The 59,462-nt window shown below is 45.3% G+C and overlaps 1 protein-coding gene across 5 annotated transcripts; it reads right to left on the bottom strand.

The window, feature by feature from the left end:
• Nucleotides 1-26,258: 26,258 nt before the first annotated feature.
• Nucleotides 26,259-51,143, bottom strand: GJC1 (gap junction protein gamma 1). Of its 5 annotated transcripts, XM_039504036.1 has the most exons (4): nt 51,006-51,134; nt 41,261-41,389; nt 28,520-28,595; nt 26,259-28,390 (listed from the first exon to the last, which is right to left on the bottom strand). In XM_039504036.1, the coding sequence occupies exon 4, from the start codon at nt 28,369-28,371 to the stop codon at nt 27,190-27,192; it is 1,182 nt and encodes a 393-aa protein (XP_039359970.1). In that variant the 5' UTR covers nt 28,372-28,390; nt 28,520-28,595; nt 41,261-41,389; nt 51,006-51,134; the 3' UTR covers nt 26,259-27,189. The 5 variants fall into 5 exon arrangements, with proteins under 5 accessions (XP_039359970.1, XP_039359969.1, XP_039359974.1 ...); XM_039504035.1 differs by lacking the exon at nt 41,261-41,389 and having other exon boundaries at nt 51,006-51,143; XM_039504040.1 differs by lacking the exon at nt 41,261-41,389 and having other exon boundaries at nt 51,002-51,074.
• Nucleotides 51,144-59,462: the final 8,319 nt, after the last annotated feature.

Consider the following 59,462-nt stretch of genomic DNA (forward strand, 5'->3'; position numbering starts at 1 on the left):
TGTTCATAACAAAACTTGATGTAGGAAATTATCCACAAAGAGATTCTCTGAGAAGAGACCGGTAAACCTTTCAACCTATCCACTACAGCGACAAAGAGCTGCGTCGACTTGCGGAAGGGTCTGGTCCTCTCGATGCAGAAGGCTGAGGCCCACCTAATATCCAGGGTGTGTAATCTGCGTTCCTCACCAGTTTTACAAGGTTTGGGAAAGAACACTGGAAGAAACGTGTGAAACTGTGACCCCACCTTGGGTAAGAAGGCAGGGTGAGGTCGCATCTGGAACTTATTCTTGTAGAACACTACATAGGGTGGTTCTTTGGAGATTCTTCAGGCCGAAGTACTTGCACCCAGGAAGGAGACCTTCCACAAGAGAAGTAACAGCAAACACAAAGCTAACAGCTTGAAGGGGGCCTGTGGGCCTTGCCACTACCAGGTTTGGGTTCCAAGGCAGGATAGGGTCACAAACTTGAAGATAAAATCATTCCAGGCCTTTCAGAAATCGTATTGTCATATCATGGGAAAAAACGGATCTGCCCTGAACCAGAGGATGGAAGGCTCAGATGGCTGGCAAGTGAACTCTGATAGATGAGAGCACTAGACCTCGGTGCTTGAGATGTTACAGGTAGTCTAGGATGGATTGTAGTGAGGTCTGGTCAGGAGACGAATTCTGGTCCAAGGCCCAACATGAAAAACGTTCCTTGGTGCAGGGCTCTCTGCCACCCGTCAGGACCTGCTGGCCTAAGCATGCTTCCTCCTCCACCTTCAGCCATGCAGCAGCCGTACTGTCAGGGGTGGGGATGCTAGGTTCTGGTGCAGCAGACGGTCGTGGTTCTCAGACAGTAAGTCCAGCTGGAGTGGGAGCTCTAGTGGTGCTGCTATCGAGAGCTGCAAGAGTGTGCTGAACCAGTGTTGGGATGGCCTCACTGGAGCTATCAGGACAACCTTTGCCCTGAGCCTCTTGATCTTCAAGAGTACTCTGTGCACCAATGGTATTGGCAGGAAGGTGTGGAATAGCGCCCCCAACCCTGGAAACAAGAACGTGTCAGACAGGCAACCTCTGTTGTGCCCGTGGATCGAGCAGAACTGGTGGCACTTCCTGTCCCATCTGGACATGAACAGGTCCACCTGGGGAGTCCCCCCGTCTGGAAGATCACACTCACCACCTCTGGGTGGAGTGACCACTCGTGGCGAGACAAGAAGGATCTTCTGAGACCCAGGAGGTGCAAAGCCATGCGATGAATGGCATGCTGAACACAGAAATCTCATAACCGGAGAGCCTCCTGGCAAAGGAGCGATGAGCAGGCTCCGCATTGCTTGTTGATGCAGAACATCATGGCGGTATTGTCCGTCAGGATTTGGACCACTCTGTCCTTTAAGTAGGACAGGAACGCTAGGCAGGCCAAATGTATCGCCCTGAGCTCCTTGACGTTTATATGGAGGGAACGATCTTCCTGCACCCAGAGCCTTTGCGTGCTGATGTTGTTGAGGTGGGTTCCCCACCCCAGGTTCGAAGCGTCGGAGACCAATGTTTCTGCTCGTTTATAAGTAGATCCAGATCCTGACAGATGTCCCACACCAGACTGAGGCTGCACTGAACCTGTCCTTGACACCAGCCTCTGACCAGCCAGTCGTCGAGGCACGGGTAGCTCTGAACACCCCGGCACCTTAGATAAGCTGCCACTACTGCCATACATTTTGTGAACACCCTTGGGGCAGAAGAAAGGCTGAAGGGCAGCACCATGAACTGGCATTGACATGACCTGCTATGAAGCGTAAGAACCTCCTGGGTCCATGGAGAATGGAGATATGGAAGTACGGGTTCTTTAAGTCGAGAGCAGTGAACCAGTCTCCCGGATCCAGAGAGGGGATGATGGAGGACAGGGACACCACGTGGAACCTCAACTTCTTGAGATACTTTTTATAGACTCATAGACTCAAGGTCAGAAGGCACCATTATGGTCATCTAGTCTGACCTCCTGCACAACGCAGGTCACAGAATCTCACCCACCCACTCCTGTAACAACCTCCTATGTCTGAGTTACTGAAGTCCTCAAATCGTGGTTTAAAGACCTCAAGGTGCAGAGAATCCTCCAGCAAGTGACCCGTGCCCCATGCTGCAGAGGAAGACAAAAAACCTCCAGGGCCTCTGCCAATCTGCCCTGGAGGAAAATTCCTTCCCGATCCCAAATATGGCGATCAGTTAAACCCTGAGCATGTGGGCAACTCACCAGCCAGCACCCAGGAAAGAATTCTCTGTAGTAACTCAGATCCCAACTCATCTAGCATCCCATCACAGGCCATTGGGCATATTTACCTGCTAATAATCAAAGATCAATTAATTGCCAAAATTAGGCTATCCCATCATACCATCCCCTCCATAAACTTATCAAGCTTAGTCTTGAAGCCAGATATGTCTTTTGCCCCCACTACTCCCCTTGGAAGGCTGTTCCAGAACTTCACTCCTCTAATGGTTAGAAACCTTCGTCTAATTTCAAGTCTAAACTTCCTAGTGTCCAGTTTATATCCATTTGTTCTTGTGTCCACATTGGTACTAAGCTTAAATAATTCCTCTCCCTCCCTGGTATTTATCTCTCTGATATATTTATAGAGAGCAAACATATCCCCCCTCAACCTTTGAGCCAAGCTCTTTGAGTCTCCTTTCATAAGACAGGTTTTCCATTCCTCGGATCATCCTAGTAGCCCTTCTCTGTACCTGTTCCAGTTTGAATTCATCCTTCTTAAACATGGGAGACCAGAACTGCACACAGTATTCCAGATGAAGTCTCACCAGTGCCTTGTCTTATCTCTACTGGAAATACCTCGCCTGATGCATCCTAAAACCGCATTAGCTTTTTTAACGGCCATATCACATTGGTGGCTCATAGTCATCCTGTGATCAACCAATACTCCGAGGTCCTTCTCCTCCTCTGTTACTTCCAACTGATGTGTCCCCAATTTATAACCAAAATTCTTGTTATTAATCCTAGGCGATGCAGGTCTAGGATGGGCCTGAGGCCCCCCTTGGCCTTCGGGATTAGGAACTATCAGGAATATAATCTCTTTCCCCTCTAGGCTGCGGCCTAACACAAGGCTAATAGGTCCTGGGGGTTGCAGAGGGCAGCCCAGGGGTAGCCAAAGGCAGCAGGTCCAAACCCCACCTTGCCAGTGATGAGTAGGCTGATACTGCAGTCTGCCCCATGGGGCGGGGGCTAGATGATGACAGGCAATAGCCATATACTGAGGTGAGGTGGGGATAGTGGGTGGGGGTTCCCTGGGGAGGGGAGACCCTAAGACTGGGGGGGTTACTGCCAGGGGCAGCACCCCAGACAACAGGGCACTGGGTCCAGGAGGGACACACGGGCCAGAAGACAGGCAGATCACCGGCCTACAGAGGGCGCTCTGGAGCTGGAACGAGCTAATTCCCAGAAGTCACCAGCAGGAGGCGCTGCAGGGGTGAGTCCGCTCCTCTACAGGGAGACCACATCAAAAGCTTTGCTAAAGTCAAGATATATCACATCCACTGTTTTCCCAATATCCACGGAGCCAGTTATCTCAAATCTTAAATCCTGGGGCCTCAGACTAACAAAATACACTCCAGCTAGCTAACTATGTACAATAAGAATAACTCGGAGAGTCCAGAACAAGAACCACTACGGGAGCTTGCAAGAGAAAGAAGCATTTCAACAACCATCATGGGCGGTAAGGAACTGAGGAACAGGAACAGGAACAGGGCCGGTGGCGCCTCACATACAGCTAAGGCATGAGCATGGGGCTCCAGGGGGCGCCAGAGCCAGCCCTATGGATACCACTAAGAGAAAACTATCCGACAGCCGTGTACATGGGCGCGCGCACACCTCGCATGGATTCGACGTGAAGAAGAACATCTCTAGCCCATATCGTAAGGTAATATGTAAGTGTGTAAATCACCAGACAGGAGGGAGACATTAACTAGTGTGAAATGCTGATTTCCCAGCAGGAAAAAGCCATCAACACCAGACCACCAGCCTAGTGTGGGAAGGACAAAGGACTTTGTTGTTCAGCTGTTCCTCCCATGGAGATGAGTCATGCAAGTGGATTCCTCCCATCAGCTGAGTTTGCACATAGTGGGGGGGAGGGGGAAGGGAAGAGAATAAAACCCCCTAACAAGAAAGAAATGAACTGGCTCTCTAGGTTGCCTGGATTCTGGAGGCAAAGTTTCTAGGCAGAGCAAGGGATCCCCGCTGGGTAGCTCTACAGGACGTTATTATAGAAGCTTCTCTAGTCTTTTGCAATTGAAGATTGTAACTCGTGTGTATTCATGTTAACCTGCTTTAACCTTGACAATAACTCATTTCCCTTTCCTATTAATAAATCTTTAGATAGCAACTATAGGACTGGGAGATCTAAGGTGCAAGTGACTGCTCCTTTGCGTCCAGAGGTAACTTGAACATTGCTGTGTAGGCTTCCTGGTGGCAAGCCATGGAGCACCCAAGGGACGGGCTGTGACTCCTTGCCAAGGCTGTTACAGTGCCTGCTGAGTTTACACTTAGGGTGACCAGATGTCCCGATTTTATAGGGACAATCCCGATTTTTGGGTCTTTTTCTTACATAGGCTCCCCCACCCCCGTCCCGATTTTTCACATTCGCTGTCTGGTCACCCTATTTACACTTGAGGGTGAAATCTAAGTGCCGGCCCCTGAGGTTGGCACTCACAGTCTTGAGCCACTGCAAGACAGGCTTGATAGCATGCACCTGGCTTGGATTTGCCAGGCCGCCCACGGGCCCTCCCGCCTGAACCGAGTTTGACTGGGCCAGGGTCAATGTGCAGCCAGCCGTCACACGTGGGACGACGAGAGGCTCCCACAGGCAGTGTCACACATCACTGACACCTGCCTCTGACCAGAGTCGAGGGGGGGCTGAGGGCCCTGCACTGGGCGGATGAGGCTGCTGCAAATTGGCCTGGCAAGCTCCGCATCTGCTAGGAAGAGTAGTTCAATCAACCCAGACATCCAGGGGACTTGCATCCGGTTGATCTGTGCAAAGCCCCTGTCTCTGGAAACAGGTTAACCCCTTCACATCCAGACAAGAGTGGGTCACTACCTGAGTCACAGACTTTTCATAAAAATAACACAAATGTCCCACATTCTCCATGGGCACATTCATCAAAGCAGTGACTGTTTTACCCTGTATAAGGTCAGACACCCACCCTTCCATCTTATCATTGAGAACAACAGGCTAAGGAGCTGCTAACAGTTACGGCAGCATCCAGAGCAGATTTAAAACATCCTAGAAGGAAAAAAAAAATCTTATTTATAGAAAAAAAAAAAGCATATTCTTAGCTAGCACCATGCAGATCCCTGCTATTACGTAATGAGAAATTTCTGAACTTAGCAACTCCTTTGTTCCTGATTCCAGAAGTTACTATAGACCAGGGGTCAGCGACCTTTCAGAAGTGCTGGGCCGAGTCTTCATTTATTCACTCTAATTTAAGGTTTCACGTGCCGGTAATACATTTTAACATTTTTAGAAGGTCTCTTTCTATAAGTCTATAATATATAACTAAACTATTGTTGTAGGTAAAGTAAACAAGGTTTTTAAAATGTTTAAGAAGCTTCATTTAAAATTAAATTAAAATGCAGAGCCCCCCGGACTGGTGGCCAGGACCCGGGAAGTGAGAGTGCCACTGAAAATCAGCTTGTGTGCCGCCTTCGGCACCCGTGCCATAGGTTGCCTACCCCTGCTATAGACCATCTGGATGCAATTTTTCAATCGTGACTGAACGGAGCAAGCAAAGCAAAATCCATTTCCCTCCCTGGCCTTGCACATGGAAAAAGAAAAATTATTTGGGACTCCCAAACAGTCTCATAAATCCCAGGGAGTCCGTTAGGACTGTGACATCAGAGATCTAGTGCAACATAGGTAGGTCAACCTACTCCCCACTGGAGCCAAAGCCAGTGGAAGAATTCTTCCGTCTCCCCAGCCCCATCTCTGAAGGAGACGGATTCACTACAGCAATGGAAAAACCCTTTCCACTGCCTAGCTGCGGCGCTGCTGCTGTGGTGCTTGTAGTGTAGACATGCTCCAACATCTTTCATCTCGCACACAAAAAAGTGTTGTAGCCATGTTGGTTCCAATCTATTAGAGTTACAAGGGGTGTGTGGGGGGGTGGGGGACAGGGATGGGACCATCTTCTGTTGGTGAAAGAGTCAAGCTTTCGAGTTCTTCAGGACTGGGAATGGTACTCAGAGTGTCACAGCTAAATACATAGGGGTGGCAGGGTCTGATGCCACTTTGAGGTGGTGTGTCCTGGTCTGGGGGAACTTGTTTCTGATGAAGAGCTTGGCAGACTGGGGGGTTGTTTGAAGGCCTGAAGAGGAGGTTCAGAAGGATTTTGCTCAGGAGGGGGTCCCCATCAAATATGGGTTATAATTGTTTGATGATACCCCATAATGGAGCTTAAATTCATCACCTTGCTAGACACTCAAAATCACAGTCTTAATAAAGACACTGGGTTTATGGCTTATTACAACAATTTATAACCCACTAACCCTCCCCCGCCCCCCCGGTATTGTGGTATGACTGCAAAGGTGTTAACACTTCACTCTGAATGGTCTCTTACAATGTGTGTTAACTACTTATGCTAAACAACCTGTTCTACCTTGTATTTAGCTGTGACACTCTGAGGGCTCGTCTACACTTAAAATGCTACAGTGGCACAGCTGGATCGCTGTAGCACTTCCATGCTGACCAGGGGTTCTCCCATCGGTGTAGGTAACCCACCTACCCAAAAGGTAGTAGCTGGATTGATGGAAGAATTCTTCTGTCGACCTAGCGCTGTCTACACAGGGACTTAAGTCGGCTTAACTACAGTGCTTGGGGTGTTAATTTTTCATACCCCCGAGCAATGTAGCTATGCTGACCTAATGTTCTAGCATAGACCAAGCCTGAGCACTGTTCCCAGACCTGAAGAGCTCTGTGGAGCTCGAAAGCTTGTCTCTTTCACCACTGAAGTTGTTCCACTAAAGATATTACCTCACCCCCCTTGTCTCACAAATAAAAAAGGTCAGTCAGCTGTTACAATGCATGTTCAGGCGGGGCCTGAAGGGGAGGTCAAATGGTCAGAAGACAATGCTGCAGTGAAAAGGTCCATCTAGCCCAGTATCTGTCTACCGACAGTGGCTCTCCTGCCATCCATCTCCATCCTCTGATGAACAGAGGCTAGGGACACCATTCCTTACTCATCTGGCTAATAGCCATTTATGGACTTAGCACCACCAATTTATCCAGTTCCTTTTAACATTGTGTGTCAAATTCAAGCCAATTAGCTACCTGGAGAGCAACTAATCAGGTTCAGCTGGCCCCAGTTGCTAGAGACCTTTTAAACCCTCTCTGACAAGGAGAAAGAGAGGGGGAAGGAGGAGAAGAGAAGCAGGGCAGCTGCAGCAGGGGGACTGAGCTAACAAACAGAGGGGCAGGTATTTTTGCCACAATTGCTATAGTCTAGCTTTCAACCTCCTCAGGTAAGGAGTTTCACAAGTTGTTGACTGTGCGCTGCATGAAAAACTTTTTTTTTTTTTTTTAAACCTGCTGCCCGTTTTTTTTTTGGTGACCCCTGTCTTGTATGTATTATAATAATAAATAAATTTTTTTTTTTTTTTCAACTTTCTTCACATCACTCATTTTTTTACATATCCCCATCATTCTTAGTCTTCTCTTTTCTAATCATTTTAGTGGGAAATGAAACGGCTAGACGTCATCCTCAAGATGAGGGCTGCCCAGGAATTGCAGGGGTTCGTATTACTTTAAGGCATCAGTCCCAGGCAAAGGCCTTAAAAGCATGAATGCTGGATTCTGAGGCCTTTTATTTTATTTAAAGTTAATTTTGTAATGCAGTGTTAGGGGCTGATGGGTCTCTCAGTAGAGGGATGATTCCTGCTGGAGTCCGAAAGGAGCTCAATTTTCCCATTCTGGCCATCCCCTCTCTATAATGTGATTCTGTCTGTACCTACATTCTGCGCATCTTCATAAAGTGTCAACTCTCTTTTCTCTTATTGGTTGTGTCCCCTGGAAACTTAGGGGGACCCCAATTTTCTATAAGCTGGGTAAGTTCCCGTTGTTCTCATTACCACTGGTGCACAACCTGTACCCTGCGGTTAAGACACGTCGGAGACAGATGTGCCTTTAGAGTATTTTTATGATTGAATATTAATCCTCTGGGTAATTTTGCGCAGTATTACCACTTGGTACCTCTTTCCCCATCATCTCAGGGCATTGGGTTATTTCTCAGTCATTGGCTTAAGTTGTCATTTCTTGTCTCCAAGACCTAAAATAGTTAAGCAGAAGCTTTGCAGGCCTCAACCTACAGGTCTTGCGTTTCAGCTTGTCTTACTCATGTCTAATACTTGGTTCCTCTAAATACTGATCAATTTTATACTTTTATAATCCTTCAAATTACAGTAATTAACGTACAATGAATATTTGTAATATAACACACGGATTAATCACAATACCACACAATACCTGGATAATAAGCTAAAATCATTGGCTACAATTCATGCATCCCAAACAGCCCTCGTGCACTCAGACTGGGCCCTTGTTGCCAGCTAGGAAGGGGCACACACAGGTCAGTAGCTTTGGGACTCAGTAGAAGCAGTTGCACAGATGCTCTTTGCCTGCCGGGAGCTACAGGGAGCAGCTGCCAATCCCCTCCCCAGGTCCAGCGCATTTGGGATGAGGGACGCACTAGCAGGAAGCATTTCCACCCAGTGCGTGGGGAGTGCAAGTAACAGGTCAGCTGATGAGCCTGGTCTGTTACCACCTGCAGTCTCGCACCTTCACAGCCGCGGTCATGCCTTGTGCTGCACGCAGGCAGCGGGGGTCCCGGACACAGGGCTGCAGCAGTCTGCACATGTGCACTGAAGTGCACAATCAGGACCTAATCCCAAACCCACCCTGTCAGGTGCAGTCAGTGTGAGCCACGCTGTAGGGAACGGCTCCTCCCTCAGTTTGCCCAGAAGCTAAGCGCCTGCAACGTCCATCACTACTCTGTGCATTCGAGTAGCACCTCATGCCCGCGCTGAGATTGGGACCGTGTTCCCCTAGGCACCTACCTCCCGCAGTGAGAGGTGGTTCCGACGGCCCAGCGCTCCCAATCTGAACAGGCAAGACAGGCAAAGGAAGCCTTGTTCTCCTCATGTTACACACGGGCACTTGGGGCCTAGCGGGACTGAGTGAACTGGGCCACGATCACATCGCTAGTCTGTGGCAGAACCACATCCAGAGCCCAGATTTCCTGGGTTGCAGTCCAGGGCTTTAACTGCAAGACTCTTCTTCCTCTCTACATAGCTGAGCATGGGCTGCTTGTCGGAGTAAAGACGGCCTGATCAGGACCTTCGTTTCTCCTGTCCAGCTGGGGAGGTGTGGGAAAATTCCTTGGGGCCAGGGAGAGTTTGCAGTCAAACAGCTGCAAAGGGAACAAAAGCAATAAAAGCAGATTCCATTTCTTTCCCCCCTGCGGTGGGACATTTGCTAATTAGGCTCCAGCTGCAAGCGTGAGAAATCAAGGCACAGGCAGGAGGCAGCATGGGGAAAAGCTGGTTCGTTTCTTTCATGCCGCACACACAGCACTGTCAGTCTGAGCCACACTTCAGTCCTGCTGCTGCCCGCAGCATGTGTGCACGATAGAAGTAGGGTGACCAGACGTCCCGATATTTAGGTGTTTGTCCCAATATTTCGCCCCACCGGCAGCACTGGGTTGGTTTTTTTTTTCCCTTTCCTCTGCCAGCGGACACCCCCCGCCCTGCCGCCATGTGTCCTGATATTTTCTTCCTCTCAGACTAAAGGTCCATCTAGCCCAGTATCTGTCTACTGACAGTGGCCAATGCCAGGTGCCCCCTGAGGGGAGAAACCCAGGCAGCAAATGATCTCTCTCCTCTCCTGCCATCCATCTCCATCATTCTTACCCATCCTGGCTAATAGCCATTTATGGACTTAACCCCATGAAATTTATCAGTTCCCTTTTAAACATTGTTAGTTCTCATCTGGTCACCCTAAACAGAAGCCTTGCCCTGAATGTCGGGTACAGCTCCAGCCTGAGATTGGGGTTAATTTACTAAGCATGAAACATCTGAAACAGGGGTTTATGTATCAAGTTTCTGGTGACTGCTAAGAGATGGCCTCTCGCTCCAGCTGTATGCTGGGTCGCAGCTGGGGAGCGTGAAGTGCTTCCAGAATCTCGATGAATTTTCACAGCAGCTTCTCAGTTACAATGGATCATAGTTAGAAAGTGACTGTAACCCATCCTCTGAATTCTCTCCTGACCGTCCCTTAGTCACACACATTTAGAATAACAAACAAGCATCCTTGGCCTTAGCTCCCACTGATGTCAATGGAGGCTCTGGAGACTCAGTGCCCTTGAAAAGTCAGGCTCCCAGGCTCCCTAATTAAGAGGCCACTTTTGAACATTTGGGTCTAAGTGACTTTCCCAAGATCACACAGTGATTCAGGGCAGAGCCATGAATAAAATCCAGGGTTTCCCTGCCTCCCTGTCTCATGCTGCCTCCAAGACACTGAAGTAGCGTGGCACACTTCAGCTGGTCTGAGTATGGGATCTAGGGCTTACAAATAGGTTTTACCCTCTCTCTCTATGGTTCCATGGGGAGGAGGGTCCTGACACATTTTACTGCTGTAACATGGGGTCACAGCCGGGCCGGCTCCAGGCACCAGCCCAGCAAGCAGGTGCTTGGGGTGGCCAACGGTGAGGGGTGGCACGTTGGGCTCTTCGGCGGCAATTCTGCGGCGGGTCTCTCACTCCCTCTCGGAGCGAAGGACCAGCCGCTGAAGACTGAAGCAGCGACGGTAGAGCTGATCACGGCTGTTTTTTGGGGTTTTTTTTGCTGCTTGGGGCAGCAAAACCCCTGGAGCCGGCCCTGGGTCACACTGTGAAAAAAGGTTGAGGAGCAAACCACATTTTCTGCAAAATTGGGAGCATGTTCTCCGGAGCTCAGCTGAGCCCACTGAAAGCAGCAGCCAAAGTCCAAATGGGAGCAGGATCCAACATTAGTGCTTGTATAACACAGTCAAGCAGCGGCAACCGGATGGACTGAAGTGAGGGTCAACGCCTGTCTGATCCCTCATGAGTACGACTCCAAAGTGGGACACACTTGTGCTACGGGCAAGATCAGCTTCTCTGTCAAAATGCTGCTGCATCAGTAAGGGGAGGTTACTTACTGCACAGTAACTTGAACCCTTCAAGATGTTTTGTCCCTGTGTGTGCTCCACCCTGCGATGCATGCGCACCTGTGCGCTCTCAACCGGAGAAGGCAAAGCAGAGTGTGTGGGGCCAGGCCTGCACAGAGCAGCGCCTCCTGCCTCCGAGCAAGGGCATACAAGGAGTCCTGGGCCTGCTGGCACCCATCTCCTCCAGTTACAAGTGTTTGTCTCTCTGTGTACTCCACGACCCGCACTCCTTCCCCTCTGCTCCGGATCCTGTTGGACTGCGGTGTTCAGAGTGGAGGAGGGTGCGAGGAAGTTGGTAGCAGGGATGCTTGTAGTACTGCTGTTCCTATCCCAGCTGCAGCTCCAGTGACAGCGGAGTGTGACGCGAACATGTGGACAGAGCACCAAGCTGCCGCTCTGCACATGTCCTCTAGCGGCACGTCCAATAAGGATGTTGTAGAGGCCACCTGTGCTTGCCTGGCGTGAGCTGTAGTACCACCGCGAGGGGGAAGCTTTGCTATTTTGTAGCATTCTGATGTGCATCCTGAAACCCACTTAGAAATCCTCGGTGAGGCTACGTCCTGTCCCGTGACCGTTCTGCTAGCGAATTTCTAATGGGTTTGGCTCTTGGCAGGCAGAACACCAGGGCACACGTGATGTCGAGGGAGTGAAGTCTCTTGGCTGTGGAAGAGGCAGGGGGTTTCGGGAAAATACAGGTAAGTGAATCGATCGATTGATATGGAACTCAAACTATCTTGGGGAGGAATTCGAGGTATAACCTATGGGAGACCTTCTCCTTGTGGAATATTCTATTCGGAGGGCTTACCGTCACGGCTCCTAGCTCACGGACCTTGTGGCCGAAGTTATGGCCACTAAGAACACACCTTCCGAGACAGGCAGGTCATGGCACGTTGCCATAGGCTCGAAGGGCAGACCTTTGAGTGCTGATATGACAAGGTTAAGGTCTCATTGAGCTGTAGATTTAATGACTGGTGGAAAGGTCCTGTTCAAGCCCGGGGCTGCAGTGAGGACGGGACAGATGCCTCTCCCCTGGTCCCAGCTCCGGGGCTGTCTAGAATGCCGAGAACTTTAAGGAGAGGACATAGTCTAGGATGCCTCTCTCCCGGCCCCAGCTCCGGGACTGCGGTGGGGACAGAAGAGACACCTCTCCCCTGGGCCCAGGGCTGCAGCGTGGAGAGGCACCTCTCCCACAGCTCCGGGGCTGCGGCGGGGAGAGATGCTTCCCCCACAGCTCCAGGGCTGCGGCGGGGAAGGGAGAGATGCCTCTCCCCCTCTTTGCTTCAAAAAGTTAAGCTTTCTAAATAACATTCTCTAGCTAGCTTCTATCTTTTGCATGGCTTTTGTTTTACGTGTATACAATTTTGCCTAAAAGTTTAAAAGTCAAGTGATGTAAAACTTCTAAAGTATTCATAAAAATCTTGCTGTTTAGAGTCTAGTGAATGGTATTAGCCTGTGGGAGGGTGGAAACAGAGGAGGCAGGTGGCTAAAAGATTTTAGTGATAAGAAATGGCTGGCATTAGCTGCTGGTCTGAATGTTGAAAATATGTAGAACTTGCAGTAAAACAACTCAAAACTCAGTAATCGAAATGTAAAAATGTCTTTATTTTTATATTGCTGTTATCAGTAAAATTAGAAGCTGTAAATCCCTTGCGTTACAATGAACGATTTCTTCACCTGTTGGCATAAAGTGCCGTTTCCCTTCACTTTTAGCCCTAGAATTTGAGGATGCACCATCATTAGAGTGTATTTTAAGAATCCAGACACCTCAGAGCAGCATTACCTAGAGAGGGACATTTTTGCATTTATGGGGGCAGGTATTAAGGTTCATACTAAATAAACATCTCAAGCAGTGCACCTTGTTATTTATCCCTTGTTTTAATGTTCTGTCTTCTTCCAAACCTGTAGAAACTTTTACAAATATATCTATTATATCTAGGTGTTTTGTTTCTACTGATGGCGCACATCCGCACATCACTTCGGTATTGGTGCTGCACATAACGAGATTCATTCCGCACACGGATGGAAAAAATTAGAGGGAACATTGATCATGTCCCCCCCGTTAATCTCCTTCTCAGTGGTTTGAGCATTGGCCTGTTGAACTGAGGGTTGTGAGTTCAGTCCTTGAGGGGGCCATTTAGGGATCTGGGGCAAAAATCTGTCTGGGGATTGGTCCTGGTTAGAGCAGGGGGTTGGACTAGATACCTTCTGAGGTCCCTTCCAACACTGATATTCTGAGTCCAGACAGCCCTCAAACTAAACTTATCCATTTCCTTCAGCCTTTGCTCGTACGGCTGCAGTCCATCCCTTTGATCATCTTTGTTGCTCGCCTCTGGAGCCTTTCCAGTTTCTCCACATCCGTTCTATACATTTGTGACCAAAATTGGACACAGTACTCCAGCTGAGGCCTAACCAGAGCTGAGTACAGTGGTAAGAGATTGAAGTCCAGGACCTCCATGGTAGCGTTCTCTGAAATGCTTCCAGTTCCACCCGCAGGGCCAGTTAGACAGGCAGAACCGCAGGGTCTCAATGCGTGGATGAGACGATGGTGTAGGAGGAGGGGTTTAGATATTAGGAACTGGGTAAACTTTTGAGACAGTGGGAGCCTATACAGGAAGGATGGGCTCCACCCAAACCAAAATGGAACCAGATTGCTGGCACTTAACATTAAAAAGGTTGTAGAGAAGTTTTTAAATTAAGAGCTGAGGGGGAAACCGATAGGTGCAGATGAGCACGTGGTTCGGACAGAGACATCCCTTAGGAGATTCTCTATGTCCTATAAAGGAGGAGAGGATGGAAGATGATAAAATACGGGTAGGATCTGATGGGACTCTCTTCCATTTGACTGTTTCTCATTCAATTACATCATGTGATGGCAGACAGCTAAAAAGTGACAAGTTTTTTAAGTGCTTATATACAAAGGCTAGAAGCCTAAATAATAAGCTGGGTGAACTAGAGTGCCTTGTATTAAATGAGGACATCGATATAATAGGCATCACAGAAACTTGGTGGAATGAGGATAATCGATGGGACACAGTAATACCAGGGTACAAAATATATCGGAAGGACAGAACAGGTCGTGCTGGTGGGGGAGTGGAACTATATGTGAAAAAAACCATAGAATCAAATGAAGTAAAAATCTTAAATGAATGAACAGTACCATAGAATCTCTATGGATAGTAATTCCATGATCTAATAATAAGAATATAGCGGTAGGGATACATTACTGATCACCTGACCGGGATGGTGATAGTGACTGTGAAATACTCAGGGAGATTAGAGAGGTTATAAAAATAAAAAAATCAATAATAATGAGGAGATTTTGACTATCCCCATATTGACTAGGTACATGTCACCTCAGGAAGGGATGCAGCAATAAAGTTTCTTGACACCTTAAATGTCTGCTTCTTGGAGCAGCTAGTCCTGGAACCCACCAGAGGAGAGCCAGTTCTTGATTTAGTCCTAAGTGAAGCACAGGATCAGGTCCAAGAGGTGAATATAGCTGGACCGCTTGGTAATAGTCACCATAATATAATTAAATTTAACATCTCTGAGTGGGGAAAACACCACAGCAGCCCAACACTGTAGCATTTAATTTCAGAGAGGGGAACTACACACAAATGAAGAAGTTAGTGACACAGAAATTAAAAGGTACAATGTCAAAAGTGAAATCCCTGCAAGCTGCATGGAAACTTTTTATAGACACCATAATAGAGGCTTGATTTAAATGTATCCCCCAAATTAAAAAAAACATAGTAAGAGAACCAAAAAAATGCCACTGTGGCTAAACAACAAAGTAAAAGAAGCAGTGAGAGGCGAAAAGGCCTCCTTTAAAACGTGGAAGATAAATCGTAGTGAGGAAAATAGAAAGGAGCATAAACTCTGCCAAGTGAAGTGTAAAAAGATAATTAGGAAGGACCCCCAAAAACTGAAGAACAGCTAACCAAAGACTCAAAAACTAATAACAAATTCTTTTTTATGTATATCAGAAGCAGGAAGCCGGCTAAACAACCACTGGGGCCACTGGACGATCAAGATGCTAAAGGAGCACTCAAGGACGATAAGGCCATTGCGGAGAAACTAAATGAATTCTTTGCATTGGTCTTCAGGACTGAGGATGTGAGGGAGATTCCCAAACCTGAGCCATTCTTTTAGGTGTCAGATCTGAGGAACTGTCTCAGACTGAGGTGTTATTAGAGGAGGTTTGGGAACAACTTGATCAACTGAACAGCAATAAGTCACCAGGCCCAGATGGTGTCACCCAAGTGCTCTGAAGGAACTCAAATGTGAAACTGCAGAACTAGTAACTGCAGTCTGCAACCTATCCTTTAAATCAGCTTCTGCACCCAATGACTGGAGGATAGTTAATGTGACTCCCAGAGACCTAAGCATCACAGTCTAGAACACCAGCAGCTTCCTGGCACATCGACTGTCTCTTTGCAACCACTGTGGCTTCGCCTGAAGTTGGACTTCAAACAGCAGCCAGTATTTCACAGGACACAAGTTATCAAACTTTTTGAGCCGAGCTCTCCCCGAGTTACAATTTTTGGTTGCGCCCCACAACCCAGACAGGCTGGGTGCCCCACTGAGGTGAGTCAGGGGGTGCAGGTGGCGCTCTGAGCCCCGGTGGGGCCTGCCTGAGCCATCTGGGCACTGCTTCTCTCCCGACCCTTTGTTCCTCCACATCCCCATTTGAAAACCTCCGACTCTGAGTCACACAGCAGAAAGGAAACATACACCAATATGGCTGTAGTTTTAATTGAAAGGAGATTATTAAACACTGATTAGATTGCCAAGTCTTACTAAATAAAATGCATTATCCTCTATTACAGGATTTTTCTGGCGTACCCCCGTTTGAAAACCACTGGTCTAGGCAATAGCCTGAGGTTAGCAGCCTTGGGAGCTGTTCCCAGCTCTTCTTCTGACTGGATTTCACACCGACAGTGCACCACTTTGCCTCTCTGTGCCTCGGTTACCCTACCCACGTTTTGCCTGTCTTGTTTATTTCAGTTTGTAAGCTCTTTGGGGCAGGGACGGTATCTATGTGTTTATACATCATCCTATTAAAACAGGTCACCAATTTCAGCAGGAGCCGCTAGATGCTACCACAAATAGTAACAGGAGTTAAAATTAAACATCTGGAGCTACAATACTAGCACAGTATTTGAACCACACTGTCTGTACTGCATTCAGATTGGACACGTGTTGGAGCAGGAGTCGTGTTTTCCTGTTCATACACTGCCTGGTATGCTGCACTCAACAAAGTACCGGTAATTTGTTTGACATAAGTCAATCCACACTAATAACTACTCAAAACAAAATATTTTGTTTCCCTCAGTGCACAGATAAAAAAATTACCTTGGCAAGAATCCAAGAGTTATTCTGAGTCATCAGTTCTCAAGTCCATTGACCACCGGTAGCCAGGGACCACTGCTGGTCTATGGAGTGCTGGCTGCCTCCTCATTCCCAGGGGTTAAACTGCACCCAAAGATAAATGTCTATTAAACACACCTAGTGTGACTGTTACTTTTACAAGCAATTGCCACTGCCAGAGCAGCGTTATGTGATTGTGAACATGGCGCCAGGTTTGTATAATTTTTGGTGATGCCCAGAATGGGTGCAAGCCCCACCCCCCCACCCCTGCCTTGTAAACCAATGTATATTTTTTTAAATATTGTAAAAATGGACTGGAAACAGTAAGCGTTTAACAGTTTCCCTATAGTGCACAGTGAGTGGGGGAGGAGGGCTCTGGCTGGGGGGTATGGGGTGTGGGAGGGGCTCAGGACTAGAGCAGTGGGTTGGGGTGCAGGGGTGAGGGCTGTGGGGTGGGTCCGGGGATGAGGGCTTCACGGTGCAGGAGGGGGCTCAGGGCTGGGGCAGAGGGTTGGGGTGCAGGCTCTGGGGTGGGGCCGGGGATGAGTTTGGGGTGCAGGCAGGCTGCCCCGGGGCTGGGGCCAGAGGACTCCCCCGCCAGCCCTCTCCCTACCGGCAGCAGTGAGCTCAGGGGGGGCCCCCCCCGCACAGCAGCCTACTGCTGGGAGGGGGGGGGGGCAAATTGCAGGGATCGGGGGATTTTTGAGATCCCAGGGCCCCAGCCCCCAGCCCGGTAACAGCCAGCCCCTGCTCTGGGGAACAGTGTCTCTTGATTCAAAAAGCAACAGAGTCCTGGCAGTCCTATAGACTAACAGAAGCATGGAGCAGCAGCTTTCAGGGGAAAATACCCACTGCCGGATGCATGTAGTGGAAATGTCAGGTAGGTATATACAGGCAAGAATCAAAGAATCAGTCTAGAGATAGAGAGGTTCTAGGAGGGAGGGAGAATGAGGCCCCTCTTCTATGAGATGAGGGGAGGAGAGGCTGAAACTGGAAGGGAGAGGAAACTGGGTCTTCAGTTGGTTTTTTTGTTGAGCTGATGGTGTCAATGGTGTGTTTGAGATGGTCATGAACTCAGAGTCAGCAGTTTCTCTCTGGTCTTTGGTCTTTTTCTGCTGCAGGATTTTGCTTTTACTCTGCTAATGTGTGGCCTGTGGACTGAAGTGGTCAGTATGTTGTTTTGTTTTCTTATTTTTTGTCTGACTTTTTATGTCTGATTCTTGTCTGATTCTTGATTCCAGACATGCAGGTTCTGTTGGAGCAGGGGTTGGGAATAGCAATAGCAATGCTGCTGCATGCTGCTGCCTTGGTGCACCTTCATATCAAATCATCAAAATCTTCAGAGAATCAGGCTTGCTTGAGAGATGCTGTGGCTGGCTGGCTGGGAGCTGCCGTGGCAGTGGCTGCCTGAGGGCTCTGCTGGCAGGTGGCTCGTGGGTGTGGGGGGGGGGGGGGCTGGGGCTTGGGACAGGGGGAGGGGGGGAAGGGGGGGGGCAGGGGGGGGGCAGAGGGAGGGGGGGGGGGGGGGCTGCCAGAGGAGGAGGAGGGAGGCCTGGCCTGGGGGGAGCGGGCAATACCCAGCCACCCACCGCCACGGCCTGCCACCCATGGAATGGTGATTTGGGCCATGCTAGTGAAAACCTAAAAACATGAGTCCTTGAACTTTGTTGTTTTGTTCTCTCCTGCCATTTGTTCTCTCCCTTAATGTGAGGGGGGCCATAGGGTAGAAATTAGGGGCCTGATCTAGAAAATCCAAACTGTCACCGAAAAACTTGTCACCGAAAAAACCCTTACCGTTACTGTCTCATGTCTACAGCAGAAGCTCAATACAGCACTGCTTCATAGAAGAAGAACACAGGTGTTGACACAGGTGGATGGAGAACAAGTGTCCTCACCCCACTGTGCTGGCACCTGAAGCAGCTGAAGCACTGCTGGGCTGCTGCTGCAAGAGAAGTGGAAGCCAGAGAGAATGGCCCGAGAAGCCATGGTCCAGGGGTCCCATCCAGCTGTCAATCTACAGCAGTGGCCAATGCCAGCAGCAGGCGAAATTAACAGAACAGAGGATTAATTAATCCATCCCATTGTCCGGTCCCAGCTTCTGGCAGCCAGAGGTTTAGGGACACCAGAGCATGGGGCTGCATCCCTGCCCATCTTGGCTAACAGACATTAATGGACCTATCTGACATGAACTTCGCTAATTCTTTTTTGAACCCAGGTATACAGACACCTGCAGTAGGATCCAGCAGACATGGCTAAAATGGAGAAAGCCTGCATACACCTCTGCAATGAAAAGCAACTTTGTTGGAAGAGGCTCCGTACTGCACACAGGGAAAACATCTGCCCCGTTTCAATAGTCTTGCTAGGATAAATCACTAGCTAATTCACACTTGCCCCATATTATTATTCATACAACAGTAGCATCCAGAGCCAAGACTGTTGCTGTACTGTTCGATGGTGAGAGAAAGCCCCTGCCCTTAAGGGATTACAATCTACGGAGACACGACAACAGAAGGACCACTCTGCCCATTTAGCCAATGGGGAACTGAGGCCCAGAGATTAAGTGATTTGCCCAAGGTTACACATGGTGTCTATGGCAATGGTGGGACCTGACCCCAGATCTTGTGAGTCCAGTTCAGTCTCTTAGCCACAAGACCAGGGATTCTCAAACTGGGGGTCGGGACCCCTCAGGGGGTCACAAGGTTATTACATGAGGGGTTGCGAGCTGTCAACCTCCACCCCAAACCCCGCTTTGCCTCCAGCATTTATAATGGTGTTAAATATAGAAAAAATGTTTTGAATTTATAAGCGGGGGGGGGGTTGCATTCAGAGACTTGCTATGGGAAAGGGGTCACCAGTAAAGAAGTTTGAGAGCCACTGCACAAGACCATCCTCTTTCTCTGCAGGGGTCTCGCAGATTTATAGACTTTAAGGTCAGAAGGGACCATCGTGATCACCTAGTCTGCGCCTCCTGCACATTGCAAGCCACAGAACCTCACCCACCCACTTCACTCTTTTACAGCCTTAGTTATTTCAAGTTTCTGCATCAATTATGCTCTGCAGTTACTAGAGGAATCTAAAGGTTGGGGATACAGACATATACGTACGTTTCTTTGGAATGAATCTTGGAGGTTGTGGATTTGTCTCAACTGCAAACCCACGGAAGAATCTACATGCAGTTGATGTAATCCAAATGTCTCAATGTTTCAAAAGCTGTCTGAACTCTTAACAACTTTATTACCAAATATGGTTGACTAATCTGACTCTCTCTGATTCAGGCTTTTCTTGTTAGACAAAGGGGTCTGTCAGTTCTGCCTGGATGGTCTTTCTCGGCTCAGTGGAAAGATATTTCATTCTCAAAAGATTTAAAGGACATTGTACAGAGGCCAGATTATCTCACACAAAACTTCCCTGCCAACACTTAATTTGTCTTATGGGTCTTCAAATTAGCCAGGGAACTGGTTAACGAAAAGGAGTATTTTCCTGAACCAGCTCAAGTCAATACAATTTCCATAGGCCAAAACGTCCAGTTGCAGCTTCTCTCCTTGCGCTCCTCTCTTCTCCCTAAGGCAAGGGACTCTGGAATCAAGCTGATCTGAGCATGGGGTCATGGAGCTTTCACCTTAACTTCTCCTTCCTGCTTTTCCACAAGCACAGTAACCAGCTGCAGTGCAGCACTTGCTGGGTGAAAGGGCTGACATGCTTTTCCAGCCCGTAACACCATTTTAAACTGACTTCCAGGAAACATGCGTGAGCCTGCAGAAAATTCCACCTTGCACTCATACAGAATTTTGCACCAGAGCATCTCAACATGTCTACAACCCATCCTTGAGGTAATTCCACTGAAGTCAATGGACTTACCTCAGGGATAAATTTGGTGTATTAGCTCTCAACATCCCTGTGAGGCAGGTAAGCAATATATCGCAATCACTTCATCCACCACTGAAACGCCAGGTTTTTTAACACTGCTTAGCAACATGCGCCAGCAGTTCAGAAAGAAAATGAATACCACTATTATCCAGTTAAAATGCAAGAGGAATTTAGGTTGGCAAAACGTAATTACTCAAATTCAAATCCAATCAGGACACAGGGATTTAGGATCCCCCACCTCTTAAAAAAATGACAGGAAATCTTTAATGTTCAGAGTGGTCAGGTCAACCCAAAAGCATTAGAATACAGTAAATATTTAGTGCTACGTTTAATATAAGTGTACTAACAACAATGTGGTCCATACAGAATAGGATAAATTGACAGTATTCTAAATTTTCTTGTAGCTGATTTCAATTTTTTGGGAAAAGATGCACAAACCACAAGATAAATCTTTAAAAATTCTGTTCAGGACTCACAAAAAATTCTTTCAGATGTGTAATTTTGTTCTTTCAAAGCGTGTTATTTTAGTGCTTTGACTGGTGTATGCATTTTAGTTTGAGCAGTGAGGAATAAAATGCCTAACCTGTCCTGGCTGGAGTAATTATCCCTATGGTAACTTTTAAAAAATATCTACACCTCTACCCCGATATAACGCTGTCCTCAGGAGCCAACAAATCTTATATAGGTGAAAACGCGTTATATCGAACTTGCTTTGATCCGCCGGAGTGCGCGGCCCCGCACCCCCAGAGCACTGCTTTACTGCGTTATGTCCGAATTCATGTTATATCGGGTCACACTGTATCAGGGCAGAGGCGTATTATATCTAGGTTTTTTGTTTCGACAGGTGGCGCACATCTGCACATACCTCAGTGCACATAAAATTTACTCCGCACACAGATGGAAAGTATTAAAGGGAACATTGCTGGGCACCCAACTCCCATAGGCTCCTTAGAAATCTCAGCCTCAGGTACTGCAGCTAACACTGCACTTTCCAGCAGTGGATCTCAGTGTGCCCAGTCATATACACAAATGCAGGTTTCGGCAGGCAAACATTTCCATGCTTGTCGGTCTTGTCCAAGACAGACCCTCAGGCCTGGTCTACGCTACACAATTAGGTCGACGTAAGGCAGCTTATGTCAGTGTACACACTACAGCCTTGCTCCTGCCAATGTAAGTGCCCTGCTACACCGACATCACAACTCCACCTCCACAAGAGGCACAGGGCTTATATCGGTGTAGTTAGGGTGATGCACTGTCTGTGTCGATGCTGCGTTCCTTACATTGGCTGTTTGCCGTCATTCTTGTCTCCAGAAAGGATTCAAATTTACAAGAAAGCTGGGCTGTCACTGGGGTGGCTAGAGCCCAGCTGCCCCTCGTGTCTGTGCTCCCTGCTCCCAGCCAGCCTGCACCCACCCCACTCCCCACCTGGCTGTTCCCCGAGTCCTAGCTCCCTGCTTCCACCCAGGCTGCACCTACCCCACTCAGAGCTCGGCTTCTCCCTGGGTCCTGACTCTCTGCGGGAAGCCCAGGGGGACAGCCAGGCTCCCAGCGGTGGGAAGCCAAGAGCCCTGGAAGAGGGCATCTGGGCTCCAGTCAAGGACTGCGTGCAGAGCTGAGATCCTCCCCCCACCACACACACTCCTCTTAAGCTGGTGGAAGTGCTCCTGGTGAGGATGCATTAGTAGGAGCGTTGCCGGCAGATGGAGGGAAGTGATCATTCCCCTCTATTCGGCACTGGTGAGGCCATATCTGTAGTATTACATCCAGTTTGGGTCCTCCCACTACAGAAAGGATGGGGACAAATTGGAGAGAGTCCAGCGGAGGACAACAAAAATGATTAGGGGGCTGGAGCACATGACTTATGAGGAGAGGCTGAGGGAACTGGGCTTATTTAGTCTGCAGAAGAGAAGAATGAGGGGGGATTTGATATCTGTTTTCAACTACCTGAAAGGGGGTTCCAAAGAGGATGGATCTAGACTGTTCTCAGTGGTGGCAGATGACAGAACAAGGAGCAATGTCTCAAGTTGCAGTAGGGGAGGTTTCGGTTGGATATTAGGAAACACTATTTCACTAGGAGGGTGGTGAAGCACTGGAATGGGTTCCCTAGGGAGCTGGTGGAATCTCCTTCCTTAGAGGTTTTTAAGGTCAGGCTTGACAAAGCCCTGGCTGGGATGGTTTAGTTGGGGATTGGTCCTGCTTTGAGCAGAGGGTTGGACTAGATGAGGTCTCTTCCAACCCTAATCTTCTATGATGTGCACTACCAATAGAAAGAGCATAGGGTAGACATCAACCACTGCAGCAATTACCTAACATGGGTTGACTTAAGTTTCTAGTGTAGACATGCCCTCACACAGTTTGACTTTTTTTTTTTTAAATGTGCTATTGTTCCACTGGTCACTGAAGAGTGAGTCATTTGCAAAGAGGCATTGTTAGTTTCTAATGCGCAGTCTACGTGACTTTAAATAACCCCAGGTCAAATTTATGAAAAATTCCAAGATCTGGGTCTACGAGCTATAAGACAAAGCATCACGGCACACATGCACATCCATATACCCACAGACTGTATCTCATCACTGAGAAAAGAATCCAGAGTGGATTTTTAGCAAATGCTAGGTAGTTTCTTTCAAAAAAGTGTCCAGAAATAGAAAACTCTGTTAATGCCAACAAAAATCCAAGTTATATTCAGTTTTTTGTTTAAAGTCCCTTCTGAATATTTATTTCAGATGGCCCAGATTTAACCCAAAGCCTCCTCCTCTCTTCCGAAGAGGACACCATTTTAAAGCAATGCATGTGAAAATTCTTCAAAGGGAAAATTAAAATGCACTTTGAAACTGATCATCATAAACATGAAAATTTACAGCTTTAAAAGACATCCACCTAGTGAGTAGCAAAGACTCAGTTTCAAAGTAAAATGTGCACTTTTTACACAATTGAAATGAATACAAAATAGCGACAAAAATCTGAGCTCAGTTACTTTGCATTTCTGGAGTGAGTTCAGTGCACACAGCGGAATAATTATGCATATTCTAAACAAAATATAGCTGTACAGTAATGGAATTATTTCCTGTTTTTGAAGGAAATCTCACAGGATTGATGTGAGCTAGTGGTTTTACACAGGTACTTGTTTAGGGTCAAATGGAAGGATGACTTGCACCCAAAAGCAAGCAGTAATGACAGATACAGAAAGCATATGGAGCAGCTGGCAGTAACCGACTGTCAGGTAATTTTAAACTACAGATGTGGTACACTGGTACAGGAGATGTAAACAACAGCCAGGGGCAAAGGATTTTAAATTACTGCAGTCCTGCTTATTGAACAGCATTCAAAGAAACTACAAGGGGTTAAGAACAATATAACCCTCTTGGGAAGCTGGAGAGAACAACCAAGCTGCAGCATTTGTGGATAATGTTTATCTCCAGGCTCCAAATGTCTTTTCCACAGTTCTTTCAGACATCACTGCTTTCGCCCAGCCTCCCCATCACTCTCATATCTTCCCTCTGGCTAATCCCTTCTGTCCACCCTCCATCTCAGTATACTTCCCTTCAGACGTCTGCTTCTTAACTAGACAATCACCGATCTTCTGTCTCACCAATACAAAGTTAGTGACACAAACCCATTTCTCGCTTCTCGCTGGCCAGATGGTCTGGAATTTCACTTGCTGTTTTAAAGATGACAACATAACCTGGTCTATTCTTCACTTAAAATAAAATAGACCACCCCCAAGAACTCAACCTGTAGGGATTAAGTGCTAAAATACAGACTTCAGACGCTCACTTCTCAGACTAACAGGGGATGACGTATTGCAAGAGAAGAAGCAGGAAAGCAAGTTTTATACCTGTAGCATGGAACATCCTGCTGCCTGAAGTGGACTGGGGCAGCCTGCCAATGTGCATCTAAAGGAGTCTGCACTGGCTTGGGCGGCTCTTTGGAAGAAGGTCTCTATCCTGTTCCCATTTAAATGAACGCTGCTTTTGCCGCTGACTTCAAGGAGAGCAGGACTGGGCCCTGCAGGTACAGCTACGCAGCAAAAAACAGACAGACAAAAAGCCCACCAAGCCTTGGAGTCTGGGTCAACCAACTTGGGCTCATGGGGCTCGTGCTGCAGAGACAAAAATAGCAGCAAAGATGTTCAGACTCCAGCTGGAGCCCAGGCTCTGAGACCCTCCCCCGCCTCGCTGGGTTTCAAAGTCCAGGCTCCAGCCTAAGTGGGAATGGCTATACTGCTATTTTCAGCCCCGCAGCGGCAGCATGTGCCCGAGTCAGCTGACCTGGTTCTGAGACTCTCTGCTGTGGGTCTTTTTTTTGACATACAGACATACCCTAAAATTAATAATGCTCAGGAGGGAATTAAAGGGGGAACAGTGTGGCTTTCCATGAAACTGGCACTTTCAGGGCTCAATTCAGCAAATCATCCCTTAGCAAAGCACGTAAGCAGATGCATATGTCCCATTAATTTATTTTTAACGTGAAGCATGTGCTTAGGTGCTTTGGGAACAGGAATGAACTTATACTTAAGTATTCTGCTGCACTGGGGCTGAGCTCCCTTACTGCCTCGTCAGAACGGCCAGACTGGGTCAGACCAAAGGTCCATCTAGCACAGTGTCCTGTCTGCCGACAGCGGCCAATGCCAGGTGCCACAGTGGGAATGAACAGAACAGGGACTCATCAATGATCCATCCCCTGTGGCCCATTCCAAGCTTCTGGCAAACAGAGACCAGGGACACCATCCCTGCCCATCCTGGCTAATAGCCATTGATGGACCTGTCCTCCATGAATGTATCTAGTTCTTTTTTGAACCGTTGTAGTCTTTGCCTTCACAACATCCTCTGGCAAGGAGTTCCACAGGTTGACCATGCGCTGTATGAAGAAAAACTTCCTTTTGTTTGTTTTAAACCTGCTGCCCATTAATTTCATTTGGTGACCCCTAGTTCTTGTGTTATTTACTCCTTCTCATAACGTTTCCTCTATCATATCCCCCCTTGTCATCTCCTTTCCAAGCTGAAAAGTCTGCGTCTTATTAATCTCTCCTCATACGGAAGCTGTTCCATACCCCTAATCATTTTTTTTGCCCTTTTCTGAACTTTTTCCAATTCCAACGTATCTTTTTTGAGACGGGGCGACCACATCTGCATGCTGTGTACCATGGATTTATATAGAGGCAATATGATATTTTCTGTCATATTATCTATCGCTTTCTTAATGATTCCCTCTCTCACCTCTGGAAATGTGCTCCTGATTAACTGTATCCAGGGCGGTGTGGGAATGACGGAGCCTCATGACAGAACAGGAGTTTCCCCTTAATACTTTCCCCCAAAATCTATTAAATGGACTAAAATTTCACAGAAGAGAAAACAGAGCATGGCCTTGACTATATTATAAATAGTAGCTAAAAGCATATACAACTCATCAGCATCTCTCAAACATTAATGCTTCCCCTTGCCAGAAAGACACTGCCAAAGGCAGTAATACTGCAGTCTCCTTTTTCTAATTATAAATTTAACTTTAATGCCAAACCCTCAGAATGCTACATCCAACTAGTCTCTCAAGCAGAAATCTAATACTTACATATTGCTCTGTGTGAGCTGAGTTCCTAGGACACAATGGAAGAAAGATGGCTTGGGGGTGAGGCATCTGTGTCAAGTTTTCAATATATTCCTATAAACAAAGTTTTTATTGTGTTTTTTTTTGGAGGGGGGGGAGGGGACTATCAAAAGCTTCCTTCTAATGTAATGCACAACAAATACAGTTTACAATGACTACACAAAGTCAGATCATTTTGTTAAAAAAAAATATAAACAAAATCAGTTATCCTGAAGTTACTGTAACAATTTAATGCCCTCACAGGTTTTTGCATTATAGTAAGACCTTACGAAACAAATACCTTATTGTGCATTTCACATAAATGTCATGGAATTATTGAATACACAGTAATTTCTACCCATTTTTTAAGAACATTTTATAGTAGTTCTAAGTTTCACTTTCCCCTGTTGGATAAAGCTTACAAAACCCCGCCCTCCCCAATTAGCTATGGCATTCTTGCTTTGAACTGATACCTTACAACCTACGTATGTTTGTCTAAATAATTTAAACCACAAGGTGCAACATTCTGGCACATTCTGGTTAATATATGATACTTTCATTTTGTGAGCTGCACATAACTGCATAAAGATGCAACCAGTGGCACCATGAAATATCCTCCAAACCCTTGACTGCTCTGCTGATAAGCAGTCAACACTAAATAGGCTCCCTAGGTAACTGAAGTATCCTCTCTGTCTTGTGCGCATGTACAAGGCACTTCTGAAATGCAGCACAGACAACTTCACATTTAAAACAAAAAAAGTCAAAAATAAGTCTGCTGACCACAGTAACCGAACTAGCAAAATGCTAAGCGTTACCTGTATTGTTTTCTTTTCTTTAATATAAAAAGTATAACTGCAGAGGTCCAATGTACAAATACAAAAAATTGTGCAGAATAAATGCACCATAATACTGTACATACAGTGTAAACCGTTCAACAAGAATGATTTAAATATACCTGTTCTTCTCCTGACCTGGAAGACACAAGAATAAAATTCTGTAACTCTAGGGCATGTGCATAAACTTTCTGAGAGCTTGGATTGCTAGCCAACAGTATCCCTGAAGATAAACAGAGTCAAATGTTTACTTAATGAAAGTAATTATTCAGTGAATTGCTGGTTATCATTAACTAAGGAAAAAAATACAAGTTCAGCGAACGTTAAATCCACACAGAGGTCTTTCCATCCCCCGATTTGCTACTGGCACTACTTTTGTTTGAGCCTGCTTTGGATTTCTTCTCTCTGGAACTGCTGGGATTGTTTTGGTTATTATAGGCCTGGATTGCAAGGTCCAGACGTTCCTGAGCCACTTTAATCTCCCTCTGCAGATTTTCTAGGTCGGCTGGAATGTTTTCTTCGTTGCTCCCATACTGCTGCTCCTGAGCTATATTAGCTTTGTTTTGCTTGTAGGCCATTTTGGCATTGGACAATTCAGTATATTGGATTTGATCTGGCTTGACTGCAATGTTATAGCCAGGAGGAGCAGATGGAGTATTCCAAGTAAAAGGGTAGTTATAGGTACCGGAGTCTTCCAGCTCTTTTCTTTTACTGTTTAATGTGTCTCGGATTGTACCAAATCCCAAATGGAGCATCTCCCAGACATTCAAAAGTAAACACAGGCAGCTTACGCCATACATTATTAAAAGGAAAATGGTCTTTTCGGTAGGCCTTGAAATGAAACAATCTATCTTGTGTGGGCATGGTTTCCTGCTACATACAAATGTGGGGCTGACTTCGAACCCATACAAAAAATATTGACCAACAAGAAAGCCAACTTCGAACATAGTCCTAGACAGCAGCTGCAGCACATAGATTTTCATGAGCCCATCCTCGCGAATTCGCCGCCTGCCATCGTGTTTAGCTTTAGTGAGGGCTGGCTGCTCCTTGTTCTCCCGCTCACTTTCTAGCTCTATTTCTGGGTACATCATTGGATCTTCTTCGTGGTCATCCTCTGTCTCCTCCAAGCCACGGTGTTGTTTCCAGCGCATTGAAAAGGTTTTGCTCCTGGTTCTTTTGTCAGGTTCGTTATGTTCCACCATTCTGGCAATTTTATGAATGGCATAGCCTAAATACATCACCGATGGAGTGGCTACAAGAATGATTTGAAACACCCAAAATCTCACATGCGAAAGAGGAGCAAAAGCATCATAGCAAACATTCTCACATCCTGGTTGTTCCGTGTTGCACACAAACTTGCTTTGTTCATCATAATAGATGGATTCCCCTCCCACAGCAGTAAGGACAATCCGAAAGACAATCAAAACCGTCAGCCAGATTTTGCCAACAAATGTTGAATGATTGTGGATTTCCTCTAACAGACGGGTCAAGAAACTCCAACTCATGGTGGTCAGATCGTTTTATCTTAAAAAAGAGACACATATTAAGAGTTTAAAACACTCAGCCCCAATACTGCCAACATTTAATCAAGAACGCAAGGAAATTTTATCATCCATACAAAAATTCTACATCTGAACTCTTTTGCTGTCTCACCTGTTATCCAGAATCTCTACCAGCCAAAATTTGCCTGAAGAATCTAAGTTTCCTTTTTAGGTTTTCAAGAATGCCACTACAAATAGAGAAGAAGGAGAAAAAGTTCTTAAGTCTCAATCCACAAACAACTGTTTCACAGGTTATTACAAAAAGGTGGGATAAACATGCTGATGCTTCTGTACCTCAAATTTGAATAAAACCACTGTTTACACGTTTAGGTTGAGATTCTCATAGCAACCTATGGGATATGAAAGCCCAATTATGCTGAAATGTAATGGGAATTGAGTATCCAGAACTCAATGTGTACTCTCACTAAAACATTTCATCAACTCTCTTGTACACTTGCATTTTAAAAAAAAGATTTAACAAAATCCACCCATTTTGCCCTTGAATTGTGAAAAATACAGTATAGAGAAAGCCAAATAACGCTAGTAACAACATCCTTACAGACAAGAAATTGTAGCAGAAACACAACTGCACCTTTTCCTCAAGGAGGATTTTATTCCAAGGCCTTATTCCCAAGCCTAATAAAGTCAATGTGAGTCTTTCTATTGACTTCAGTGGATTTTGAATTAGGCTCCTAGTGAAGCTAACGTAAATGTAACATTTTCCATTCATTGCACAAAAGATACCTAAGAAGTGCCTACTCTGATAGGAGTCACCATGAGATTAATAGGCAGTGCTAGCTAGGGGGAAAAAACGGAAAAATGTAACAAATAGGAAAAAGGGAAATCAATAGCAGTCAGTAGAAATTACTAAATTTGTAAAGTATTTTAGGAACAAAAGAAATCCTAACAATGGTACGGGCCCATTACTAGGTAGAGATGATAAAACCGTTAACGATGATGAAGTAGCATCAGAGGGGTAGTGGTGTTAGTCTGTATCCACAAAAACAACGAGGAGTCTTAAAGACTAACAGATGTATTTGGGCATAAGCTTTCGTGCATAAAACCCCACGTCTTCAGATGCATGGAGAAATGATGCAGAAAAGGTCAAAGTGTTCAATAAATATTTCTGTTCTGCATTTGGAAAGCAGCAGGATAACAGACTCACATCACAAGGATGACAAAGTATTTCCAGAGATAAGCTGGGTGAGGTAATATCTTTTACTGGACCAACTTCTGTTGGTGTAAGAGACAAGCTTTCATCAGGCTACACAGAACTATTCTTTAGATAACCAAGGATGTTAAACTATATCTATTGAGGATAAACACATTTAAATTAGCAGACCCACATAATCCGCACCCAAAAGTCCTACAAGTGTTGACTGAGGAGATCTCTGCCCTGCTGATGTTAATTTTTAATAAATCTTGAAATACTGGGGAAATTCCAGGAGACTGAAAGAATGACAATGTTCTGCCAATATTCAAATAGGACAAGCTGATGACCCAGGTAACTGGAGACCAGCTAGTCTGACATAAATCCTGGGCAAAATAATGGAAAAAATTGATACAGGATGCAATTCATAAATAATTAAAAGATATGAATATAATTAATGCTAGTCAATATGGTTTTATGGGAAAAGGTCAGGTCAGACAAACCTAATTTCATTCTTTGTTGAAATTTCAAGTTTGGTTGATAAAGGTAACTGTGCAGCTGGAATATACTTAAGACATCTGTAAGGCATTTGACTTTATACTGCATGGCATTATGGTTAAAATATTAGCACTATACAACACCAAGAGAGTGCATGTTAGATGGATTAAGAACTGGCTAAGTAACAGATCTCAAAACGCAGTCACCAATGGGGAATCTTCATCAACTGGGGTGTTTCTAATTGGGTTCCACTGGAATCAGTACTATGCTTTTCAACATTTTCATCAAATTAAAATTTGCAGATGACACAAAGATTGGCAGAAGAGTAAATAATGATGAGGACAGGGCATGGATCGCATGGTCAGTGGGTCCATTCAAACAAAATACATTTTAATTAGAGTGAATAATTGATTTTGTGGTTCAGGGGCCAAGCCTAACCTCTCCTCCAACCTCTCAAATCGGCTTTGACCAAAATGGATTCCCTGCCCGCCCCCACCCTTTTCTAAAACAGACAAACAAAAAACGGAAAAATTCTGTTTCGGGTCAAACAGAATGCTTCATTTGACCAAAAACTATATATATTTTTTTGTTTCAGGTAGTTTTCAGGTGTTTTTTTACCCTTGTTTAATCAGCTATATTTCAAAATGAAACCCCATTTCATTTCAAAATAGTCAAAAACAAACACTTCAAAATGCAAAGTCAAAACATTTAGTTTTGAAATGGTCAAAATGAACCATTTCAACTTTTTCAAAATGTTTTTTCCTTTTTTTATTTCCAAATCTGATCTGAATCTGCGAATAGTTTTGATGCCCTGAAAAATGCATTTTTGGGGCAAATTTACTGTTTCTCAAAATATGTTCACCCAGTTCTAGCTTTAATATAGCCAAATGCAAAGCTGTACATGTAGGCGCAAGAAATGCAGGCTACACATACAGAGTGGGGGACTGTATCCTGGAAAGCAGGAACTCTGTAAAGGATTTAGAGGTTATAGCGGGCGAGCAACTCAACATCAGGTCCCAGTGCAATGCTGTGGCAAACAGGGCTACAGCAATCCTGGGATGTATATACAGAGGACCAATGAGGAGGATTACAGAGGAGATTTTACCTCTGCATATGAAAAAAAGCCAAACAAATGGTTTAAGAGTTGGAGAAAATGTCTTACAACCGAGAAACTTCAAGAGCTCAATCTATTTAGACTCGCAAAAAGAAGACTGAGAGGTGACTTGATTACAATGAATATGCAGTAAATGGGGAGAAAATACAGGGTTACCAAAGGGCTCTTTAATCTAGCAGAGAAGAGCATAACAAGAACCAGTGGCTGAAAGCTGAAGCCACACAAATTCAAATTAGAAATAAGGCACAGTTTTATAACAGTGAGGGTGATTAACCACTGGAACAAATTACCAAGGGAAGTGCTGAATTATCCATCTCTTAATGTCTTCAGATCAAGACTACAGGCCTATCTGGAAAATATGCTTTAGTCAAAAACTAGTTATTGGGCTCAACACAGGGTAACACTGAAATGTAATGGCTCGGGACATGCAGGAGGCCAGAGTAGATGATCTAATTGTCCCTTCTGGCTTTAAACCATACAAATCTAGTTACCTGAGAATTTTGACTGTACAGACGGACCATGTATGATGCTAGTTAGTATCTTGGTAGTTGGCTAGTGAGCCACAAAATGTACTTGCTTTTTTTTTTTTTAAATTGATGACATCTCAACTCAGAGCAAAATTTGGCCCTAAATTTACTTTAAGTAGCCACAATATACATCTGAAATGAATTCAATGAAGCTACACCAGTGTAAATGTGGAGTACAAGCAGAATTTGGCCTTTAGTTTCCAGACTGCATCAATGTTCATTCCAAGTTCCCAAGAGCTGAAAACAGAGAAGCCAACTTTTAAAACAGACCAGCTAACAGTATAACAGAGGAAACTGGATCATTAGTTTTAGAAGACATTTGTCGTGAAATCTAGCAAGTTTATGTTAGTTAAAAGTCCCTTCAGTTGCTTTTCCTACCCCACCGCCAATTTTTTTTGTGATTTTACAACACATTTTTTTAAAAAAATTCTCATCTTGCTGTGTACCAAAACATAAATAACATGGGAAACAGACTAATTGCACACAATGCTTTTAAATGTAAGCACAATGAAAATTTCTCTCTCTCCATGATCTGTCAGATACAGTGATCATAGTTGTGAGAAACAACAAGAGATAAAAAAAATTACAAATAGAAATGTGATTTTTAAGTTGACGGTATCCTTTAATAGCCTTATGAAACTGGCTGCAGCTACAGAATACATGTCTCTGCCTTTACAATATGTATACTGCAGGACTCAGCTATAACCTTCACATACACAATGTACACTTAATACTTTCCAGATTTGCTGTTCTGGGAACATTTAACTTAATAATTCTCTATTGTTTGAAACAAAGGCTTATGGACAGTGACACCCATCTGAAAAAGGCAAATTGTCAGCAATTTCCACTAATTTACGTCATGCCACGCAAGGCATTTGAGAGAGACCTTCACTCCTTATATTTGTCATAAGTTCATAACACCACTTAGAGCTGCTCAGAGCAGCAGAGTAGACGATACAAACAGCACGATCTTTTTCTCTGGCTGCACGTTGGTCCCGACCACACCTTTATTAATCAAATTTTGCCTCCCTGCTTTCAGATGGCACCCTAAAGGGGAACTGGAAAATGGACTTGGCATAAACACTGACTCCGGTGATGGGATGAATTGTTGTAACACTCACTGGCTGTTTGCAGTGATGTATAACATTAGCTCCATTATCCACAGAGTTTGCTGAAGAAGTAGGAGCTTGGAGAAATTGGTCAGGAGTCAACACTCTATGGGTCAAATCCACTGCCCTGCCCAAGCCTGACTAAATGGGCTTGGAACAAAGGAGTCCTGCAGCAACTGGGCAGGGAATGGAATGTACCCAGTTCCCAGGCTATGGAGTAGAAGCAGAGCTGCTCCACACATGCCCCTATGTACGGAGTCCAGCCAACAGACCTACACGGTTATACCCTTCCCTGTATATGGAGTACAGAAGGCCCATGGACCTGGGCAGACACAGGTATGGCCCTCGTGTGGACCTCACCAGATCCAGCCTCCCGTCCCCTGATTTCTAAGCCATATGTGACCAAGAGGCCTACCTGACCAAAAGGGCTGGTGGATCTCCCTGTGTATTATGGCTGGACTTTCCAGAGGAGCCTAAGGGAGTTCGGCTGCCAACTCCCACTGAATTTTAATAGGATATGAGCACCTAACTCTCTGTACTACTTTGAAAAGTTCAGCCTTAAATAGTAAGTATGGGTGTGTGCTCATTTGCATCGCGAACAAGCAATCATTTAGGAGGAAGGCACTCAACTAAGGGGATTCCTTCATCATCCACATCTTATCACATCTTCTCCAATTAAATTAGGTCCATTCATGTTCTTCAAATCATATTCACTTCATTTTGCTTTCAAACAATTTAGCAGCTGTGTGCTGAGAAGAACGTGGGAGTTAACATTTGGTAAGTTCATTGGTAACCAATTGAGCTTCCAAGAAATGCAGAATGAAATCTAATTGCCCCCAAAGGCCAATTAAAATGACTAATCATGACTATTCATTCAAATCTCATTTCTATTCAAACATCAGAGATCACAAGATGTACAAGTGCTTGAGAGGAAGGAAAGTAGCTTCCTTTTCTTTCATTTAAAAATTAGTAAGATCTTATTGCTCATGAAGAGAGGGAATAAAAGTCATTGGCTTGTGCTGAACACAATACAGGCACTGTGCAAGCTTCCCCAACACAGCGCGGCCAACAGGCATCTATCTTGACCTGCAATTCAGTGCTGGGTCCCTCCTGAATTAGACAAGCGGAACTGTGTAGGAGTTTTGCAATGCTGACAAATGGAGACAGGGATGAGACAATGTAATATTATTAAGCTTCCTTCACTTAAAATCAGAGAATATTAGGGTTGGAAGGGACCTCAGGAGGTCATCTAGTCCAACCCCCTGCTCAAAGCAGAACCAATCCCCAACTAAATCATCCCAGCCAGGGCTTTGTCAAGCTGGGCCTTAAAAACCTCTAAGGAAGGAGATTCCACCACCTCCCTAGGTAACCCATTCCAGTGCTTCACCACCCTCCTAGTGAAACTTGTGACATGAAATGGGATTTGATCCCAACTCTCCATAATCCCTGGCGCCACCTATCCCAGAGTTGTTAATTAAAGTTTATGATTTTACACAGCTGAAATAGATTCATGTAAAACCAGTTGCTAAACCAGTGGAAAAAAATTCTTTGTTTCTGTGTGCTTATATAACATTTCTGACAGAGGATTCAGCTACTTTTTAAAAAAAAAAACAACCCTGTTTTTCAAATAGCTGGGCTATTCAGTCTATCTTGCAAGTCTCATGTGACATGCAAAAAACAGAAAAGGGTTCAGAAAAAGCCACACTGTCAATGTCTATTTGGAGAAGATTCCTGAACAAACGTTTGACAACTAGATTTATTCTGCCCTCATATTTGGGGCATTTTAACAAGGTTCTGTTGATTCCCTACATCATTTCCCCACAGTTTAAAGTTGTATGTTAAATTATGAGACCTTAGATCCCATCCCATAAGACTTTAAAACGGGATATAAATGGGTTTTGCAAGGAATAGATTTTTATGAATAAATGTTTGTAAACCTCAATTTCACTGTACATGCACCAAGAGATAAAAAATATTTTCAACAATAATGGAAATTTAAAGACAGACAGAAAAATGTTGATTGAGAACTTATCAGAGTTTGATTTAAGCATATTTACTTTGTATATTTTGACATGTGATGGTGACAATTTGTGCTTTAACTTTTCTAAAACTTTTCACTTGGCTACTCTCTACTGTCATTCAATAACTGTCTGACTCTCCACAGTGTCTGACCCTCCATAATTTGCTGCAACTGTGACGATGTAAATTGACAAAAATAGGGAAAAAATGCTTTACAATAAACATCTATATTATCCGTCAAAACTTTTAAAAAAATAAGTAAATATCAAATTCTGCCAAGCCTAGATAGAACCATGAAATACTTTTAGTGTCAAAAAAATAAAGGTCGAGAACACGTCTTTCCTTTTTGAACAATCCACATTATATAAATCAGATTAGAACACAAACCTACATTTACAGCTATGGAATGAACCTCCAAGTAGCCTGCTGTGCCCTATAAGTGAACTAACATGGATGAAAAAATGGTCTTCAATTTAGGAATGCTCCCCTATAGCTCAGGTAACACAGTTCACATGAAAGCATTACCTACTTCATTATGTCCAAAAAGGTGGTTTCCAGTGCAATGTGTGAGGAAGAATAATAACTCCCAGTAACAAAAAGAAATTGAATATCTAAGACTCCTGTCCATCATGATGCAATTAATTCTGATTTTGTGTGAGTGTGAGCGTGAGAGAGAGAGAGAGAGAGAGAGAGAGAGACAGTTCTTTTTGTTCCTCCACCCAATCTAACCGCTGTGGGCTCCCCACATGAGAAGAAACCCCCCACTCCCGCTCTCTTAAGGTGCCTATCACAGGGCTATACACACACAGAGAGAATCCAAGTTTCCCAAAACAGGCCCACACAACAAGCACATTTCAACAGCACAGGAACAAGCTCTACAGAAACCTGTTCACATCTAACTATCAAACTAGGAAGAATCCAATTCTCCAGCAGCTTGGGAGAAGAAAACCCATGGTGAAGATGAAGTATTGGTACCTGCCAGCACCTAAAACTTCTGGGTATATTTACTGTCTATCTGGCAAATCTGACTTGAGGCAGAAAACAGAAGGTGATCTTTCCCCTCAGTTTCCTTGTAATTGCTATCCCACAGTAATTTACTTCATTCATTCATTCGTATTTTGATTGTGGCAACATGAGCTCACAGCGCAGTCTCTGGACACATTCGGATGAATGTCCCCAACCAAGCTCTTAGCAACAAGTTCTTCACATCCAGACCATCTCAGGAAGATGCCTGCTAGTCAGCAAGCAGCTCCCACTAACCGACAAAGCATGCAAGGAACCTACATGGACAACCCCCTGCCTCCAGTCTCCAAAACAGTTGTCAGCACCATACAAGATCCCAAACGTCGGAAGTTACACAGGGACAAAAGGTGATATCATTTAAGTCGTCAGGCTTTATACAAGCCACCGCCAATTGCATTCAGAAGTGAACAGCGAGCCAGTGAAGCACAACTGTCATGAACTCAGAAAAAAGTCTGCACACTCAGAAAACAGCTTGCAGAGTTGTGTATTAGCTGAACCTTCTGGATGGTCTTTGAGGGTAGATGCAAGGATCGCAAGTTGCCACAGTCCAGTCTAGAGGTGGCAGAGGCACAGAGAACCATGGTGACATCTGCACCCGAAAAAGTTAAATTCTTCCAGCCAAGCAAAAACAGGAAAAAGCTCTGCTACCTGGCAATCGAGGAGGGGAGAAGAGTTCAAAAGAATGCCTAGACTGTAAATCTCTGATGGCCATATGCTCTCAGCAGAGAGAACTGAGAGCACCTGAGAAATCCACCAAAGGCTTCCTCCTCCCCAGAAGCTTCATCTCCATCTCCCCAGAGTAAGCTTGAGTCAGCTAACCTGCATCCATGCCCTGTCTCAGTCATGCACCAGGAAAAGGAGACTGCACGGGCTGGATGTGATGAAAGACAGAGCCCAATGACCGCAGCACACCGAGTGCACTGCAGCCCCAAGCCCCTCTCATTATCTCCCAAAGGGGACCCTCCTGTGTGTTAAGTATGGATGATGATACAGGCCTGCAGAAATCCACCCCACGAGGCAGCTGAGCCAAATATCACCCCCAGGGACATTTCACTAGAGGGAAAGAAGCCGCAGAAGAGCAACTCTGTCCATTCTTGCCAATCGGCAGGCAAGTCACCAGCACCTCATGGTCAACTGTAGAGAAGACTCAATTGCCATGAAAGCTGACCCATCTCTCACCAGTTTACAATGGTCAAATAAATCAGTCTATGAACCACATACAGGCCTGAAGCCTGATTGGCAAGAATGGTGTGTTGAGAAAAATCAAGAGACCAGAGCTGCTTCACCACACTGTTCTCAACCACCTTCCCCACAAAGGGAACACCTGTCAGATAAATGACAGAACTGCCAAATTCAAGCAGTGATTCCCTGAGCAGAGCCCTTGGGATTGCTCAGGTGAGGGAAGCAGATACCCTCTGTATGAATATCCATGAGTTGTAGACCCCATATCCGTCCGGCCATGAAGCACAAGGTGTGATGGTGTACCCCATAAGTCTTCATGGGAATATACTTATGACTATATGTATGATCTAACTGGAATATGTTTTCTGCTACATATGCCATGTAACATATCTATGTAAAGGTTATGATCTACTGAATATATTCCTCCTATTTGTATGCATGTATCATTTTTGCACTTGAAGTTAGGAATATTGGCTGTATACTTGCTGAATTTCTATTGAAAAAGGAATATGCAAATTAAATGCCGAATCAAGAACCACTTAAGCCAACAATGAACTCGAAGACACCAATCCACATCGGAGCTTTCCCAGGAATGTGGCTTGGCTGGTAAGAAACTCATTCATGATGGACACGTGACTTGCCCATGTAACTCCAATACTCCATCTTGGAGCTGGACTTTGCATAGGAGAAAGAAGCCCTCCCCCCCACAAGAGAAAGTCTATTTAAACCCATGGGAGACCCCTCCATTTTGTCTTCAGCTGGCTAATGAGAGAGCCTCTGCACCCCCACGGATACCTGAAAGAAACTGGAACAAAGGACAGTAACTACAGGGGGTGTGAGTGATTGCTGGACCCAGACTAGCAGGAGACTCGTCTGTAAAAGGAAGCTCACTGGAACTGGTGATTTTTTTTTTTATTCAGTTTTCTTAGACACAGACTGGCGTGTTTTATTTTACTTGCTAATTCACTTTGTTCTGTCTGTCACTACTTGGAACCACTTAAATCCTACTTTCTGTATGTAATAAAATCACTTTTTACTTATTAACTCAGTGTGTGTATTAATACCTGCGGGGGGAGCAAACAGCTGTGCATATCTATCAGCGTTATGGAGGGCGAACAATTTATGAGTTTACCCTGTATAAAGTTTATACAGGATAAAATGGATTTATTTGGGGGTTGGACCCCATTGGGAGTTGGGCATCTGAGTGTTAAAGACAGGAACATTTCTGTAAGTTGCTTTCAGTTAAGTTTGCAGCTTTGGGGCACATGGTTCAGACCCTGGCTCAACAAGACCGGGTGCTGGGGTCCCAGGCTGGCAGGGAAAGCAAGGGCGGAAGTAGTCTTGGCACATCAGTTGGCAGTTCCCAAGGGGATTTCTGTGATCCAACTCATCACACAAGGCTTCTATCAGGTTGCAGCATTTATACCACACTCATTGCTTTGACATACGAGTGCTTTCTTAGCCTGATCCTGTTACCCAAAATCGGGCCAGCTAGTGAGCTTAGGGAGGACTAAAACCCACCAGAGTTTGGCAGAAAGCAACACATTTATTATACTGATAGCAAAGCTCAAAAGAAGGGAGGGGAGTCACCTTCACACTCGCATACTCATGCTCCCAGGACAGGCATGGCACTGGAGATGTCAGGATCCTTCAAAATAAGTGTCCCACAGCACAGCGATGGACGGTGCGATGAAGGTAAGTCTTCCCGAGGCACGATGGAATGCAACGCAGCAAACCACTGGCCAGGCGGTCCGGGCGAAGGGCCTTCACGGGAAGTACAAGCTTGTGAGTGCACTCCTGAGCACATGGCCCCTTCCCCTTTTTAAGGACCTGCTCCTCATGGCCTGCGACTAGAGATGACTTGGCCGCATCTGGTTGATCACGCTCCACCTCGGGCAGTGTCCATGCACTGGGTGTGTGAGTGCTGCCTAATTAGAGTCCCAGACATCTTGTCTAACTAGGAGCTCTTCTGATCTTCCAGCTGTTCAACCAGCCCATTCATCCCACAAGCATTGCAGGAGGGAGGGGGAGAGGGAAGCCACTTCACAGGTATTCAGAGAGGGAGAGGAGACGGGGCAGGAGGAGAGGGGAGTGTAACAGACCTTTTGAGCATACAGGTTATACATAGCATACAGATCACTGATGCTTCTACAACAGATCCCGCTCCCACAAAGACAGCCAATCGGGTGCTAAAAAGGTGCAATTTACCTGCAAATTTTAGTAGAGAAGTTTGACTGCATCTGAGCAGCCAGCCTGGATTTAACAGGCTACCCGGCACTTTGAAATCCCTGCTGGTCTAGGCTTTGCAGGAAAGGAAAACTTTCTAAGCCTCTCGCACAGCACAGGACTGCAAGACTCCTTCTACAGCAAGCACTGAACTCTGAGCAGGATGGCTGCCACCAGTGAGAGGAGCTGAATGGCCTTCTTCACAACTGCTTCATCGCCTGCAGGTTGTTTGTATATCAAAATGACTTATGAGCAGCATTTGAAGGGAGGGTAAAAGATGACTACGCTGTCCTACCAAACCATCAGCAGAGTTTTCTAAACCACACTGTATCCTACACACATAACCGGTGGGTGCCATACAGCACTATATGGACAACGTGTGTTTACCCATGGATTGGGCACCCTTTCCAAAGTTCAGTACAGGTGCAAATAATTTAGTGGAACAAGAGGAGATTAGCAAAACAGCAGGTTGGGCAAGCAAATCATCCATTCCTTCTGCAAAAATATTAGCCTGCTACCTCAGTTTCCAAGTAAATGCTATTAAATACTAGAATTAACTGACACTTCACCTCCACTTGCTTTGTTTTGGGAAAAGCAAATATAGTAAGCTGGAGCTGTTGCTGGAGTATAGTCAATGCTGGGACACACATTTCAATTTAACAGGAATTTTAAAACCTTCATTTTCTAAAAATACTCAAAAAACCCACAAATATGGAATGCAAGCATTGAGTAATATTTGAATTTTTATGGTAGGTTGATGAAAAATGGGTGGAGACTAAGAACAAAAATTTCAAAATTACCACTTTCTAAAAATCTGATTGAGCATCTGATCTTTTCTGGACCCCTTTTACAACAAATCTGAAATCCTAAGCTCTACACCATATATTGTTCTTCGTGTGCTAATTACTACAATATCGGTTTTGCTTTGGCTGTATTTGTTCATCTAATGATTTTTCACTTTTCAAAATAGCTGAAAAGAAATGCGCCACAGGGCAATCAGTTGTAGTTAGAACGGGAAGAAGGAAAAAGACCTTCACGGACCATATCTTGTAGCCTGGAGAAAACTACAGTAAGGTAGGAGCCTAGATTGTGTGAGTTCAAACCTTGCCTCTATTAACTGCTGTTTATATTGCCATGTATTTCACCAACCTTATTATTAAGTAAGGCCATGAAACCTACCAGCAACCTCCAAAACCTTAAAGCATATTAACTTCCCAACTGCACAGAATGTGAGACAGTTAGATGCATTGATTTGCTGATACAAGAGCATATGAAGTCACTGCTAAGGTTTTGCAGCACAGTGCAAGCTGGGGGACATACTGCTTTTAGGAGAGGGAAGTGAATGCTTTATGCCGGAGTGTGTTCCCAACAGCACTGTAGGTAATGTGAAAATGTCACGGAAGCCAAGAGACTTCTTTAATTTCTTATTTCCATGCTTTCAAGATTTTGGGTGAGTAGGGTGTATCCGGATACAAGCTTAACACTCCCTAAATTAAGTTTTTGCTTGTGTATATACACTATACTTCAACGCCACATGGAACAGAATTACTGCTTAGTAAGATTATTATCCAACTTCAGCCTCAGCACAGACACACTGTGGAGTCAGGGACACAGAATTTTAAGTGCTGGCCAGATCAGATTAGCAGTTTGTCCTTACAAGAGGGACTTCACAAACACACAACCCAGAACACAGCGAAATCTTTTAAAAACTCAATTTGGATATTTAAAAAAATAGTGGCAAACGTACATTCTCTTGTCAGACAACCAAGTTTGAGATCCAGGTTGTCCTCAGTCAGACCAGACACTTCTTTCCAAGACTGGGCAGGTTTACACTATGAAATATGGATCCCAATAATCTCCCACTTGCTTTACAACAATAAAAATTTAAGAGGAGATTGTAAAGATAGAGAAAAATGTTAAAACATTCTAGACAAGCTAGTTTTTGTTCTAAATGCTTCAATATCCATCCATGCTATTTGTTGTAACACAGTACATGTGTATTTACCAATAATTTGGAAGAGGAGCAGCATTGGTCTGTCCAAACTGATGTAACTGTTTTCTGATTGAGACATCAGCAACCCTGCTTAATACAAAGACGATCTGAGCCCCGGCCACATTTTCTGCCTCATTCACTCTGAAAGAGAAGACAGACGAGAGCTCTTCATCCATAATGGCTGCCAGCAGGATGTGGGAACAAGGAAGCACTGATCATCTGTTGGTTTATCATCTCTAAGGCACCATCTACACTAGGAAATTTCCCCTTGCCTGACTTGGTGGAATCAGGTCTCAATTGTATAAGGGTGCTGAAAACAGGCTCCTTCCCATCACTTCATCTCTGCTACCAGGGCAGCTGTTTTGACCACCATTTCAGGGGGACCCCTTGCTGATAACCATTATCAGCAATGGGTTAATTTCCTAGTGCACATGGGACAAGTCACAAGTAGATCACAAAAGACAGCACCTCCTCAGTATGCATGTGCTAGACATAAAAACAACATACGCAAACCAATCAGCTGGAGTAAGACAATAATAAAGTTAAAAACAATCGTGCCACTGGTAGACGAGTCACGCTTATTGGATTAGTTTGCTTAGCGACTGAATTTCACTTCCCTCCCCTTCCAGAATGTAGCACAGGGATTCGTTCAAGGTAATATATACACAGCCCTGAACGTCAGTGAAAATAGCCACATTTTGCTGACACTGAGGTCAGTAAGAATTCTGCCATGGACTGCAACAGGAGTAGGATCAGGCCATTCCGTAAAACAAGCTGAATTGCAGCACGGAAATGTTGAGCTGAAGAGATGGAAAGTTCCAGCGAAGGGAGCAGCAGGAACATGGAAAAAGACTTGATTTGGGAGCAGGACTAGGGAAGATAATTTTTAGACTGATGGAGTGAAAGTGAAGATACTTGCACACAGTTTTTTTGTACACTTGAATTTATTTTTTAATAAAGTATTTTTATTTGGGTTCTGTTGAAGTTTTCAGTTGTAAGAGTATTTCCACTTCTGAACGTGTTTTAACCTCAGTATCTTTGCATTAGCCTGGGTATCTGTTTTAAATAGATGTCTGCTTTTAACCAAATGTGTACACGTATTTTTAAAAATACTTGAAAAATGTTTGAAGTGAGAACTGGGAGATTATTTTTACTTTAATACAATCAAAAAGGAAGTTGTTTTATACAAGAGAGCACAGCCCTGAAGACAAATGTATTCCATGTCTGTAAACCCTGGTCAGTGTTAACTTTGTACTCATCCTTTCAAACTAATACAACTGTTTAACTGGGGAGGGAGTGGCATCGTCACCCTGACCTCTTAAAAGTGCCTCTTCCAATTAAATGGCCTGATCCTACTATCCTTACTCACCTGAATAGTGCTGACTACTTGCACGAGTAAGGTTTTCAGGAGTCACCATTAACCCTTAAAATAAAAAGTACACACACACCAGAAATTCAATGCATCATTCAGGTCCTTTGGATGGCACACTGTTATATAAATACATACCATGAGTTAACGGTAAGAGACGGAATGAGAATGCAGGGTGGTGTGATGTAAAGCACTTTATAAATGGTGATTAGATACACAGATGCTTCATCAACGAGTTAGCAATGGCCACATTATTCACAAGTGGCCAAGTCATGGGTGAGTTATTCAGAGCTCCCCAAATGAGTGCCAATAAAGCCATTATGCCAAACGGTACTATCATGTATTCTGTAGATGCCCCATTTTTTAGAAATACTTCACAGTTTAATTTTTCTTTTAAAAAAAAGCATAATTATTTTTCACATCCCTTCACCTGTAAAGCCCAGGTCTTTTAGTAACATCAATCCAACTGCCAGACAGAGAGAAAAGACATGTAATAAATTTAAGAATCCTCTAAAAAAGCGACCTAAAATTGATCTTCCTAACATAGTATCATACTACTAAAGTCTAATGTCTCAGGAGTTTCCAGGAACCTTTCAAATAACAAAGTGCCCAAGTCCAGCCCTTCATCAGCCATTGAACTATATTAGACTCATGGACTTTAAGGTCAGAAGGGACCATCGGTGACCATCTAGTCTGATCTCCTGCATATTGTAGGCCACCAAACCTCACCCATTCCTGAAACAGGCCCATAACCTCTGGCTGAGTTACTGAAATCCTCAAATCATGGTTTAAAGACTTCAAGTTACAGATAATTCACCACTTATACTAGTTTAAACATCAGAGGGGTAGCCGTGTTAGTCTGGTTCTGTAAAAGCAGCAAAGAATCCTGTGGCACCTTATAGACTAACAGACGTTTTGCAGCATGAGCTTTCGTGGGTGAATACCCACTTCGTCGGATGTTTTGCAGCATGAGCTTTCGTGGGTGAATACCCACTTCGTTGGATGCTTGCATCCGACGAAGTGGGTATTCACCCACGAAAGCTCATGCTGCAAAACGTCTGTTAGTCTATAAGGTGCCACAGGATTCTTTGCTGCTTTTAGTTTAAACATGACTCATGACCTATGCTTGACTCATGACTCATGATATCTATTACGTAGAGAGGTGGTGGAATCTCCTTCCTTAGAGGTTTTTAAGGTCAGGCTTGACAAAGCCCTGTCTGGGATGATTTAGTTGGGAATTGGTCCTGCTTTGAGCAGGGGGTTGGAGTAGATACCTCCTGAGGTCCCTTCCAACCCTGATATTCTATGATTCTATGCTGCAGAGGAAGACGAAAATCCCCTAGTGTGTTGGCCAATCTGACCCAGGGAGAAATTCCTTCCCAACCCCAAATATGGCGATCAAGTTAGACCCTGTCACTGAATGTCACCAGTTCTGCTCCTCTTACCAGTACAAATTTCCACACTTGGAGTATTGAGTCTTCTTTACTCCCCAACAGGCTGTTTCTTGAATGAGAAATGGCAACTGTTTGAAGCTGTTGAGAAGTTTTAAAATAGTCCTAGGGGGCAAGGATTAGTGTTTAGAGTACAGGTGAGACTTGGGGCAAAGGTGAACAATAACATGCAATGTATCACCAAATATGTGGTGTTTGCATAAAAGAGTTTGGTGTGTAAGACTTGCTGATTGCCTGTTATGAAGTTTACATTTCCTTTTGAGTACTGGAGCCCAGACAAGTACCATAAGCTGCTGTTATAATTCGGTTGTCTGACAAACCTGTATCTAAAAAGGTGGAACTAATTTCTGTTATAGTTGAAGACCAATCCCATGTCCTTATTTAGGCAAAACTTCTGTTAAGAAAGGAATGCAGGATTTATCCTCATTTCCTGTGTGGAAATTTAGATCCCAATTCAACAAGTCACTTAAGCACATGCCTAACTTTAAGCTACCGACATCAATTGGACTAATTAGCTGGATACGTGCTTAAAGACCTTTCTGACTTTGGGCCTTGGAGGTGAACTAAAAGGCACTGAAAATAGGTATTGAAAATGGAAGTATTCACAAGTTAATCCCAGTCGTGTAAATGGAACTGCTAATGTTAAACTTGCCCTGGACTAGATTGTGTGTCTGTTTTGAGAAGCATCTGTTCAAGTTTAAGCATATAAAACATTTTTCAGTCCAATGATTCCATAGGGAAATGCCTCAAACATCAGCTCAGCTCACTCAAATTTTTCACTGAATTTCCCTTAATACAGCTATGACCATAAATACACTATCATTATTTCAAATAGATCTTTTTATTTATAGGGTTAAAAAAGAAGCTTCTAATTCATTTTATCACATAAATCCTGAGATGTTAATTTAAACATCACCACTACTTAAAAAATAGTCCATAGTCCAATATGTTTTATAACTAGCCTTTAACTAACCAATATACATTTTCAGCAGGTAAAATGCAGTTGATTTTTTTGCTACTGTGCAATGGTAAGTATTGTATCTTGCTGCAGAAAAGCTCTGAACTTTAAATTACACACACAATCCTCCCTCCAAAAAGTTTTACTTCTGAAAATATCACTTCATTAGAATGTCACTGTGCTCTATTACCAAAACACACTTGGCAGCATGGTAATTTAAAATAGTTCATAAAGACTTTGTGGTCCTTTGCCCTTATTTTTCATTTTATGATTAAATTTAGAGTATTTGCAATAGCTGATTTCATGATTCATTTAATTTTTTTCTGAACCTCAAAAGACTTCTGAAAGTCAAAAAGACAAACTCTCACCTAGATCCACATGCTCTCTAGCCCCCACCCAGAACACACACCACAACTTAACAAAACGTGTGCAATAATTCAATCCTTATCAGGCATACACAGTCTTTGTCTAAGAAAGAATTCCTCTTCATAAGTTTTGAAAAGTTGGATTGGTTTGAAACACAGCGAAAACCATCCTAAGAGACCACTCACAAGACTGACAGAAACGGGTGGCTTAGCAGAAGTAGGTCTAGTATCAAAATTACATGCAACATGTTTGGAATCTTTGATGGTCTCTTAAAACAGATTTCTCTATAATCAAATAAACAAACTTCCCAACCCTATCAAAAGAAGTTCATTGTTGGACCAAGACTTTGCATGCGACATTTCAATTCAGAGCAAAATGTTACAGTCAAATTACAGCTACTCAAATAGAAAAGAGAGATACTGAAAACTGAAAAAAATTCCTTTCACAGGAGTTGTAGACACATTCCTAATCTTGATGTAATTCAGCCAAAAGGCTCTAAAATGGTGATCAGTCTGAATGTACAGCTGACTTGGTTCATGAACAGCACCTGCACCTTTGCTGTCTCCTGCATACCCCTGATTGAGAACCACGGCCTTAGAGCCTTTAGCACTCAGTTCCAAAGACTGTCAGGCCATAGCTGGCTTAAACCCATTCTGATCTGCCCAAGCAAAACTTGCTGCTAGTGATGTTTCAAAGTCTTAAAATAGCTGCTAGCATATTTATATCCTTCTTTCATCTCCCCCCCGACACACACACCCATCCTTGCAACTGGACCACAGAATACACAGCTCTCATGGGTACAGCACATAGCTTCATTACAAGGAAACCAAAAAAAAAGTTGTTCACCCCAAACCTACACCTCCTGGCCAGCCCCATATGTGCTATACTACATACAGAAACACAACTTTTCCCAGCTTGCATTTTAAATTACTCCACTAAGCTTTATACAAGTCAGATCAAATACCTACCTCAGTTCAATGAATTTTGGGGAGAACAGGACAGACTGTATGTACACCAGTCCTTCAGGAGGTCGCATCTCAGAGCAGAGAGTACGCAGCTGAGTACTTCCACATTTCCTGTCTAGGCACACAGAGAAGTCAGACGGCGCCTCTGTGACTAAACCCAGGTTGGGAACAGTCTCCTCTCTTCTTAGAACAGGGGCTCTCAAACTGCGGGTCGGGACCCTTCAGGGGGTTACAAGATTATTACGTGGGGGGTCGTGAGCCTCCACCCCAAACCCCGCTTTGCCTCCAGCATTTATAACGGTGTTAAATATATAAAAAGTGTTTTTAATGTATGGGGGGGGGTCACACTCAGAGGCGTGCTATGGGAAAGGGGACACCAGTACAAACTTTTGAGAACTACTGTCTTAGCCTATCACCATTTTAACAGTTTTACATAAATGTAGTAAGATAAGGTGATTTAAGGTAGCTATTTGCAACCTGATTTTGGTGCTGTTGGTAGAATTTTAAAATTTGGGGCCAAAAGGTCATGAGATCAAGTTCCCACACTGGGATCTGTATTTGCACCAAATGCTTGCAGGCTATTTTGGAGGGCAGAGGTGGGGATGGGGAGAAGCAACATAGATGTGCTTGTAGAAGTGCATCCTTGCATGAAAGAGTATTAAAGGTCCGTCTGCTTATCACTGTTCCGATGGACATTATAGACTTCTTGGTACGTCTTGAAACCAAGAGAAAGTAACCCTGTGATTTGGGGCCAATATTCTCTACCAAGCAAAAAAGCAAGTGCTAATGCTGAAGGCTGTGTTAACATTACCCAATCCTTACATTACCAGGATATAACATATTCCCTCCAATGTCAAAACATATCTATGTAAGTAAACGTTGTTCTACTTAGAAAAGGAAGAGATTGCATTACAACCAATTCAGAGATATTCAAGGCTTAAAGTCTATATGCCCATAATCTGATATTTTTTGGCCTATGTACTGCTAGTTGGATTGTCTGCTTCCCCAGACAAACTGCAGCTGAGTACTTATGGGGGACACATCCTGAGCACCAATCCACTGCCCCCCCATAATCGGATACAAATACTTAATGCTAATACAGAAGTTTCACCTCCCATGATGGCCAAATATCCTATTTAGTTTCAAAAAGAATATCTAAAATCCTTTTTCATCTATAAAACTATAGCTTTGCACAACAAAAACAGCCCACATCTATGGAATAGCTACTTGGAAAGATTTACAGTCTTGGTTCTTAGTAAAAAACAGCTCTGATAACAAAAGACATTTCACAATTAAATTTTCTAGACTCCTGCACTTTTTGGCTCAGGAATATATCCACGTTTAGTCTTAATGTGTGTCAGCTGCTTAGGTTTTCCATGCAATCCTTTCTCTCTGCTCACTAAGCAAGCCTTTTTCACATTTAAAACCTAAGGGAAAGATTTTCAAATGGCAGTTAGCCACTTAATTCCTATTGATTTTCACTGGTTAGGTGCCTCTGAAATCTTCCCCTAAATCTAGTATACGTTACTCATTACCCCCTGCAACTTCCAATTTTTTGTAAATGTTAACAGTTAATTTTTAATAGCCCAGAGAATTAATTTGGTAAAATAACCTCTAAGTTGTTGACAATTCAAATGATCAAGTTACATCAACAACAGCTAAGTAGGGCTCTTTGGTTCACTTTGGAAAGTTTTCAAACTAGAAAAACTATTGTAGTATTGTATCTGGCCCACACTCATCAGCTAAGGTTACTTTTAAAACTTCCTTTTAAATAATAATCATGAAGAACAAATTCAAAACAGCAAATTCCAGCCTGCCTTTTGAACTCTGCTACAAAAGAGCATGATCTATAAAAATAGCTTTGACAGGGCTGATTTCACTAGATACATATCGTTAAAGCTTCCCTTTTACCTCTGTGATCACAATAGGCTGTTGTTGAAATTGCAGCACACTTGAAACCAAAATTTCACAAAGTAAGAAAAGCGGATTGGATTTTTTAACAGAAAGAGAGGGGAAAGACAGAAGCAGCACAGAATTATTGCTAAAATTTACTCACGTGGTTCACTGGTTCCTAGTGGAAAAAATATTAGACTCAATGCGAGGAGACGTCAAGTGTTGTACCAAAAGGACAAAGACAAGATACTCAAAATTATATTGTTGAATGTGGAGAAATAATAATCTGTGAGCATCTATTTCAGCTAGGAACAGGAACACGGCTGCTACTCTGAAACCTATTTCAGCTAGGGTGAATATTAAAGTGCTCTTGAAAAAAAAAATTGACAGAAGAAGCTGAAACACAAGAAAGTCATTTTCCAACACTGTTATTGTTTGAGAACCTCCTAGCACAGCCCCCTTCCTCCTCCCCCTATATTGTGCAGACAAATTGCAATGCAAGTCAGAACAACTCCAGGGGGATACCATGGGTTTTCCTCTCATACTGGAGCCTGAAAACCTTTATGACAATAATCAGTAATGATGAGAAACACAAACTCCAGTCTCTTTCTAGCTCTATCCTCTCCCAGCCAATTATTTCAGCGAAGTAGTTTAGGCAATAATATTTCATTAATCTTTTCCCTCCCCTCTAATTATAGCAGATATCTCAGACTCCATGTGTGCAGGCATAGCTACTGGCAAGCAAAATGCAACCATGGCAGAGACACTGAAACAAAGCTGTTGAAAAAAATACTGCCGATCTATCACCAAACCACACCAACCCACCAGCACCACCACACCCTAACAAATTCAACCCTCACCCAAAAGCACAATCTCTTTGCAACTGCAGGTGGCTTGATATGTTTCTTTTAAGCACAATCCCTCCTCCCCAATTCAAACAAGAATTTAAATCGTTAACATTTTTATTATCCTAAAAGCAACCAAAACAAAAAAAGAAACCAAAACAAACTTGCACTCACTTCACCTGGTCTCACTGGGGCTTGAGCGTGAAAACAAAAGGGGGACAGGATCCTAGCTGAAAGGAGTGATTGTGAACCCCAGAAAATAATGGGGAGTACCCAGAAGGAAAAACTGTTTTCCTAAGGAGATGGCTTGCTCCATCATCACATCATCTGTACTTCTGCCATGCTCATTCTGGATACACTAACTCCAGCTTGGCTCTCTACTGCTCTCAGAAAGTTCTTCCAAATTTGCTACTTTGGCTTTGTCTACACAACGCCGCTTTTAGCGACAGGGTTATGTCGCTACAGCGGTGTCACTAAAAGCAGCGCGGTGTAGTCGCTGTTTGTCATCTCTCCTGAAACTTCCACCGCCAACGAGTGCTGTTAGCGTTAGAGTGCTCCTGCCAACAAAAGAGCTTGTCACACCAGCGCGTGTCGTCGGCAAAACTTTTGTCTTTCGGGAGTGTGTGTGTGTGTGTGTGTGTGTGTTTTAACACCCCTGAAAGACAAAAATTTTCTCGTTCAGTTGCTGGTGTAGACATAGCCTTACATTCCTTCCCCCTCTTTTGCATTAACTAGCTGAAGACTGTTCGTAGCCCTACACTTTACCTATAATCCTCGGTTGCTATAGGGTTCCTAAGAAATGCTCTGAAAAGGTTTGGAACTGTGTTGGATTTGGGCTCGTTTCCAAACTATACACATTTATAAGAGACAAGAGGGTCCCCTCTTTTCCCTCCCTCTCTTCAGTCCTGTCTCTGACAAGGGCCAACTCCCTGCATGAAGCTCATCCGTATGGTCAGCAGGGTATTTCCATGCCATACAGGGCCCTACCCCTGCGGTCACCTGGGGGTCTCTGTCCACCCTGTAACTGCAGTGACGGTACTAGCCCACTGGGGGGCGTAAACAGGAATATTTCCTCCCCCCAATAAAACACACTAATAGTTAATGGGGACGCAAGCACTTGCCTGGTCTGCTCCCGCCTGGCACTGGCCCTGCTGAGCCGCATCCCCACTGGACCCGCAGCGACCAGGGAACCGCTGGGAAGTTTAATGCTTCAAAACTCACAGGACGGAGGCAGCTTGTAAACCACCCTGAGTCCCTGACACACACTTGATGTCCCCTCCCCACCCCCACCAGTTTCACTGCCCCAGCCAACCCTGCCAGCCCCAGTGCTCCCCAACCCTGCCAGCCTCAGTACCCCAAACCATCTGTCAGTCTCACTGCCCCAGCCAACCCCCCCAACCCCACTGCCCTCCAACCCTGCCAGCCCCAGTACCCCCACTACCCCTACCAACCCCACTGCCCCAGCCAACTCTGCCAGCCCCAGTACCCCAAACCATCTGTCAGCCTCACTGCCCCAGCCAACCCCCAACCCTGCCAGCCCCACTGCCACCCAACCAGCCCCACTGCCACCCAACCCAGCCAGCCCCAGTGCTCCCCAACCAGCCCCACTGCCCCCAACCCTCCCAGCCCCAGTACCCCAACCAGCCCCACTGCCCCCAACCCTGCCAGCCCGTGCTCCCCAACCCCCAGACCCACTGCCCCCCACCCGTCTGCCAGCCCCACTGCCCCAGCCAACCCCCCCCACCCCACTGCCCTCCAAACCCCCCCAACCCTGCCAGCCCCAGTACCCCCACTACCCCTGCCAGCCCCACTGCCCCCATTACCCCCACCAGCCCCCGCACCCCCGCTACCTCTACCAGCCCCAGCGCCCCCCAGCCGGCCCCGGCGGGGTCCCCCGCTCGCTCACTCACTCGGCCGGCGGCTCCAGGGCGCGGCCCGGGCGGGGTCTCTGGCCGGTCCGTGCCCGGGGAGGGGGCCGGGAGCCGCCCCGCATCGCTGCCCTCGGCCGGCCGGACCCAGCGCTCGGAGCCTCCCGGGGCCGCCCCCCGCCCGGCGAGGGCAGCGGGGCGCATGCGCAGCTCCCCACCGGCCGCTTCGGTCTGCGGGGGGGCGGGCTGCGCTCCGGGCACACGCGGGCGGTGCACGGCGCGGGGCGCGCAGCGGTGGCCGGGTGCCGTGGTTTGCACACGCGGTGCCGGTTGCCTGTGCTAGGTGGTGTTGGCACGCGCGATGTCATTTGCACACAGTGCAAGGCGTTGGCACACGCGATGCCGGTTGCACAGTGTAAGGCGGTGTTTGCACACGTGATGCCGGTTGCACAGTGTAAGGTGGTGTGTGCACACGCGATGCCATTTGCACAGTGTAAGGTGGTGTGTGCACACGCGATGCCGGTTGCACAGTGTAAGGTGGTGTGTGCACACGCGATGCCGGTTGCACAGTGTAAGGTGGTGTTTGCACACGCGATGCCATTTGTACAGTGTAAGGTGGTGTGTGCACATGCGATGCCGGTTGCACAGTGTAAGGTGGTGTGTGCACACGCGCGATGCGGTTGCACAGTGTAAGGCGGTGTTTGCACACGCGATGCCAGTTGCACAGTGTAAGGTGGTGTTTGCACACGCGATGCCGGTTGCACAGTGTAAGGTGGTGTGTGCACACGCGATGCCGGTTGCACAGTGTAAGGCGGTGTTTGCACACGCGATGCCAGTTGCACAGTGTAAGGTGGTGTTTGCACACGCGATGCCGGTTGCACAGTGTAAGGCGGTGTGTGCACACGCGATGCCGGTTGCACAGTGTAAGGCGGTGTGTGCACACGCGATGCCAGTTGCACAGTGTAAGGTGGTGTTTGCACACGCGATGCCGGTTGCACAGTGTAAGGTGGTGTGTGCACACGCGATGCCGGTTGCACAGTGTAAGGCGGTGTTTGCACACGCGATGCCAGTTGCACAGTGTAAGGTGGTGTTTGCACACGCGATGCCGGTTGCACAGTGTAAGGTGGTGTGTGCACACGCGATGCCAGTTGCACAGTGTAAGGTGGTGTTTGCACACACGATGCCGGTTGCACAGTGTAAGGTGGTGTTTGCACACGCGATGTCATTTGAACACACAGCACAAGACGTTTGCTCATGCGATGCCAGTTGCCCAGTGCAGGGCGATTGCAAGTGCGATGCAAGTGGCCCTGGGCAAGGTGGCGTTTGCACATGCAGTGTCATTTGCACACACAGTGCAAGGTGTTTGCACACACAATGCCAGTTGCATACCACAGGGTGGTTGCATACAGGATGCCTGACGCATGTGTTTTTGTATATGGCAGGGGTTGGCAACCTTTCAGCAGTGCTGTGCCGAATCTTCATTTATTTGCTCTAATGTAAGGTTTCGCGTGCCAGTAATACATTTTAACCTTTTCAGAAGGTCTCTTTATATAAGTCTATAATATATAACTAAACTATTGTATGTAAAGTAAATAAGGTTTTTAAAATGTTTAAGAAGCTTCATTTAAAATTAAATTAAAATGCTGAGCCCCCCGGACCAGTGGCCAGGACCCGGGCAGTGTGACTGCCACTGAAAATCAGCTCACGTGCCGCCTTCGGCACCCGTGCCATAGGTTGCCTACCCCTGGTATATGGTGTCATCTGCACATTGTAAGCTCCTGGCTGACGCCAGTTACACACTGATACCAGCTGCACATTGCAAGTTGTTTGCCTGATGCTAGTTAGATTGTAAGGTGTTTCTCTCTGTTAATTTCATCCCGTTTCTCTTATACCCCTGCCACACCCCATTACAGCTATTCCCCAGCCTTGAAGGGTGTCCAAAACATCTTTTCTCGATGCTGAGACATGTATCGCATCCCCTTAGTCATCCCTTCACCAAGCTATACATAGTTAGCTCTTTCGATCTTCTAAATCAATGGTTTTCAACCTTATTTTCATTTTCAGACACCTAAAAAATTTTAAATGGAGATGCGGACCCCTTTGGAAATCTTAGACATAGTGTGTGGACCAGAAAACCACTGTTCTAAATCATTCTCCCCAGCTCCCTGGCCACTTCTGTATTGCTCTTCTACCAGCTCCATCCAGTTTGTCAATATCTTTCTGGTAATAAGGGCTCAGAACTGAATGCAACAGGGTCTGTTCTGCTTTGAACATTCATTTCTGGTTAGATGCTGGCAATCCTGGCATCCCAGATCTTCTCCCGAAAGCAATTTATTTAAAACAACATTTTAAAATAATGGGTTCCCCCGCTCCAAATGATATAAAACATTTTAAAAAGTAATTATTCTATACTACTCCTCTCTACTTATCAGAGAGACAAGGTGGGGGGAGGTAATATCTTTTATGGGACCAACTTCTGTTAGTGAGAGACACTAGTTTTCCAGCCACACACAGCTTGTCTCTCTCGCCAACAGAAGTTGGCCCAATAAGAGAGATTATCACCCCCATCTTAGCTCTCTAATATCCTGGGACCCCCATGGCTACAACTACACTGCATCTTTCTACTTATGCCATTTTGAAAACCGAATATGAAACAGCAATAATAATAATAACAAAACAGGACTAGTACCTTAAGTATAGTTCCTTTCAGCTGGAAGCATGCCCACACAGAAATACAGCCATTTCTGCAGAGGACGGAGGCAGCTGTTGAGCAGAGAATATCACACTTCAGGGCAGGAAATGCAGAAGAATTCTATATCCAATTGAAATTACAGGCACAGTGTGAGAGGGCAGAATGTAGGACCTACGTCAGAATTCTGCCAGAACACCAGAGTAATGTTGGTACCCACTTTTTTCAAAATGCTTATTACATCAGTATAAGATACAAGTCTCATTTATAAAGTCAGTCTCGTTCATTTCAAATTAATTTCAAGGCAATTTTTAAAATAAACTATCTTCTTTAAATAGTCCATTTGTAATATTAAAAATTATGCATCTAGAAAGATCCTTATCCGAGGATCTTAAAGCACTTTACAAAGGTAGGGGAGTATCATTAATCCCATTTCACAGATGAAGAACCTGAGGCACAACATCTCACAGGGAGTCAGGATCTGAGTTGGAAATAGAATCCACATTTCGTATTCCCCATTCTGCTCTTAAGTAGCATTCCTTGCAATGCTTTACAATACAGGGAACAAGCAGATCCTCCACAGGCATACATTTTCACAGGTCCATTGACTTCAGTGGAGTTAGGACAGTTTACACCAGCTGAGGATCTGTCCTCACATCTATAAATAAGCATTTGTCATATCCCGGAACTGTTCCCTCAAATAAATAACATGACATTTTAATCAATTTATGGTGATGTATAAGAAGGTGCAGTGCTTTCTTGGTGAATTCCCGGCTCCGTTGAACCCAGAGACAAAACTCCCATCGGGAGACAAAACTTCAATGGGGCCAGGATGTCACCTCTTGTGTTTAAATTAGGACTTCTGGTGGCAGGACTCTGGGGTTCAGTTCTCAGCTCTAATTCTGTGAAAGATGGAATCATAGAAACGTTGGGCTGGAAGAGGCCTCAAGAGGTCATCGACTGCAGCCACCTGCACCAAGGCAGGACCAAGTAAACTAAGACCATCCCAGACAGGTATTGGTGTAACCCAAAGATCGGATATACAGATACCTCCCTTGGAAGCCTATGTGACGCTGTATGGAAGAGGGGAGACCATTTATAATATTAGTGATACTGATATTATAAAACTGCAGGGAATCTGACCAGATAGGCCATGTAAGGTATCTGTGAAAATGTTATGATTTGTCAAGTATGATCATCTTGTTTATGTTTGTATCGCCTTTGTACTGTGTGTTATAGGTCTGTAGGGTGTATCTGTATTTCCAGACTTGTGCTGTGGTTCTGGGTGACACCCCCAGACAGATTGGCATCAGCACTGCCAAGCCTGTTCGATGGCCCATCACGGGTCATCAGCCCGACAGTGACCCCATTGGCAGGAACTAGGGGATACAGCTTAGGAGCCAGCAAGGCACGTGGGGCAGGCTGGTGGACAGAGAACTCTAAAGCTTTTCCATGCCACGTGCTGGGCAGCTTGTGTTTGGGAGAAAGGAAGTACCAGCCGCATGGCAAAAGGAATATAAAGGGCAGCTGCATCTTCTCCATTTTGTCTCCATTCCTGCTTCTTCCCTCTGGAGTAACTTTTCTACAAACGAAGCTCTGAACAAAGGACTGAACGACCCATCCAAGCTGGGGATCTGTTCCAGAGGGACTTTCAAGTCAGCAAACTCACCAGTACTGCTCAGAACCTGCTATGTGGACTCTGAAGTCGCTGTATATATCTGAGCGCTTTATCATTTAACACTCTCTTCTTGGTCTTTCTATTTTTTTTCTTTATAATAAACTTTTAGTTTTAAACACTAAAGGACCGGCTGCCAGCGTGGTATTTTGGGTAAGTTCCAAACTAATACTGACCTGGTAATGAACATTTTGTATAAGTGAACAGAGTTTTAAATAACAACTTACTTCACCGGACCCATGTGCTAATTGGGAGCCAGAGAACGGGAATGCAACGTAGCGGGCTGTAGGATTCCTTTTCCAGCTCCTTGATAACCAGTGTGGGGAGTCAGGAGCACAGTTTGTGACTGATCGGTGAGTTTATCTTTACTGTTAACCACCAGTTTTGGAAGTGTCTGCTCTCCCTTTTGCAGCCTGCGCTGACTTTCGTATTTTCAGTCAGGGCTGCCCCAGGCACTCCAGGTAACAGCCTATTCCAGGGCTTAGCTACCCTAATAATCAGAAAGTTTTTCCTAATATTTAAACTAAATCTCCCTTGCTGCAGATTAAGCCCATTACTATTTGTCCTACCTTCAGTGATGACTTGATCCTCGTCCACTTTATATCAGCCCTTAACGTATCTGAAGACTGTTATCAGCTCCGCTGTCTTCTTTTCTCAAGAAAAAACATGTCCAATTTTTCACTTTCCTCATAGCTCAGGATTTCCAAACCTTTTAGCAGTTTTGTTGCTCTTCTCTGGAATCTCTCCGATTTGTCCACATCTTTCCTAAAGTGCATATCCTCAGCGATGGCGGGAACCGAGAACAGCTGCCGTGGAGGGGGCGGTAGGGGGCCAGCCGGGGCTGAGCATCTGGAGGGGAACTGCGCGGCGGGGAGCACCGACCACCCCAGCTCATGGCGAGGTGGCAGCGGTGGGGCACCTCTCTCCGCAGCAGGTAGGGCTCAGCGCCAGGCAGGCCCCCATCCCACCCCACCCCAGGACTCGCGGGGCCGCTGCACCGCACCCTGCCCTCTGATTTTTGCATAACATCCTCCCATCCTCCTCTCCCTGGCGGTGCTGCATTGCCAGGATCGGTATGATCTCTCCCGGGCCCCTCACTGAGAAGGAACCAGTGAGAGCAGAGGCTTGAAGTTGTGAATGGCTGCGAAGTGGCTGGGAGTTCAGGGTAGTAACAGAGGGACCAGGAGACAAGCGGCTGAGCTGCCTGGGCCGTGCTTAGCGCAGCTGCAACCCCAAGTGGGTTAGGTGTGATGGGATCCCTGGGGTGCAGTCTGGGACTGTGGGACCACTGTGCCCCCTTAACCCTCCAGCCTGGGCTGTCTCTGTTTTGCTAGTGACAAGCAGCAACCCCCTCCAGGTGCTGTGATCACTCAGCACCAGGGGTGGCTCCAGGCACCAACACGCCAAGTGCGTGCCTGGGGCGGCAAGCCACGGGGGGTGCTCTGCCGGTCGCCGTGAGGGCGGCAGGCAGGTTGTCTTCGGCGGCAGGCCTGCGGAGGGTCCGCTGATCCCGCGGCTTTGGCGGACCTCCTGCAGGCGTGCCGCCGAATCTGCGGGACCAGGGACCTCCCACAGCCCCTGCTCAGCACCACCGCATGCGGAGCCCCACACCCAGTTCTGTTGCATGAACGCTCCCAGAGCCACTCATGAATCTCACAGAGAAAGTCACCAGAGCCAAATCCCCTCCAGCTCCCAGCCTTGTACCTCAGGAATATACCATTGCGCACTGCTCAAGACGAGCAATGCAGATTTATTAATTGGTTCACCACTTCATCAATGGAAAGTGGATACACCAGCCTTTGCAAAACCTGGACAGATTTGCCACACACTTCATACAAGCTCACTGGTGAAGATAAACAGTAAAACAAAGTTATTGACTACAAAAGATAGATATTAAGTGATAGGCAAAAAGTCAGAGTTAGTTACCAAAAGAATAAAATATAAGCCCACAATCTAAACTGTCAACCCTATTAGACTGAGCAACAACTAGACTAAGCAATTTTTCTCACCCCACTGGATGTTGCAGTCCATAGTATACAGATTTCACCCTTGAAATCTGGGCCAGTCAACTCAGTTGGCTTCAGAGTGTCCTTGTTGCTTGCAGCGTAGTGGGTGAAGGAGAAAGACCCAGCATGTGGCCATTGTGTCTGTTTTATACCCTCAGTTCATGTGCTTGGTAAACACAAATCCAGGCATGTCAGGGGGGCATTGCTGAGTCTCCGGGCAAGGTTGAGCAATTCCCCTGGTGTGGCCTCATGCAGGTGAGTCGCTGCATCATAGCTCCCTTGCTGGACAATGGCTGGTGATGGTTGTTTGACACCCGCCCAGGCGTTGGTTACTTTCCTTGCTGTTGCCTGTGGAGAGCTAATGTCTGGCTGATTCCACAACTTCCAGCATGTTTTAGTGACCACCATACAACACAATTCTCGTAACTTCACGTGCATTAATGATACACATCTATGGATAGAGAAATGACTTTCAGCAGGTCATAACCTTTCCCCTGACACCTTACAAGGCCTGCTTTATATGTGAGATCATGATTATACAAAAATGAGGAATATGGGGTTCCAGGACTCCGTCTCCCACAAGGGATAGAATGTCACAAGTAGCAGCAGCGACTTCTGGGTCTGCTTCAAAACAGTGGCCAGGCATGTGATTGGGACACACGAGGGAACCCGAACTGGGAATCCTGGGCTCAGGGGTATTGGATCTGGGGAGAGAGTGGGCGACTTCTCTGGGCACAAAGCCGTGGGTCTGATTCTGGGCTACCAATGCTGTTTGCACTCTGCAGAAGTGGAGGGAGGGGGCTGAAACAGCTGGGGATGATTTTTTTTAAAGCAAAATTTTAATTGCTCTTCAATTCTGGACATTGCATTGCTCCCTCGACCCCTTTCTTTCTTTCTTTCTTTCTTTCTTTCTTTCTTTCTTTCTTTCTGTTAAAGCTCATGCAATTCCTTAGAGAGTTGTTATCAAGTACTTTAAAAAAAAGTTGCTATAAATCAATCAATCCACTCTATCAGGAATTTGCCTGCAACATAGTCTAAAAAAAAAAAAAAGGATTCAACTGTTGCTTTTCCAAAAAAAAAAACCCAGCGGTTATTTTCTGTGTAGATTTTAGTAGCACAGTCTGTGCTTTTTAAAAATCGTGTAACTAGGGTTTAAAAAAAAAAGATGAAGATTTAAAAGAAACAAAAGAAAGGGAAGGTGCCCTTTTCTGTATAGCTGCAAGTTTCCCCTGGGAAGCTAGCTAAGGGCTACCTGGAGATAATCTTCAAGAGTCTAGAGCAGGGGTGGCCAAACATACTGACCCTCTGAGCCACATACAACAATCTTCAGAAGTTCGAGAGCCGGGCCACGCCTGCCAGGGCTCGGGGCTTCAGCCCTGTGGCGGGGTTAGGGGCTTCTGCTGGGTTGGGAGGTCTCAGGCTGAAGCCCCTAGCCCCCCCTTGCCCCGAGCTCCCCAAAACTATCTGGTAGGCAGAGAATCGGAGGGGGGGGGGACACGGGGAGCTCAGAGAGCCACACTTCAACTGAAAAAGGACTCACGAGCCAGAGTTTGGCCGCCCCTGGTCTAGATAAACAACTTGCACATCCAAAGAAAGTGGCTTCTTCTGAATTTTTGCAGGGAAAGCTGGATCTTTGTGGTATGTACATTGTTTGATTTTTTGACTCTTTAAACTTTGCTCAAAACACTTCCTAAATAAATGGATTTGGTATTAGTCTATTTGAGTCCTTCATTGTATGCTAACTCCTGCTCCCATGAACTCTGATGTGCTAAATACATTGGCAAATATTGACCATCAGCTTAATATGTAGAAATAGCAACCCACTGAGCTAATGTAACAATCAATACTGTGTTTCTATAAGCTCCATGTAGTTTCACAATCCACCGTGTTAGAATCAGGTAATTTTCTCCTTTGGATTATAAGGGTACTATGTATTTTTTAATATGAAGAGAACACGTTAACGGTGCATGTACTGCTGTTAGTACTGTACTGGAGTAATTACCTTTCGAACGGATGCTCTGTGTGTGGCACTCGCTTTGAAGAACACTAACAGGGATTCTAATGTTCAGATTGCATGCATTGCTAGCAGGTCTCAGCTAGGAGGCTTGTACATAAAGATTTGAATTTTG

The sequence above is a fragment of the Mauremys reevesii genome, linkage group 17 (genome assembly GCF_016161935.1).
Source record: "Mauremys reevesii isolate NIE-2019 linkage group 17, ASM1616193v1, whole genome shotgun sequence".
Lineage (NCBI taxonomy): Eukaryota > Metazoa > Chordata > Testudines > Geoemydidae > Mauremys > Mauremys reevesii.

Bases quoted from the DNA above. Each gene is read 5' to 3' on its own strand.
- GJC1 (XM_039504035.1), bottom strand. From the start codon at position 28,371: ATGAGTTGGAGTTTCTTGACCCGTCTGTTAGAGGAAATCCACAATCAT.